Raw genomic sequence first — 72089 nt, 5'->3', positions numbered from 1 at the left:
TGGTTGCTTACCTGTTAAGTAGAAATTAGCCAGCCTGGTGTTTGTCTTGTAGTCCTTCTGGGTTCCAGAATGACTGACGACCCAAATAATGCCAAATAATACAATGCATACCCTTTATTCTCAGTAAAGCAGAGAACAAGCCACAGTTCCTGAGTTTACAATAAGAAAATTGTCCCATTCCAGCAGGCTCTGATATTCTGCGTAACTTGTGCTTCTGGGAGTTTCTGCTCTGCAATAACATTTGTTTGATGGTAACCTTAAGACTGTGACCCTGTTTAAACAAGGTCTCTAAGGCTGTTTCTCACACAGCTGCGTGCTCCTCAAATGGATTAGTTTAATTGTGCTGGAGCAAGGAGATGCATTGGGAAACCAACCGCGGCGAGGCAGGGATTAAAATGTTTAGCTTTTATCCCCTCACACCCACCAGAGATTTTTTTGAAAAAAAAAAAAACTAAAGAAATCAAACTGCCAACACAAACACATCTGAAAAAAAACTGAACTGTTTGTTTAAGATGTATTTTATTTTGCATGATTGTATGACATAAAAGCAAATCAGTGATCTGGGCAGAATGGGTCAATTCAAATAGAAATGCTACGTAAGAAAAACATGTTAAGGTCTGGTTGCCCAGATAATTTCAGTAAACTTTCAAATTTTATATTAAACTTATCCAGGGTTCTTGCTCCATTTTAAAAGTCAAATTTAATGTTTTCAAAGACCTTTTAAGACCTCAGTAAATATAATTTAAGGCCCAAAAAATGTAGTCATAACTTCTTAAGTAGAAAATAATTTATTGTATTGAAAATTAAAACTTAACGTTTCCCATTTTCTTTTTCAATTTTGTTCCATTGTGATGCTGAATATGTTAGCATGTTAGCTAGCTCACCGCTAATGTTAGCTAGCTTTCCGCTAACCCTAGTTTCCTCCCCTTTAACGTAGCTAACTCTCCGCTAACGTTAGTATGTTAGCTAGCTCGTCGCTAATGTTAACTCAGCTAACCTTCTTAAGTTCTCTTCCTGTTAATGCTAGCTAGCCCTACACTATCTATGAAGATAAATAAAAGAGTTTGTGTAGACTCTGCAGTGTGAAGCTATTTTATAGTGGAGCATAAAAACATAATGTAATATATGACACTACATTCTGTAAAACTATCCCAGAAATGCTCTGTTTTACCTGCAGAAGAACCTGCAGGCTGATGCTAATGATACACACAAATGATAGCACATTCAGCCTCTATAAAAGTTATTTTACATCAATAGTTGACAAACAACAACAGATATCAGTCACACATTTCCTATTTAAACTGTTAGTCTATAGTATGCATACAAATAGAAAGATTAGATAAGATGAGTATGGGCAGTAACAGTCAAAATTTGAGATTGGATATGTTAAATTCAGTGTTTTTAATTATTTAAAATGTTCTGTGTTGTAAATTAGCACAAAATTTGTCCAAACTATAAAGATAAACATGGAATTATTTAGGACACAAAAAAGTGTTAAACAAATCAGAATATGTTTTGTATTTTAGATTATTTAAAGTAGCACCTCTTGCTTAGATGACAGTTTTGCACATCTTGGCTTTATTTTCTCAGTCAGCTTTATGAGGTAGAGTCACCTGAAATAAACAGCTTTCAGTTAACAGCTGTGCTTAACTTAACAAGAGTTAATTACTTGAATTTCTTGTCTCTTAATGTGTTTGAGAGCATCAGTTGTAAAGCTGTGAAGATGTAGAGTTGGTATACATTAAATAGCTCTATTTGAAATACTCAACTAAAGTAAAGAAAATAATGCTTTAAGAAATGAAGGTCAGACAATCTTAAAAACTTCAAGAACATAGAAAATGTCCTTGAGTGCAGTCGTAAAGACCATCAAAAATGTTATGATGATGATGAAACTGGCTCGCATCAGAACCACCCCAGTAAAGGAAGAGCAAGAGTTTCCTCTGTTGTACACGATAAGTTCATCAGTTTACCAGCCTCAGACACTGCACGTTAACAGCTCCCCATATAAGGGCACCTAAATTTAGGGGGTTTTAATTGTTTAACACTTTCAAGTTACTACATGATTTCTTAAGTGTTCCTTCTTAGTCTGGATGAATTCAGTATAGAATTAAGTATACAATCTAAAGGAAAAAAAACATTGAATGAGAAGGTGTGTCAAGATATTTGACTGTGGATGGTGTCGGTCCCCCGGGTTGTTCCAATCTGCAACATGAGGGTGTGGCTGCAGTTTCTGCAGTTGCCCTTATTAAAAAGTACATTCCATGACACATTGTTGATAAAAATACTAGAATTGAGTTGTATGGGTATATATATGTGTGTGTATATATGCCTATGTATATATTGGTATTATTTATTTATTTATTCCTCTTTGCTTTTCTCTCTCTCTCTTTCTCTCTCTTCTCTCTTTTTTTGTGGTGAAGTTGGAAGGGTTGTGGCGGGCAAAGAAAAATAAGAAAAAATTTAAAAAAAATTTAACTGGTACTGTATAACACAAGTTACTCTTTACTCCATCCCAACTCACCCCATTTTCTGCATTACTTATATATATATAGCTCATTTCCAGAAATGGCATCTTTCCCATTGTGTTTTTTGAGTTGTCTGTACTTCACTAACTGCTACTTATTGAGCACTTTCCTTCACACAGAGTGCTCTTAGTGACCACAAAGATGGATACTTTTGAATTGTGGTCACAGTAAGAGACAGCTTCATAACACATGTTTCTCTTCAATTATTTATGTATTTTTCGCACTGTAAGGCGCACCAGATTATAAGGCGCGCAATAAATAACTGTCTGTTTTCTGGTCTATTTTCATTTGCATTAAGCGACACTAGTAATCCTGCAGGCACATAACAGTATTAGACGTTATCCTTACATAAATGATGATATCATGACCAACATTCAACCTGAAATTAACGTCTATTGACATTGGTGGCCAGCTAAAAAGATGCCTATACAAATTGAGCAAGGGTGTTGCCATGTTTCCCTTCTAATAATGGAATAGTACGGTGGCCGAGAAAGCCCAACGCAGTGCAAATTGAAAAGCGCTGCAAAAGCACAAAACACATCCATCAAAATTACAACACAGGCACAGCAAATAGAAAAACGCGCTGCAAATAGAAAAACGCGCTGCAAATAGAAAAACGCGCTGCAAATAGAAAAACGCGCTGCAAATAGAACCACAACACAACGGAAGTGAGTCACAACACAACAGAATTTTCCCGGGGGACCTTAAAAGATACTGTACCAGCTAAGCTGCGTCTTCAGTAACGTCTCGGACTTCACTATGTGTACAAAGGACAATAAGTGGCAAACAAGGCGTTTTGTGAAGCAGAACTTTTAATAATATGCACACAACCGTGGTAATCACAGGTAATAAACATAACTTACTTTTCAGAAGCTTGTTTGCCACTTATTGTCCTTTGTACACAGCTGGTACAGCATCTTTTAAGGTCCCCCGGGAAAATTCCGTTGTGTTGTGTGACTCACTTCCGTTGTGTTGTGGTTCTATTTGCAGCGCGTTTTTCTTTTTGCAGCGCGTTTTTCTATTTGCTGCGCCTGTGTTGTAATTTTGATGGATGTGTTTTGTGCTTTTGCAGCGCTTTTCAATTTGCACTGCGTTGGGCTTTCTCGGCCACCGTAGAATAGCCTAAGTAAACAAACTATAATTCTTAAAAACCTTCAATAACCTTTCTTTCAAAGATAAACAAGCGCTGAATGTCAATCTACACAGATTTCTCTCCTGAAAACTGTTTATTTGGGTGAGTAAAGCTCTTCTGTTCATTTACAGTAAGCTTAGCTTTCCAAAATTTTGTCTAAGGGTGTGTTTTCAGTGAAGCTTCTCCAGCACTAAGGATGAGTGCAGCAGCCTTAGCATTAGCTGCTAACCTCAGTGCTAACGAGGGCATAAATGATTGTTATAGCACTAAACTGAGGAACCCTGGGTGCTATCAGCTAGCAGTTTGTCCCATGTAGCTTGTTTTAACACGGTAAACACGCAGACTACAGTTCAATTTACCTGCCTCTGAACAATGAAAGAGCTAGCACTGTGGATAGCAGCTAATGCTAATGCTATTGCACCCAGCCTTAGTGCTGAAGAAACTACACTGACAATTAACCCTTACAATGCTGTACTTCAGTGAAGTGACTTTACTGCTCCTTAATACCTGACTGGTAAAATTCATACATAAGGCAAATTAAAGAATTGAATAAGTGTGCCTCAAAGTCTGAAAAATTCAATTTATATATAGTAAAATGTGGAATGATAATTATTTTTGATATCAATGTGAGATGGGTCGTCGTGTTCTTTTAGGTCAGCAGTGTTTTTTATCTTTAAACTCTCCCATGGAGACCATTTTCACCCAGTCTCTTTCTTATTATTGAATCATTAACACTGACCTTAACTGAGGCACATGAGACCTGCAGTTCTTTAAATGTTGTTCTGGGGGTTTTTAGGGACCTCCTGGATGAGTTGTTTGTGACCTTTTGGAGTAATTTCAGTAGGCCGGTCACTTCTGAGAAGGTTCAACACTGTTCCACATTTTCACCATTTGTGAACAACCGCTCTTACTGTGGTTTGTTGGAGTCCCAAAGCTTTAGAAATTAATTTGTAACCTGATTTTTCAGACTGATAGAAGTACTTTGTTTTCTCATCTATTTTTGATTTTTTTTCAGGGAGATCTTTGTCTGTCATTTAAGTTTAGAGCATACTTTCACTCTAATTTTGTAATCACCACATTCACACACATATTCCGTTTTATTTTACTTCCACAACTTTTTTTGTCAATTAGTGTAAATCCATTTTTACCTGTGAGATAAATTTCATCTTTGAAACCTTGAAAAAAAAATCTTTCTTGATTTATTAATATGGTAGTTCTGATCACGTCACACCCACAATCAACTGTTAATACATTTTGTCAAGTTTTTAGAAGCTCTGAATGTTCTTGCATAGTGTCGTGTTCATTTTCTCCAACATGTCATACTCAATTCTCCAGCTAATTACCCAACTAAGGCAACCTCATGACTTGAATGAAATGAAAATCACCAATCAGTGTAATGCTGTGGTCCTTCAGGAGTGGTTTTGAGGTGTAAGATATGAATGATTCCTGTCTTAAATCAGACCTCAGGCATTAGCTGGGTATCCTGTGGGCCTGGTTGCCATAGCTAGGGTTTCCAGTTGGCCTCTGAAGACCTGGATCTCCTCCTGGGAGCTGGATGTCCACGCTAAAGGCAGGTGAGTTGGCACCACTCTCCGATCTGAAATCCATAATAAAGAAAACAGTGAGCAAAATCTAGGATGGCTATATATATATGGATTAGCACGGCCATCCATGCCAAGCTAACTGGCTGTTACTGTTCTGCTTTGGTGCTTCCCGGACTCGGCTGTCTGCTTCCCTGCTGTCTGCTTTGATGCTGTTATGCTCTGGATTCTCACGCTGATACGATCACAGCTGGATTGTACTGCATGGCTGTGCATGTGACTGTTTAACCAGCATGGACTTAATGCCAGTTTCACCCTCTCTGTCATCATGAAGACCAAGGAACTCACCAAATAGGTCAGAGATAAAGTTGTGGAGAAGAAGTTCAACATAGGGTTAGGTTATAAAAACATATCCCAAGCTTTGAGCATCTTTTCAATCCATCATCCAAACGTAGAAAAATAATATTACAGCTGCAAACCTACCAAGATATGGCCGTCCACACAAACGGACAGATTGAGGAAGGAGAGCACTGTTCAGAGAAGCAGCTAAGATGCCCATGGTCACTCTGGAGGAGCTGCAGAAATCCACAGCTCAGGTAGGGTTGGGCTCACCAAAAAACTTAACCTATCCTTTATATTGGACAATATTTGATTACATTTACAGGTCCTCACTCATCTTAATTTATTCAACTAAACTCAGTTTTTATATTATTTATAGCCTTGTGCAGAATTCACCTCCGCTGCGAGAGAGAAAGAGAGAGAGAGAGAGAGCCTAATTTCTCTTGATTAAATATCAATAAATATGTGAATAATATCATTTAATACCATACATTTATTTATTATTATATACCATTTATTATTATATACCATTTATTATATACCATACCTTATTTATTAAATGTATTTATTTATTTTTTTTAATCGCAATGCCGCGCACGCTTTCATTATGACTGACGCTAAATCCTTATAACTGTTTGATCCAAACTGTTATATTAATACCATTTTAATGTTTTTCGTTTCTATGTTTTGAAATTCGTTTTCGATTATATTTTTGTCAACATTTCGAGTTTATTTTCGTTTGTTATTTTTCTAATAATAATAGAAATTACATAATTTATTTTCTTTTGAATAATTTTTTTAGGGGCGAGTACCAAAAGTAAGTCAGTAGTTACTTTTACTGGTAACTAGTTACTTTTATAGTGAAGTAACTCCGTTAGTAACTCAGTTACTTTTTTGGAGAAGTAACTAGTAAATATAACTGATTACAATTTTAAAGTAAGGTGTCCAACACTGGCTGACAATGAGCAAGTTTCCCGACGCACAACCAGCAGGCTTATTCTATTTGCGTGAATAACATGAAATGTTTCAAATTAATACAGACATGTAGAAAAAAAAATTAAGACAAGCTGTAACCTAGATATAAATAATAATATCTTAATAATAATAGAAAAATAATATAATAATAATAAATAATAGAATAATATGGCAATTATGCATATTTATAGCAGAAGGGTATAAAGTTGCTAAAGTTTTAGGTGAAGGAGACCTAAAGAAGGTCAGTGCATGTTTCTGGAAAAACAAAAAAGTGGGCGTGGCATCGCGATGGTTACAACCCTAAGCTCAGGTGGAAGAATCTCTAACTATAAGTTGTACACTCCACAGCAAGTATTAAATGTAGCATTTCTGTTCCAATTCACAACTATCACAACCTCAATAAATTTAATTTACCTATGTGGTTTTAAGGTAACAAAAGGAGAAAAAGTTCAAAGGGTATAACCACTTTTGCAAGCCACTGTAGCTCAGTGATATTTACAGGAAATCCTGTGACCACTGAAATTTTTCATCAGGATAATGCTCGTCCACATTTCACCCCCTCTGTATAGCTGTATGTCAATGCCTTTTATGCTGTGTGATGTATGCTGTTTAAAAAAGAGTTAATAACTGTTACTAATAATTTTTCACCATTTCTTCTGCAATATGTAAGCCAATTTATCAATTTCCACTTATAGTGAGGGCTAATACATGCCTCAACCAATGCATGTGAAGTCAGACTCCGCCTATTTTCAAACTGCCACCAATGAAACGCCACTGGGTAGTCAGGGACCTCAGAGGAAAGCACAGCGACCCAGCTCTGATGTATCAGCTAACAGATGGCTGTGTCAGGCAGCATCACAATGTAAGTGATTGGAAGCACTGCATGCCATATGGCTCTCTCTCTCTCTCTCTGGCTCTGGCTGCTGATGGTGAAGCGGCATGACCTTGACCTAGGATTCAAACCAGTGATCCTCAAGCTATAGCATCATCTTGACCAGTCCCCCGGTCCCTATAATTTACATTATGCGTGAGAGTGCATTATTAAAGTATGATTATTATAGTATGATGAACCTACACACACACACACACACACAAACACAAAGGCCTCTATTACACACCTTGGAAGAAGAGTCCACTGGCTGTTGCCTTGGCAGCGCTGGACACTGCCAACCAGACGACGGTATCCGCTCCCTGCTCCGCAGTCCGCAGCCTGTCCCGCATCATCTGGTAGAACTGAGGCATCGCCGTGGCAACCGCTGAGCCAGACACACCAAGCCGGAGCTCATGAGCGTGTTATTCCACAGCGTCACTGCTAACCAAGGCTAATACTGCAGATTAATGAGATTTAGACTGGGCTGGACTGGAATTCTGGAGATTATGGTGATTTATAGAGGCTGTGACGTTTCCCTCACTGCTGAACACAGGCAGGGATTTCAAACTTGAAATCTGACACTTCTGGATCCTTAATTCTTTGGATCCAAAAGCCTCGTTTGGGTGGGGCTGCAATTAGCAGGCTTTTAAGAGAAACATTGCATCAGTTCTGTGTGAGGGATTAACTTATGCAACTAGGAAAATGATTTTTAAAGTGTTTCTTTGGACAATCTGTTTGTTTGTGCCCATAAAAGTCTAAATAGCATTGAAAAAAAATATATAAATACATATAAGCCAGATTTAGCTGTAGGAATGTCTTGTTTTCAGTTAAAAAAAACAAATGTTTAGTTCCTGATCTTCTCTTTGAACTGTAGACACTGTATTACTGGTATAATTTGCTCTGTTTTATCATTAACTGATAATTATTTATTTTAAGGACTTAAGAATTAATTACATAAACCCTAACAGTCACGCCCAAATGTCATGTTGGCACCTCTGAATTGTTTTCAGAAAATTAAGTATTTCTCCCAGAAAATTATTGCAGTGATACATGTTTTTATACACAGTTGTGTGTACCAAATTTGATATAATTGTAAGCAAAACTCCCGACAAAACTATTGCCATCCTCAACTTAAAATTTGGTTGCACACGTCAAATTTGCCTTTTTCCTCTCAGCTTTTTTGTGCTGTTCCAATAAACCCAAAGGAAATAAGCATGTGTATAACAAAACATGTAATTGCAAGAATGTTGCAAGAAATGTTTCCCAGGATTTTTTCCACTTGATTAAAACACATTTGGCATGTCTGCACGAACCATCTGCAACATATGTGGGTAAATGTGCTGCAGAATGCTACATACATACAGTGGCATGAACAAGTGTTTGCTTTTTTGTCATATTGATATTTTTTTGATTATCAAACAAACTTTAATATCAGACAAAGACAACCTGAGTAAATATTAAAAGCACTTTTAAAATGATAATTTTATTTATTAGAAGAACAAAAAAAAATCTATCTAAACCAATCAAGCGCTGTGTGAAAAAATGTTTTTTTTTAAGCCATTCAGAGGTGAACTTGTTTGTGTGATTTGGATCATTGTCCTGCTGCAGAACCCAAGTACATCTGGGCTTGCGGTCATGAACAGAACAGAAATGTGGTTCTGAGTTCTTTTTTGACCTCCTGGATGAGTTGTTCGTGCCCTTTTGGAATAATTCACCACTGTTCTATGTTTTCTCCATTTGTGAATAATAGCTCTCACTGTGGTTCGCAGTTTTCTTATCTGTTTTGGTTCATAATGTGTTGCTTTTTGAGATATATATCAGTTTCATGTTGTCAGACAGGTTCTATTTAGGTGATTTCTTGATTTTACAGGTATGGCAGTAAATCAGCCTGGTTGTGGTTAGTAGTGAAACTGAACTCAGCTTTTTAAAAAGTTTAATTAATCACAGTTAATTTATGTTGGGGATAGATTGGTTTGGATAGTTTGTTTCACTTCATAAATAAAATCATCATCATAATCATCATTTTATTATTTACAATTATTATTTTATTTATTATAACAAAAATGCAAAAAAAAAAAAAAAACTGTAAGGGGCCAAAAACTTCTTCACGCCACTGTAGAACCTGAATACCTTCATACTCAATCGCATCTCATCTTCTAGAAAATATGGTGTCATCTCCAATTAGCATAATCATCAGTTAGCATGTAGCAACAGGAATATGTTAGACATTTTAAGTGCTGTTTTAATCTTGACTATACCTGCGGTGTCTGCCCAGCCTGGGTGCATCACAGAGAAGTGGATCTTCGGATGTGCTTTCGCCCAGACCTCCGTCATCACCACTTGCTGCCTCTATAGACGACACACACACAGACATAACTTGCTGTGATCTTTCAGGTTTCATAGAGCTCAGCTCTGAGCGAGTGTTTGGATAAAGGTCATCATTATTACTCTGTTCAGCCTCAGCTGCGTCCAGCGGTCGCCCTGCGGCGTTTAGTGTCACTTGTTGCTTGGCAACTGCCTGGAGGGGAACAGCAGCGTTTTCCTCTCCTCCAGCGGGAGGTCACATTCAGCACTTCCGGCAGCTCAGGGTGGCATTTGCCTTGTTAACGTGATGAAAAAGGCAAAACGCAGTACAAGACAGTTCACCTTTCTGCTGTTATTACCTTGACTCTTGGATTAGTTAAGGGAGATGTAAAAATAGAGATTTAAAAAAGACTCGGTTGCCAAGGTGCAATACATTCTTATTAAGAGTTACGCATAGGCCATATGAGTCATGCGGTTAATTTGATGCGTAACTCGAATGAATGCATTACTCATAATCCCCACATACTTTAAGACGTAGTCTTAAGACTGTAGTCATGGTTTGCGTTGCCATGCGAAAATGGCATTACTGAAGCAGCACACAGTAACACATGACTGGACTGGTGATAAACATTACACCGTGTAAACACAAAGTGAACATACACTTACCGGCCACTTTATTAGGTACATCTGTCCAACTTCTCATTAAGGAAAATGTTGAATCAGCCAATCACATAACAGCAACTCAATGCATTTAGGCATGTAGACGTGGCCAAGACGATCTGCTGCAGTTCAAACCATCAGAGCATCAGAATGGTGAAGAGAGGTGATTTAAGTGATTTTGAACGTGGCATGGTTGTTGGGTTGTTGGTGCCAGATAGGCTGGTCTGAGTATTTCAGAAACTGCTGATCTACTGGGATTTTCATGCACAACCATCTCTAGGGTTTACAGAGAATGATGGGCACAAATGCCTTGTTGATGCCAATGAGTTCACTGTACTGGAATGGCCTCCACAGTCACCAGATCTCAATCCAATAGAGCATCTTTGGGATGTGGTGAAACGGGAGATTCGCATCATGTATGTACAACCGACAAATCTGCAGCAACTGCGTGATGCTCTCATGTTAATACGGACCAGAATATCAGAGGAATGTTTCCAGTAGCTTGTTGAATCTATGCCACCAAAAGGGGTCCAACCCGATACTAGCAAGGTGTAACTAATAAAGTACTTGAAAGAAGTGTATATTGTGTTTAATTTTCGATTCAATAAATAATCTGTGTTTCATATTAACCAGTATTTAGCATGATCAAAATGTTATCCAGTTTTACTTTATGACCTCTGGTTACTTCTTTTGAGTGATTCATATGTAACCTTGGGTAAAACTTCAATATATACTGTGCTTAATTTGGCTGAGATAGGCTTCAGAACCTCATCTTGGAGTAGGTATTAAAACTGTAGAGTTAGTGGCTTGCAAAAGCCCTCATATCCTTGGAACCTTTTCACATTGTGTCACCTTACAACCACAAACTTAAATGTATTTTACAGAGATTTTATGTGATAAACCAACACAAAGTATTGCAGAAGTCTTAGGTGAAATAAAAAGGATCCATTGTTTTCAAACTTTTTATAAAATAAAAAATGTAATGTGCAAAATTATTCAACCAACTTTACTCTGAACCCCCCTAAATAAAATCAAGTGCAATCAACTGCCTTCAGAAGTCACTGAATAAGTAAATAGAGTGCAGCTGTGTGTAATTTAGTCTCAGTATAAATATAAACGCCTGTTCTGTAAAGACATCAGAAGTTTGTTAGAGAACACTAGTGCACAAACAGCATCATAAAGACCAAGGAACTCACCAGATAGGTCAGAGATAAAGTTGTGGAGAAGTTTAAAGCAGAGTTAGGTTATACAAATATATCCCAAGCTTTAAGCATCCCAACAAGCACTGTTTAATACATCGTCCAAAAATGGAAAATTAATTCTACAACTGGAAACCTACCAAGACATGTCCATTTACCCAAACTGACATATCGAGCAAGGAGAGCACTGTTGTCAGAGAGGCAGCCAAAAGGCCCATGGTCACTCTGGAGGAGCTGCAGAAATCCACAGCTCAGGTGGGAGAATCTGTCCACAGGACAACTATAAGTCATGCACTCCACAAATCTGGCCTTTATGAAAGAGTGGCAAGAAGAAAAACACTATTGAAAGAAAGACATAAGAAGTGCTGTTTGTACATGTGGAAGAAGAAGGTGCTGTGGTCAGATGAGATCAAAGTTGAACTTTTTGGCCTAAATACAAAGTGCTTTTTGTGGCAGAAAAGTAACACTGCTCATCACCCTGAACACACCATCCCCACTGTGAACCATGGTGGTGGCAGCATCATGCTGTAGAGATGTTTTTTTTCAGCTGGGACAGGAAAGCTGGTCAGAGATGATGAAAAGATGGATGGAGATTAATACAGGGCAATCCTGGAAGAAAACCTGTTGGAAGCTGCAAAAGACTTGAGACTGGGAAGTAGATTCACCTTCCAGCAAGACAATGACCCTAAACCTAAACATACAGTCAAAGCTACAGTGGAAGGATTTAGATTAAAGAATATTCATGTGTTAGAATGACCCAGTCAAAGTCCTATAGACCTACAATCCCATTGATCATCTTCTGTGGCAAGTTATTTTCATTTCACTTCACAATTATGTGCTACTTTGTTTTGGGTTATCACTCAAAATCTCAATAAAATACATTTAAGTTTGTGGTTGTAAGGTGACAAAATGTGAAAAAGTTCAAGGGTTCTGGATGTTTTTGTAAGCCACTGTATGAGTTAGTTAGTTTGTTATTCGCTAAGATTAATCGTTTTCGGGAAACGCACCCCAAAAATGTATTTAAATTGAAGAATCTTAAAGAAGACCTAGTTTTGTGAGGTTTGTGGTTTTGAACGCTACCAGACCTTGTTCTGGGCGTACACCATGGTCCCGTCAAACGCTGTCCTCTCAGTCTGCAGATCTGCTGAGTTCAGTTGCTGTACCAGCATGCCTCCTGAAGACACTGTGATCTAAATGAATGGTAAAACACGGTCCTTCACTTCACTTATAACATTATTATTTGTTTCATTTATGATATGACACTATAGAACACTCTGTAACTTCTATTGTTGTATGGTTATTAAAAAAGAATGAGACATTTTTATAAACGATGATAAGCTCATACTCACAACTCTGGGGTCTCTACTCTTCTCCAGCAGGGGAATCAGACACTTTGTGAGAACATAGACACCTGAACAAAGACAGTGGTTAGACAGCCATTGATTCATTCTGCTTAGATGCCTCCAAGCGATTAATTGATTAGAGCTTCATAATACACTTATTGACAAAAAAGTATCACACCAATGAGCTAAGCGCTGCCACTATGATCAGAGATTGCTGGTTCGAATCCAGGTCAAGCAGCTTGCCTTCAGCTGTCTGAGGGCTGAGAGAGCACAATTTGCCTTGCTCTCTCTGGGTGGGTAGATGGCTCTCTTTCCCCTCATCACTCCTAGGGTGATGTCGATTAGCACAAGGCGTCTGTGAGCTGATGTATCGTAACCGAGTCGCTGTACTTTCCTCCACCTTGTGTTGTGGCATCACTAATGTTGGGGGATACACAGCTGATATACATTTTATAAGTATGAAAGTAATGACAATATATGTAAGTTATTGCAACATTGGGCAAGCTGCACTCTAGTCTGGATAAAATATGAGATATAATAGGACAGCTGGGCCTGTAGATCCAGCACACTCATAGATAGCTGAAGCTGGCATACCAGATCATGGGTATCAAACCATGCCATCAATTCACCGGTGCTCTTCTTAACTTCTGTCCAAACTTACAAAAAACAACTTACATCACTCAATAAACATTACTGGATGCTTCAGTTAGGAGGGGAACTGTACCTGTCTAATTACATCATTTACTATATTGCATTAATAAAGTCATAAAAAGAGTAGAAGATCAATTATGTTTTGTGTTTTTTTGGTCGCAGATTGCTGTGGTATCACCACCAATGCATTTTTAATACACGTTACAGTTAGAAGCAATATCCTCACATTAGCAGCTTTTCACATTTATTACTGTGCAGTTTTGAGTTGAGCAACAAGCCAATGGATCTGCCTACTCTAAAAGTTGTTGGATAGTTTTTACGAATTTCTGTACAAGTACATAGTTTCATGCAGGTACATAGACATAAATATGAACAGCAGAAGTATAAGTACTGGAAAGATCTGGAAAAAAAGAGAACACCTAATGATGATATTTTCCTTGATTTTACCAAATTGAAAACCGTAGGATTATAATCAGGAGGAACCAAGCTGAACTGCTTGTATTTCTGCACCAGGAGTAAAGGCATAAATTTATCCAAAAGCAGTGTGTAAAACTGGTGGAGGAGAACATGCCAAGATGCATGAAAACTGTGATTAAAAACCAGGATTATTCCACCAAATATTGATTTCTGAACTCTTAAAACTTTATGGATATAAACTTGTTTTCTTTGCATTGTTTGAGATCTGAAAGCTCTGCATCTTTTTTGTTACTTCAACCATTTCTCATTTTCTGCAAATAAATGCTCTAAATGACAATATTTTAATTTGGAATTTGAGAGAAATGTTGTCCGTAGTTTATAGAATAAAACAACAATGTACATTTTACTCAAACATAAACATATAAAGAGCAAACTCAGAGAAACTGATTCAGAAACTGAAATGGTCTCTTATTTTTTCCAGAGCTGTATATCTGATTAAATAAAGGAACAGAAAATAAAACGACTTGTGCATTACCCAGAGTGTTGGTAGCAAAGTTTTTCTCCAAACCATCTGAGGTCAGTTCTCTCTGGTTCACCATACAACCAGCATTATTGATCTAAGTGGGAAAGAAAATGTAAAGAAAAAAACAGCCATTAATTTAGTCCAAATAGGCCTTATTTCAATATGATTTAAAAATAAGTCCATTCCTAACATTAATGGAGCCTTTGTAGTAAATGAACTGCATTAAATGTATAACTGCATTTCTAAAACAGTTTGGACTTTGGACACCACCAGACCATCACTGACCCATCACCAAATTTTACAGTGGGTGCAAGACCAATAGATGCACATCAGTCCTTATGTTCTTTTGCAAACTTCTTTCCTTCTCATTGATGAAAAGCTTTTTCTAGCCATTTTTCTTTGCCATTCTTTTTGTAGGTCACTTGATGTTATTCTGCTGTTGCTGACTGACATTTAAAAAAGTTGATGGTCAATCTCCAGAACTGGACCCTATTGAAAACCTCTGTAATGTAACCAAGATGAAGATGGATGATCACAAGCCATCAAACAAAGCTAAACTGCTTAAATTTGTGTGCCAGAAGAGACATAAGGTCACCCAAAAGCAGTGTGAAAGTCTGGTGGAGGAGAACATGCCAAGAGCATGAAAGCTGTCATTTTCTGTTATTAATAATTTTCTACAAATAATGCTATTAACGACAATACTTTTAATTGGAATTTTTGGAAACTGATCATTTTGAAGTGATCTCTTAATATTTTTGGTAGCTGTGTGTTTTTTATTAATTTCATGAATTTCCACACTGAGCCACCTTCTTAAAAGTAAATGCCATTAATTGTAGAGTCAGCCTTTCATGTGATACATTACCGATTCAGCTCACTTTTATCTGTGTTGCACTTTTCATGAGACATCACTACAAAGCATTTTGAACCTCTGCTCCAAATGTCATGGAATGACAAGAACACCAGCCTCGCTGTCTGAAAGTGTTTATCATTTAAAAACCTCCAAATCAGGTTAAAGCAGGAACATCCTGACTGAGATTCCGCTGAGATCTGATTATGTTTTCCTCTGAAGTCGTTCACCATCACTGACCAGAACGTTGAGCGTGGGATGCTCCCTCTTAAAGGCCTCGGCAAACTCCCAAACCTTGCGAGTCTCCGACAGATCCAGCAGGTGGACGTAGATCATCTGAAACGGGGAGAGATATAAGCCTCATGGGTTGATGGTAAATCTAGCAGCAGCTTTATTATAATGTCTACAAAGAGTGGAATAAAACTATTGCATAATATAAATCCCAGCCCGAGCCCGTGCACATTCTGCCCGAGCCCGACCCGACCCGAACCATAAACTGTCATTATGAGCCCGAGCCTGACCCGACACGCCCCATAAACTGGCTGTTTTCGGGCTGATTCAACGAGCGAGATATGATCAGAAATATGTTAATTAACACGGTAACATAGAAGCATAGAACTATTATTTAATTAAAATGATTTTTAAGAACAGCTACACACAGTGCTGCAGGTCAAACGCGGAGGAGTTCACGTGCGAGAGAGAGAGAGATTTGCGTGTTCTGGTGTGACCTACTCACAGGTAAAGGTTCTCTTTTATCTCCTCATGCTCATATTCTAGTCCCATATATAATTCTGCAGCTCCCTCAGTGTTTTCTGTCGTATTTTGCGGCTAGCGCAAGCGCTTACAACTAACACTGCGGACCGCGAGGTGCCGCCGCGCTTGTGCCGAATCCGCTGCTGGATCCGACTCCCGCTTCGCGGACAGAATCGGCACAACACCCCCGCTGTACAACTGCGGGAGTGAAAACAGCCCTTATAAATAAAATAGTTTAGTTTGACTTTCAGTTTTCAGTTTTCTGGAGCCCGACCCGACCCGGCCCGAGGAATGTGGTGGGAAATCTCGGTCCGAACCGACCCGGGCCTCGGGTCAGGTCGGGTTCGGGCAGAGAATCTAAGCTCTAAACACCAAACGTTGTTTTTTTCAGAGACAGTACAAATACAAGTTTTAACAAGATTTGCAAATCATACATCGAGAGACCAATAAGGGTTATATTTGCTGTAGGAAGTCATACTACTGTATTTTTTGCACTATAAGATGCACTTAATATCCTTTAATTTTCCCAAAAATCGTCAGTGCTCCTTATGTATGAATTTTACCAGTCAGGTTGTAAAGAGCAGTAAAGCCACTCCACTAAAGTACAGTGTTATACAGGAGTTTCAGGTTAGTTTTCCAGCAGTATAAGCATTAGCAGCTAACTGCACAAAGTGCTAGCTCTTTGGCTGTCCAGAGGTGAATATTCTCGTCCTGTAGCCTACTGCTAACCCCAGATAGCACTGCTAGAGCAGCATTAGCCCCTAACTGCTGTGAGAGTTAGCACTTCTGCTAGCCGTTCAGAGGTGAGTATTATCGACCTTTAGTCTGCTAATAACCTCGGTTAGCCCTGCTGGAGCAGCATTAGCTGCTAACCACAGCATAAGCTCTTTTTCTGTTCAGAGGTGAGTGTATCGGACTACAGTCTGCACATTTACTATGGTAAAACAAGCTACATGGGATGAACCGCTAGCTAATATCACCCTGGCTTACCGGAACACTCAGGGTTCCTCAGTGTAGCACTGTTGGGTGGCATTAGCCGCTAACCGCTAGTGGTTAGCCGCTAATGCTAATACTCCACCTTTAATGAAAATCTGGAAATCAAAGCTAAACCCAAATAAACAGTTTTTAGGAGAGAAATCTGTGTAGATTAATATCCAGCACTCTGTAATCTGATTACCACTTACTGAAGCAGTAACTGTAACGGATTACAGTTACTCATAATTTGTAATCTGATTACGTAACGCCATTACATCCCAACACTGCCGCTAGGCAACATCATATCAACCACTGTGAATCTGTCAGTAAACATGACTCTGCCTCCCCGGGTAACTTTACAAAAACAGCAGGTTTATACCCAGACATGATGCTTTCAGTGTGGATAAGATTTCATCACGGCAACAATTTCCATCCTCTAATTTCATTACTGTGAAGATTTAATAGCTGATAGTGTGTAATGAGTGTGTTCTGATTCAGCACACATACAGTGTTACCGCTCTCCCTGATGATCTCCTCTCTGGCTGCCTCCGCCCGCTCCTTATTACGGCACACTAGATGAACAGTTCCACCTAGAAAATATGAACACACAAGAAAACATAGACTAAAGAGTTAAATCACACAAAAAAACACAATGCATGTTTTAAAAGTACAGTTCTGGAAAACTGGAGACCACTTAAAAATGATGAGTTTGATTTTTTCAAATAGAAAACCTCAAGAGGATCAAGAGGAAGATGGATGATCACAAGCCAGGATCAATTTTCGCACCAGGAGTAAAGGCATTAAAGAGTAACTGTTTATTTTACCTTGAGTGTATTGAAAAATATCTTTCAATAATGATTACTTATCTTAGTATCTATAATTACATAATCATTGTGTGAAACCTTGTATTGTATATGCATTAACCAATACTCACATTATATTTGATCATTTTTACTCACAGTGTATTTTACAAGCAATTATATAGAAGATTAACCAATAATCACAATATACTCTTTACATATATAGTAAAACATTGTTTGATCAGGCATGTGACTAACACAGACTCTATTATATGACAAATTAACCCACATGATACATTTACTAACACATAGGATCTATTATATGGCGGACTAACCACGCGCCACTAACACATTAACATATAACATATGAGAACTAGTGTGAGACTTATGCATTTCGTTCACTGCATGACCCTAATTAATGGCCATCAATCAGCGGCTGGTACGCTCGGGTACGCTCGGTACGGGGCTAAATTGCTACAGAAAAGGCTTTTAGATCAAAGCGGTCTTCTGTGTGTGGGGGAACCTGCAGCGGCTTCAAAGAGGGGGGTGACGCACACACACAGATAGTGCCACGATGTTTCATTCTGGAAGAACACAGTCAAGGCCAAACACTAGTGGTCCGGTCAGACACGTGAAACTTGAGTACTAACACGTGAAATTACGCATGCTAAAATGAGATGATTTTAGCAACGCCTCATCAACAGGTTTCACGTCATTTGGGGTATAAAACATGGAGTCAGATCAGAGGGGGGTCAGAACTTATGCTGGGACGACTGTTGGACAGTCTTTCATGTGTGGGTTCTCCTGAATATTCAGTACTTTGTAATAAATACTTGGTTTGCTTTCAGCTTCACTCCACCTGTCTGACTCTCTCTATCAAACGAACACGCAGGGGAGTTGTACCCCGGACGAGAGGTGGGGGTAGCCCACCTTTCATTTTCTTTTCTACAACAGCATAAAGTTATCCAAAAGCAGTGTGTATTATTTTAAAAATAATAAAAATAATACATTAAAGGCACTTCAAAATTGAGATCTAGTGTTTAGCGGACAAGTTAGCATTAGCATTTCCCTGAGTTTATGTTCCACCAGTCCACCTTAAATTCCACTGTAAATGCACTAGACCAGCCGTTTCAAACATGTTGTCAGTTTAGAGAATCTGACGTTAGTGACAAGTTTTTTTTCTCTCTCACTCAGTGTTACTAAAGCCAGCTAGAGTAACAAGACGTGTCTCAATTTTAGTAAATTTATATCTAACTCACGTTTAGCAAACAAGTTTTTCTTTAATCCTGAGTTTCTGTTTCACATGAATTATGGCCTCAGATACATCCAGAGTAAAATAAAATCAATCCAAACATTTTTATAATACATTTACAGGCCCTTTCAAGGGTTTTTATTTAAAGTGTGAGAATCACAGCCAGGTGTAAGTTTACATTACTATTGTACAACTATAATAATAATAATAATAATAATAATAATAATAATAATAATAATAATAATAATAATAATAATAATAATAATATAAAACACTTAGGTTAATTATTCATGTAAACACTAATATTTTAATAATAGTAGATTGAGAAGTTCCTTGTACAACTTCCTTACAACATTATTTTTTGAAAATCTCTTTTATATCTGTACCAAAACAGTAATTATCACTAAAATATAAAAACAACGTAGAACAGCAGTATGTGTGTCTTTCAGGGTCGATTTCTTACTGTAACAAAGAGAAGTGGAAGAATTTTAAACATATTTGATTATCAATAAATCAAACTCTACAGTAATCATTACTAATTAACTACTAATATTGTTTTTAACCAATGAACTTTTAACTTAAGTGATTAAACCCAAATGTAACAGTGTAATTATACCAATTTTAAATATGAACAAAACCTGCAGATCAGATGTGTCCGAAAAGAACACAGTGAGAGATGTGCTAAAGAATTGGACTGAGAATAACTACATAATTTTATATGTCAGTAACAGAAATGCATAGGAAAGCTGGGCAAAGGTACTCCATGCTGCAATAAGCAACAAGGGGATAAGAAAGAATAACACTATTGCAAAGAATGTTCCAGAAGCCCTGAATATAAAGCTTTTATTTATCAGGAGGAAATGTTGATTCACCTCTGTTATAGTGTTGTGTTCACTGTACAATCAATCGACCAGTCAGACAAAACTGTTAATACACAACCAAAACCAAATAAACTCATATCTGTAATGTAGTCCAATACTACTGCTTTAAAAATGCCAAGCTAAAGTACTGGCTGCTCCTGGGTTTAAGTGTAGGTGTGGGATTCATCATCAATATTAAAATCATTTCAGACTTCAAAATTACTTCTGTAAATCAGAGCCAGTGAAAGACAAACAGCCGCATGCTGCTACTCTATTGGCCCCAAAGGGTATGAGGCAGCAGCAGGGTGTAGACTGCTTATATGAAATCAAGGCTGCTTGAACTTTTTCAGTAAAACAATAATATTTTAAATACAGTGCAGTAAAAAAGTATTTTTCAATACATATCTCTTCTGTTTTGCTATTTTCTTATACTTATTTATTTCTGAATAGCAAACACATTTTAATATCAGACAAAGAAAACCTGAGTAAATATATTTTTTAAATATGATTGGCCTGTTTAAGGCCACTTCAACAGCCATTCCGAAATGGACTTGGTCTGTGTGCTTTGGATCATTGTCCTGCTGCAGAACCCAAGTACTCCTGAGCTTGATATTGAATATTCTCCTTCAGGATTGTCTGGTAAACAGTAGAATTCCTGCTTCCATCTATTACAGCAAGATGTCCAGACCCTGAAGCACCAAAGCAGCCCCATTTCCAAAGAAAGCAGTTTGGGTGTCTGCTGGAACAAACCTTTCTTCGCTATTGCCATGGCTGCCTCTTTCCCAATACCGCTGTTGGCTCCCGTGATCATGAATGATCGACCCACCACAGACACATCCAGGTCTTTGGTCACAAAGCTTTTGGAGGCCGTTTCATATCTTCCCCTGGTCCAAACATAAAGGAATAAAAGAATAAGTTAATCATGTTTATCTTGACTCTGACTTTAGACTAGATAAACAGTTCTCACTGCCAGCCCTACAGACAGAAAGACCTGCACAACACACCTTATACAGGTCAGACGGTCAGTAGCTTATAAGGTACTTCAAGATCTAAACCAGCTACGAAGAGGCAGATACAGACCACCCCCCCCCACCCCGCTTCCATCCTGCACATTTTGCTGTGAAGTGACACACTGCCCCAACTGCTGGTGTGATGAACAAGGAAGCGATCATAAATGACAATCAATCAGTCATAGTAGTAATACATAGTGACTCAGCAAAATGTGCAGGACGTCCTGCAGCCACATGTGTTGCTTCTCCTCTCAGGGATTCTGATTGGTCTTTTTCAGCAGGGTAATGCTCACCCACACACTGCTAGGGTTTCCCAGGAATGTTTCTGCCAGACCGAAGCTGTATGACTCCATGACCAACCGTAATTCAACTTCTATGCGCTCATTCAGTGGCAGACTGCTGTCCCAGTCCTGCTCCACGGACAGACTAAGGAGGTCTTTTGTCCCTCAGGCCATAAGACTGTTTAACTCCTCTCAGCACAGCAAACTAAAGACTCTTTGACACCTTTTTTTATTCTGGCCACTCTGGTCACTCCATGGACGCACCCTCTGAGATGCCCTCTTTATAATATTTTTATAGTTTTACAATATGTTGCACTAAGAGTTTATTTTTTGTCTGCTGTTTACATTTTTGCAATTTCCACTGCAAAATTATTATATAACTGCGTATTTGCACATTCTGTACAGCATTCTTTTCAATATGCATGTTTTACTGTGTTAACTGCACTAATTCCATTACACACACTAAAAAAAGACTCTACTTTTATACTTTATACTTTATTTTACTTACTTCTGTGTACTATATATACTTGCTGCTACTGGATGTCATAAAGTATATATCTATCTATCTATTAAGCTTTTTTATTTTACAATTGTACAACTGTTCACTGAAAGGAACCAGTATTTCCCAGACTGGGCAAATTAGGTGTTATTACAAAAACACAAAAGCACAATGCAGGAGTGCTCTCTACTTAGGATAGAAGGCCTTATCCTTAGCCCTATTACAAATTAGCATCCAACAGTGCTCCTTCACTTGTAGAGCTTTACACAATGCTCTGTACAGGGGCCTATTCATGCAATGACAAGGCACTTCACACAGCAAGATGCAATAAGGGTCAATGGCCTCTATTGTACCAAGAAACTGACCTTACACCAAGACAACAAATAAGGAGTGAGGAATGCTGTGTTATGCTGTGTTATTGTAGAACTGCTGGTACGTTTAGAGCAGGGAAATATTGGACTTATTAGACAACTCTGTTATCGCTAAACTGTTAACTATTTAAACCATCGAATGTACATTTTGGGCTACTGTAAGCCATCACTCTTGTTATGTTCTAAACTCAAACTAGATTACATTCAGCATGTCTAAATGCAAATTTTATGAATTTTTAACACATTATAGTTTAGTAAATGTGATTGGAAGGTTAATAATGGTCATCTATTCTCATTATTTTATACAAAACAATGGCAGAATATGTTTTATACAATAGACTAAAACTACAAACAGTGAAAATAAGACCTTGTATTTCTTACATAAATGTACAGTACCTGTCTGGACACACCTTCTCAATGAATACTGAAGTATTCCAGACTAAAAGGAACACATACAAAATCATGTACTAACTTAAAAGTGTTAAACAAATCAAAAATATTGAAGAAGTATTTAGGTGCTCTTATCTGGGGTGATGTTAACTTGCGGTTTCTAAGGCTGGTAACTCTGATTACAGATGAAATGCTTGCTCTTCCTTTTCTGATGAGTGCCAGTTTCATTATAGCGTTTTTGATGGTCTTTGCTGAGATTTTTCATATTGGCTGACCTTTAATTCTCAAAGTATTTGTTTTCTATTTCATTAATTGAGTAGTTCTTTTCATAATCTGGATTAGAAGACTACTCAAATAGAGCTATTCACTGTATACCTATAACTCTACCTCTTCACAACTTTACAACTGATGCTCTCAAACACATTAAGAAGAAGGAATTCAAGTGATTAACTCTTGATGAGTTCAGCACAGCTGTTAACTGAAAGCCATTCCAAGTGACTTTACATCATAAAGCTGACTGCGAAAATTCAGCCAAGATTTACCCAAATAAATATAAATATAAAACATATTCTGGTTTGTTTAACACGTTTGTGTTTCACAAAACACATTTCATATGTTTTTCTTCATAGTTTGGATGACTTTAGTATTAATCTACAAGGCAGAACATTTTTTTTAAATCATTCTGGTACTGTCTGAATAAATGTATACAAATAAGTGTATGTATTGTGCCTAAAATATAGACAAAAAAAAGTATTATTATTACAAATAATACTAAATGTACACCAAATTCTAGAATTACCCACATACACCCAAAGCTCCACACAGACTAGTCCATTCAGAACGAATATGTTGTTGTTTATTTGCTGTTACATCAGCAATGACTTGCAAAAACGTAGTATTATTATTTAGACCACTGGAGCAAAGTTAAACAAAGTCTTGATTTAATGCTAAATGCAAAGTTAGGCTACATTTAAGACATCAGGAAGTATACAGTAAATAAACTTATCATTCGATCTAACTATTACTTTTACCAACTCTCCACAAAGAAAGACTAATAAGTGGGTCAGTATCAACTCATATGCCCCTCCCATCCAACAACAACAACAACAAAAAAAAATCAGAAAAATGTCAAAGCAGACAGTTACAGTGTGTATCAGTGTTTACAGTACCTGGTATATTCCTGCATTCCTTTGATGAACCACACGATATTCCTGTACAGAGACATTTCCTAACAGAACAGTCCCCCAGGCTGCAGTTCTACACTGTGTGGAAGCTGTAATCCGTGCAATGTTATGGGTCATGTGGGTCTACTGTATCCCCACAGTGAGCCCTCTATTGGCTACAATGCGCCATTATAACCCCCTCAACTGCAGCCAGTGGTCAATAGTGGCTAATCCAGATCTAGAAAGTAGTGTAAACCAAATGGGTCCATCTGCAGTGGATGTTCACTTTCTAGACCTTAATCTGATTATGCTCTGTATTTAAAGCATTGTGGGTTTATTAACTTATTAATTAAGTAAGACCAACTTTCCTGATAGCTTGTTTCATATGGTCTAAGCTGGTATTTAATAGACAAACTGGTCATCCACCCAAAAACATATCCTCCTTCTATTTCACTAACCACAACCAGGCCTGATTTCCAGACCTGTAAAAGAAATTACTTAAATAGAACCTATCTGACAACATATAAAATATCTTAAAAAAACAACACATTATAGCCCAATCTGAAGAAATATTTTTAAAAATGGGAAAACAAAGTCACTGGTCATCTATCTGTCTGGAATATATTTTTAAGCTTTGGGAACAACCTTTTGGGTTTATTAGGGAAAAAAAATTACACAGGGTTAGATTGGTTTGATTTTTTTTTCCCCTTAATAAATACAATAATCATTTACTCAGGTTAAATTTGTCTAATATAAAATATGTTTGTTATTCTGAAAAATGTACCGTAAGTATGATAAAAAAAAGAAAAAACAAAAAAACACGCCACTGTACATGTCAATGATGGGACCAGTAAACATGGATTAGTTAAATATTGGATCCATCTGGGATGTACACTCCTTGTGGTGTTTAGTTGGCACCCATTAATTGATAAACAGTTATTGAACCTTTATCATTTTCCTGCCAGAGGAAGTGACATCACTGGGTGCAGGTCACATGTTTGAACCACAAGATATTACTGCTGGGCTTCCAGTTTGGACATCCTGGCCACACAGATCAAGTTACTCAAGCAGGGTCATACTTGTTATGAAGCTTGGTTCAGTTGATCATGCTTGTAGACCAGTTAACCAGTCAAACTTAAACAAAATCATACCCTGTGCTGGAGAAGAGGTATGCTGGTCGACCAGCTTGACCAGTCTGACCAGCTAGACCTGACCTTGGTGGGGTTTTTTTTATTATTCAATCCACATACACCTACAGGAACAAAAGGGGGGAGAGGGGTACGGTATCTGAAAATGGCATCTCTGTACCTGAAACTAGAAATAGCCAGCTAGTGGACTGCTTACACTGTGTCAGATGGCAGAGAGACTATGCATAGCTATGCATCCTGATGTAGTTGGTTAGTAGTTTTCTAAATGTTCCAGTCAACGTTCATAAAACTTTTATCTGTCAAGTTTTCTGGATGATTTTTTTTTTCATTTCATTTAGCATTTTTAAACCTTCTGGTAACATCAGTACAATTGTATCAACTTTGTATCAATGTTTTCATTAGTAGTGATTTTTGGTGCTAGTAGGCGGTAACGGGAATAAAACAAGCAATTTTTGGTGGGAGCGGGCAGTAACAGGACTAAAACAAGCGATTTTTGGCAGGAGCGGGCAGTATAGGGACTAAAACAAGCAAATTTATTCAGGAACATGCAGTAACAGGACTAAAACAAGTGATTTTTGGCAGAAGCGGGCAGTAGTGGGTCTAAAACAAGAGTTTTTTGGTGGTAGTGTGTGGTATTAGGACTAAAACAAGTTGGCGGGGGGCGGGCAGGATCGGGTTTAAAAAAGTAGGACCAGACCAGACCACTATTTGTCCAGGACTGGTTGTCTTTAGCCATTTTAGGCATTTCACCGAATTAGCTAGCGATGTTCATAACAAGCGATGTTTGGCGGGAGTGGGTGATAATGGGACTAAAACAAGTGATTTTTGGTGGTAGCGGGTGGTAATGGGACTAAAACAAGCGATTTTTGGTGGTAGCGGGCGGTAATGGGACTGAAACTAGCGATTTTTGGCGGGAGTGGGCAGTAAAGGGATTAAAACAGTTGATTTTTGGTGGGAGTGGGTGATAACATAAGCTTTAACATTAGCTAGCATTTCACCCAAACAGCTAATGCTAACTAAAAACAGAAGGCATGATTAGGATACTAAACTTCGATTCAGACTGGGCCGGGGCCGTCCTGTCTCAGTAGGCAGCCTAAGTAGGCAGCATTTCATCCGTTTGAGACACAATTATAAGCTTTTCCCCTCAGAAATCCTGCTGAGGAGCTCAGGCTGTATTCGGAATGGCATACTACATACTACTCGCGTACTAAATCTGCCTAAAGCCAGTATGCAGTACGCAGTATGCGACCAAACTGAGGAGCTGTAGTGCACTACAGGTACCCGGATGGTGTACTACTCCGCTCCGATTTCGCAGTGTGCATGGAGAGCTGTCTTCGTGGTGTACTGCATCCCAACATGCATTGCGGCTGGCTCCTCCAGCTCGCTTCAGAAAAAAACAAGATGGTGGCGAGTGCGAGAGATTTTCAAATTATGGAAATATATATATTTTTAAATTAAGGGAATTATTTTGGAAAGTATCGGCTCACCGCTGTCGAGCCCCTCCGCTGCCGCGTGCTCTCCGCGGCCGGGACCCTCCGCTGCCGCGGCCGCGCGCTCTCCGCGGCCGGGACCCTCCGCTGCCGCGGCCGAGCGCTCTCCGCCGCGGCCGCGCGTTCTCCGCGGCCGGGACCCTCCGCTGCCGGGACCCTCCGCTGCCGCGCCGAGCGCTCTCCGCGGCCGGGACCCTCCGCTGCCGCGGCCGAGCGCTCTCCGCCGCGGCCGGGACCCTCCGCTGCCGCGCCGAACGCTCTCCGCGGCCGGGACCCTCCGCAGTGTGCAGCAACATACAGTTTTAATAAATTATTCTGTTATTTTAATAAATAATTACCTCAGTTTTATAAATTATTATGTTATTTTAATAAATAATTACCTCAGTTTTATAAATTATTATGTTATTTTAATAAATAATTCCCTCAGTTTTAATAAATTATTATGTTACTTTAATACATAATTCCCTCAGTTTTAATAAATGATTGTTATTTTAATAAATAAGTCCATCAGTTTTAATAAATTACTCTGTTACTTTAATAAATAATTCCCTCTGTTTTAATAAATCGTTCTCTTTATTTAATAAATAATTCCAATAAATCGTTCTGTTAATTTAATAAATAATTACCTTTGTTTAAAAAATCGTTCTGTTGATTTAATAAATAATTTTCTCAGTTTTAATAAATCGTTCTCTTTATTTAATAAATAATTCCAATAAATCGTTCTGTTAATTTAATAAATAATTACCTTTGTTTAAAAAAATGTTCTGTTGATTTAATAAATAATTCCCTCAGTTTTAATAAATCGTTCTCTTTATTTAATAAATAATTCCAATAAATCGTTCTGTTAATTTAATAAATAATTACCTTTGTTTAAAAAATCGTTCTTTTGATTTAATAAATAATTCCCTCAGTTTTACTACATATTTTTCTTTTAAATAAGGGAATGATTTGAATACAAATTAATAAAATTGTTTCACTTGTGCAACGTGTCTCATTTCTTTTATTGTTGAGATTGTGTAAATATGAATGAGAGTTTGTTTAAATGTTTTCTTCTTGATGGTACTTACATAGATGAAAATAGTAATCTACTAAAATAAATAGGAAAACATATTTAACTGGAACATACTTGGGTTGTGGGGGATGCTGCTATATGGTTGTTAGAATTGGGTTAACTGCACTTACATTAAACTCTAAAATAAAAGCAGCAATTGCTGTTCTGGACAGTATGCAGATCTCATTAGTCTTAATAATGAAAAGGTAGGACATTTTTCATGTTCTTTCTGTTTACAATTCAGAGCACTACAGAGCACTGACTGGTGTGTCACAGCAGGACCGCGTAGGGTACTACAATCAAAAGTGTTACAGTACCGAATACTACATACTGGGCAGTGTGTAGTATGCAGTACATACTAGTGCAGTATGCAGTACGCAGTATAGTAGTATGCCATTCCGAATACAGCCTCAGTAACCTGTTTGCAGCTGAAGGCTAAGAAACCCCGCCCTCCCCGAGCAGGTGCAGCCGGGCGGCCAATCCAGCTGCGAGGATCCGGTGACGAGCGGACCACCTCTTCCGGGGCGGTTTAATTTCACAACCCACCTGTTTTGGAATATGCCCCGCCCCCGTGCGCTGCGATTGGCTGGTAGTTTGTACGGCTCTGATACACAAAGCAGAGCCGCAGCGTAGTCTGTTTGGTCTGGAACGCTCAGCCAATGAAAGCGGAAGCGGGCGCACAGCACCAGCCATTCCCGGCGCAGAGGGGCGGGGTTTGTCGGAATACGGGCGGGAAGTAAAGCGGTGGAGGAGTCCGGCGGCGGTTCCTGCATTGTGGAGAAGAGAGCGATGAGTCCAGCGGAGCGCGGGGCAGCCGGGCCAGCGGAGAAACTCCAGCACTAACTTTTAACCTCAGCTCCTCACCTCCTCACAGCCCGCTGTAAACATGGTGAGCTCCTCTCCTCTCTCCCCCTCTGTTTCTCTCTGTTTCAGCTCCTCTTCTCTAACAGTTTCTCCAGCTGTAGTTTCAGAGCTGCTGTGTGAGCATGGCTGCACCTGTTCACTCCAGGTGACTCTGTTTACCCTTCACTTCTGTCCGGATTTACACCAGAAAATCAATAACCTCCACCGGATTAATGCTGAAAAGTGTGATTCAGTGTGATTGAGCTACAGAGGAGGTGTATGAATCTCTGTGAGGAGGAGCTGCAGGTGGTTAAAGCTGATTGTAGGTGAGCAGGAATAGAACTCGGAAGGTGTCTCTTCCTGATCCTGTCCGGACAGACTGGTTCCAGAGTTTATCATATAAAATCTCCCCGCTGGGGGCAGATCTGTGTATGGTGAGCTGTACTGATGCACGATTATATCAGAATTATACCGGTATCGGACGATAATTACTCTTTTAGAATATATATATATATATATATATATATATATATATATATATATATATATATATTTTTTTTTTTTTTTTCTTTATTATAATTGCTATTTATTAAGAAAATATATATATATATATATATACTCTTTTAGAATATATATATATATATATTCTAAAAGAGTAATTATCATCCGATACCGGTATAATTCTGATATAAGAGAAAATTTACTGAATGTTCAGGGGAAAAATGTTTTTTTAATTGCTGTTTTAAAATCCTTGGCATTCTCAGATTAGGTCGAAATATCCTTTTTTTTTGCGTAGGTGGAATTATGATAATAATAATAATAATAATAATAGTAATAATAAGATAAATAGCAATTATAATAAAGAAAATAAGGGGGACATTTAGGGTAAATATGATCCTTGGCGTTGGCTGATTTGGCCAATGTTTTCTTTTTTTGGGTATGGAATAATAATAATAAATAACAAGTAGTAATAATAATAATAAATTACAATAATAACAAATAAAACTATTTGGCCAATCATTTTTTCTGTGGGAGTAATGATAATAATGATAATAATGATAATAATAATAATAATAATAATAATAATAATAATAATAATAGTAATAATAATATAAATAGCAATGATATCAGAGAAAGCAGGAAATGTTGGTTTCTAGTAATTAAAAAGTTGTTGTAGGTGGTCTGTGCAGGTGTGTGTATGTAATGAATTGCATACATTTGTGTGGTATCAGCCAATAAATAATTTTTAGAATCCTCTGCTTTTGCCGATTTTGCCGATATTTCTTTTTTTTTTGGTGAGGGAGTAATAGTAATAATAGAAATGACAAGGATATTAGAGAAATATGGTGGAAATTTTAGTTAAAATGCTTAACCTAATAATAACTGTAAGAGATAAATGATTAAGAAGTTGTTTTAGATGGTCTGTGCAGGTGTGTGTGTGTAATGATTTGCATAGTTTGTGTGTGCACGCGTGTGTATGTGTGCATAATGCACCCCCATAAACGTACACAGACAAACAGATCAACACAAGGACAGACATGTATACAAACTAACAAACAGGCAAACATGTATACATACATCACTGTGAGGATTTCAATAATTCTATACAAGTATGTACACAGCTTTTGTCTTGCCTTTCAAGAAAAGGATATCACAGACCAGCATGGGTTGTTTAAGCTGGTAAACCAGCTTGGTTAGCTTACACTAGCCATGCTGGTTTTATAATTTCCTTAAAAAAAAAAAGGTAGGACAAACATACCTTCAGGCTATTTAATTTATGCAGTTTTGAAAAAAGTAATTTTTTAACCAATGGTATGCCATCAACATTATAATATTGTAATATCACACCTTTTATATAAATTAATTATTGGTATACTATGCTAGCACTGTACAACATGCTAGCATAGACAGCCAGCCAGTTTGTGGAGAGAAAGTAACTGAATCTAAGACTGGTAAGTGAGGCTGAATGATTATGTTTGTTTAATTTGTGTAGGTAAAGCTTAAAATGAACATAAACCTGCCGTTTCTTGGCTCTCAAAAACATTATCAGACAAATATAACCTGCGTAAATACAAAAAGCAGAATTTATGGTTTCATCAATTGCAGAACATTATCCAGATCCTAAAACAATAAAGCAGCCATAGATAATCACACTACCGCCACCATGTTTTAATTTTAGTATGATGTTTTTTTTCTGAAACCATGTGTTAGTTTTATGCTAGACCTTCCCAAAATGGCAATTTTTGTCTAGTAAGTCCAGAGATTTTTTTTTTAATTCTGGGAATCAAAAGGGACGAGACAGGCCAATGTGAGACGGATGTTTTTGGTCAGCAGTGTTTTTTATCTTTCATGGAGACCATTTTCACCCGGTCTCTTTCTTAGAGAAAGAGATGTGATTCCATCATTAACACTGACCTTAACTGAGACTGTAAGTGGGACCTGCAGTTCTTTAAATGTTGTTCTGGGTTCTTTTGTGATCTCCTGGATGTGTTTTCCATGCCTATTTGGAGTCATTTTGGCCGGCTGGTCACTCCTGCGAAGGTTCACCAGTGTTCCATGTTTTTCTCTATTAGTGAATAATAGCGCTTACTGTGGTTCTCTGGAGTCTGAAAGCTTTAGAAATGAATTGGTGACCTTTTCCAGACTGATAGACGATCAGTTACTTTGTTTTCTCATCTGTTCTTGAATTTCTTCAGATTAATGTTTTCAGTTCTTTTTAAGTGATTTAAAAAATTGTGGTTTATCACAGTTAATTTACTGGGGGCAATTATTTTTCCACATAGGGCCAGGTTTATTTGGATGCATTTTTTTACTTAAAAAATAAAATCCTCATGTAAAACTGCTTTTTGTGTTTACTTAGGTTATTTAGGAGTGAATAAAAAAATCTGTCCATTACATCTGCCAAAGCTTATTAAAAATAATAAAATGAAAGATTAAAAAGTATGAGATATTATAGACCAATTGATTCTTTACAACAGGTCCACTTTTGAACCCAGTGTTATCCTGAGGGGTCTATCCGTAATAAAGATGGTGTTTGGATATCTGAGATAAAAAGTGTAATAAGATGCAAACATTCCCGCTGTTTTTGCTCTGATAAATCACTGTGTATGCATCGCTGAGTTTCTCTAAAGACCTAACAAAGCACTTACAGTCAGCAGCACGCTGCACGTGTAAGCAGTACCACCCCCCCAAACACACACACACACACACCCCCATGTACTGAAGTAGCAAGCAGCTGTGTGTGTGTGCTCGAACAATAGAAGGAAAATGAAGCAAGCACATCGCCGCTCTCCTCAGACTGAATCCAGGATGAGACCGGCAGCAGAACAAAGCCGGGAAACTTGCATCCTTTCAATCACAATCAGAAATTTAACAGAGCTGTGTTCTGGATCAGTGGGGGTGGAGTGGGTTATATAGTGATACAAATAGTGATTCTGGAATAATTTACATCTTTTAGAGGCTTACATTTTTTTAAACATAAGACTTTTTCCTATTTTAAACTGATTATTGACTTTGTTTTGAGAAAAAAAAAACATTGTTTGCACAAAAGTGCTCACTTTAAAGAGCCACTGAAGCCTAAACCATATTTTATCCTTTAATAGCTGAAATGTGCTACTTTGAAGTAATGAATCATACCAGTCCTGCTTAAAAAAAAAAAAAAAAAAACACTTCATAACCTAAAAAAAAAACGTTTTCATTGTAGTAATTTACGCCTCTGTAGCACCCTGGCAGGTTCAGCTGTGCTAGCGTGGATGATCATGTGTCCATGTACTTTGGTACGCAGACACATCACAATATACAAATCAGTTATTCAATAATACCACCCCCCCTGCGAGGATTATAGCCACTTTGTTTTATGTTATTCATTTTTGCACAAATAAAGGACCATTTGGAAATGAAAATAAAGCTTGATAGAATGTAGTGGATGGCTTGAAAAGTGGTTTGTTAGTTTTAATGCATGGTGAAGGGGGTGGTTTCAGCATTTTTTTGAACCCAAAAAGGGAGTGGCATGGCGAAAAAAATGGCTTTATGGAAAAAAAAAGAATAATTTTAAGTGCGTCTTACAGTGGAAAAAATACGTTATTTGTTACAGTTTGTTGCTATGCACACTGTGAATTTAAGAAATAAGGCTGTTATCTAAAAAAAAACCCTAATTGGTCATTCATTGTTAAGTGTAATGTCTTTTCTTTTTTGTATTTATAATTGTTTTTTAACCAAGCAAAAATATGTTGATAAACTGATTTAATCAATTACTAAAATGTTCGATAGCTTCAGCTCTACTCTTATTATTGTGGTTAAAAACAAAGATTCAGAACTGGATTGAGAATAAAATAGGGGATACCCCATGTATTAAAATCATTGAATGTCTAATATCTGGTCTATTTTCATACACAAGGCGCACTGGATTATAAACTACATTCTGCAACACTAGTAAGGAACAGGGGTGCCACCCCTGTTGTTTTCAGTCTAATTCAAGAGTGAGACCTGCAAAGCTTAGCTAAATAACAAAACTGTAATTCTTAAGAAAAGTATATTGTTTTAAAGTGAGACAAGTGCTGGATGTTAATCTACACAGATTTCTCTCCTGAAAACTGTTTATTGGGGTGAGTAAAGTGCTTGCATTTTTTTACAGTAAGCGTAGATTTCCAGATTTTCACTAAGGCTAGCCGCGGTTAGCTGCTAATGCCGCCCAGCAGTGCTACACTGAGGAATCCTGAGTGTTCTGGTAAGCCAGGACGATATTAGCTAGCGGTCCCTCCCACGTAGCTTATTTTAACACGATAAAAGTGCAGGCTACAGTCTGATGATACTCACCTCTGAACGGTGAAAGGGCTAGCGCTTAGCACGTTTAGCAGCTAATGCTAATACTGCTCCAGTCTCAAGTCTCTGTGCCGGAGAATTAAACTGGAATTCTGTACTTCAGCAGAGTGGCTTTACTGCATCTTACAACCTGACAGGTAGAATTCATACGTAATGTGCACCGGATTATTACAAATACTGAGGATTTTGGGGAAAATTAAAGGATTTTAGGTGCTTCTTATAGTGGACAAAATACAGTATTTGTTACAGTTTGCTGCTATGCACAATGTGAATTTAAGAAATATGGCTGTTATCTGAAAAATAAAACAAATTGATCATTTATTATTAAATTAAATGTCTTATTTTTTCTTTTGTATTTATAATAGCTTTTTACCCAAGCAAAAATGTGTTGATAATCTGATTACTCAATTAATCAAAGACATTTTCAATAGAATACTTGATTACAAAAAAAAAACTTCAACAGCACCAGCTTTAATCCAACTCTACTCTTAACAACTGGATTGAGATTATTATAGGGGATACCCTCTCCATTAAAATATGCCTAAATGGGCCCTGATCACCAGTCACTGAATCAGATTGGGACATCACTATGTAAAAGAGGGTCTCACAACAAGGCACGTTTTAAAAGTACTCTTCTGCATGCTTGTTACAATAAGAAACTCACCAGAAAGGTATTTGAATCCTCAGATCTGCAGTTGTCTTTGAGTGACTCCACACTTGCAGAAAAGTTTAAAATCAGATTATTACCAGCATGTAATACAACACTGTAGTCTTTGCTTTGGGTTCAGCATGAACTCTGAGCAGAACCCTTCCATTCTTCTGTGCTTCCTCGTCTGCTCTCTCTTTTGCATGGATGTTTGCCATTCAGTCTTATCATAACTCCTCCCAGTCTTATCTCTGCTCTCTGCAGTTCCAGTAGATGGAGGGGGTTTGCTTATATTAACATATCTGAGCTCTGAGTGCTCTACTATCTCCCAGATACTAGCTACAGAGTGGTGGAAAGTCCAGGTCCTGACTGTAAAAACATCCTCACCAGGATTTCTGTCCAGCTGTCTGCACACCTCTGCTGCTGGTTTGGGCTGAATTGAGGAGGGAGGCAGTTGGAACAGAATCCTGGGGAGGTTGGGCTCATTGTTAAGTTGTTTGAAGCCTGAAGGCTAGGAGAGGTGAATTTAAAATGGCTTACTTTTCACAAAATGTCCTAGGCCATATTGTGTTACAGGCCGGTGACACAAGTCAGTAACCTTACCTAGGGCTCAGCAATATATCGCAATTAAAGCACAGTTAGTTCCGACCCTGCAATATGATTGGCTGAGAGTCTTATGAGTGTCATTATCAGCCGGTAATGCACTGAAACCAAATCATTCCATGTATTACTTCGCCATATTCAGGTAACCTTGCAACGATTCAGCGCTTACAAGCCAAACAGCGCAGCTGCAAACAGAGCAGCAATTAAACTATTTTAACTCAAGAAGTTTTTATAACCAAACAGATCATATTTTCTCGTCCTCTTTAACACAAAATCTTTCCATAAACAGTGATAATAGAACTGTGGTATAATCGGTATAGTACACTATACACGAGGTACGAGTAGCACTCACTCTCGTGTATTATTGCCTAAATGTAAAGATATTCCAAAAGAGCCCCCCCCCCCTTTCACTCCTGTTCACTCCTGTTCCTGTTAATTAGGAGTTAATTCGTTAATTAATAAGAACTTTAAACTTTTGCATTCTACTACAACTGCACCAATACATAATGCAAAAAGTTGGTATCAGTATTGGTCTCAGCAAATTCAAAAATACTCAAACTTGGTTGGAAAAAATGGTATTGATGCATCCCTATTAGGGCTGGGTATCGTTTGAAGATTTTTGATATCGTTACCGATATGATACTTTGAATTCAGTACAGATACCCTATCAATACTTCTTTTGATACCTTTTTCTAAATTGTTACCAAAAATACAAAAAAGAAAATTATTCTCACACGACATATTTATTTAACGGTCAACATGAGCAATCTTATTCTCATACTGTCGCCATGAGAGGCTCCATCTTTCTGGATCTTGTTGGAACAAAAACAGTGAGCATTTTTGTGGTGCTTTATTAAGAACAAAAATCATTGCTTGTGCTTACTAACTTACAAATAAACTACAAATATATATGTTTTTATAGGCAGTGAATTTCCACCAAGACACCCAAATGTGTAGAGAGCCCATTAATGTGAATCAGCCAGTTTTTTTTCCGTTAAGTATACGTTGAAAAAGAATAACTCTATTTGCAATGCCTAAATATTCTTAATTATTAATTGTTTGTCCCTCTTCAAAATGGTGTAAATGCATTATTATCATTATGTTAAAGGCATTATATGAAACTAAAATGACTGTTGTTCATTAGGGCAGCAAAGATTAGTCTACAAGTACGTCATCAGTAAAAATGTAATTGTCAAAGTGTCATTATAGTATAATAGAGTGGCCTATACCCTGTAAGAGGGGTTGTTGCCTCACACATACCGCTCATTCTCCAAAAATATAAACACACCAGATAAGGGACAAGACAACACTCAAACCTGCTGTACATCAGATTGTTATACATTTAAAGATAATCTCAGTGTTAAAGTCCCAAATATAGAGACTTCTGCTGTCTTTGGGGTGATAGAAAGTAATCAGACAGTCTAGGGCCCTTTAGCTGTCAAGGTGCAGTATAACTTGCATTTGATCGGGAGCATCATCAATAGGAAACACAAATAAGAGGCATGAAAAAAATAATTGCGACTAATTGACTAATCAAAAAAAATTATCTTCTGATTAGTCGTCTACTAAAATGGTCATTAGTTGCAGCCATATTATTCATAAAAAAATGTTTCTTGGTTTGTATGTTGTCCAATAAGAAACGGGTATTGTCACAGGCCGAGAATGGATTCTGCAGTGTATGTTTTGTGTAATCTGTGTTGCTGAACACACAGCTACCAGTACCTGAATAATCGTATGAATGTCATTTCAAGGCCGAGCCAAGGACAACAGAATAAAAGTAAGATCTGTGTTTAATTTGTCCATGGTTACCAGACACTTTTGGCCAAAGTAAATGTCTCCAGCATAAAACACAGACCCAGAATCCTGAGTTAGACCCTGATCTGTTGCAGGTTACTTTATGCTTTGTTTTTCTAGAATAACTGGATAATGCTTTACCTTAGGATAATGATAATTACTAGGGGTGTGGCGAGATCTCGCTAGATTAAAACGTGACGATATTTCTCATCAAGCTTAAACCTTTGTTTCGCGGGAAGAAAAACAGTTTAGTGTGGACTTTTTAAGAGGGATCTGGCAACACAGTAGCGATACAGCGAGTATGGTCGCTGAGCAGTGAGAGCAGCTCTTAGCAAAAGAGGAAAATTCGGGCATTTGCATAGAACAGAGGTCACTAATGGACGGACCGCAGACCGAAGGATTTAATTGTATATGTGCTTTGCAGCGCAGTAAATCACAGACCAATCGCGTGTGGAGTAAGATCACCAAACGCTCTCTTCAGTCAATCAGAACTGTGCAGACGCGGTAAGGAAAAGATAAATAAACACACCGCTACTCGCATGGGATCGAACCCGTGTTCCCGCTGCTCCGGCTGTTGAATTGGGACGCGGCCACAATTTAACAATTGGTCCGGACCTTCTCTAACTGGACCATACTGAATTCTAATTAAATACCCCTGGCATAGAAAATGCTTCTGCAACTTTAAAGTTGTATATCTGGTTGCATTTTGCCTAAAGTTCTGGGATGAATAAAGTATCTGTCTGTTTGTCTGTCTATCTGCCTGGCTGTCTGTCTGTCTAACTATGGTTATGCATAGTTAAATTACAAGAGATTTAGGAGAAAAAACACAAACCATAGGCCTAATATGACTGGTTGTGGTTTGCACTTATTGTTTGTACTATATAAGATCTAGAAAAGTTTTATTTTTATTTTTATTTTTTTTTTCATTTTTGACTATTTCTGACAATTTCTTTAACATATCATTTTTAAATCTCGTCTCTTCTCATTCTCATGAACCCAGTATCGTGTCTCGTCTCGTGATATTAGTGTTTCGTCACACCCCTAATAATTACTAATCATCTACATTGAGGAAAGTGGTTAATCATCAGCCCCTATTGTGGAAATGACTTCAAGCTAAGTTCTTCCTTTGTTCTTCAGCTTCCTCTTTGATCTCTGAGGTGTGATGGGGTGGTAGTGCATAGTCTTGTCAGTGGTGGGCTGTGGCCCTTATTGACCCATTGGATAAGAGAATAATGGAGGCTTATTATAGTCCGCCTGTATGAGTCACCAAACAAACGTCACTGTGAGTCGTGTGTGTGTTGGAGAGAGAGAGTGCTTGTGTGACCTCACCGCTCTCTCAGAAGTTCATACTCAGACCCTCAGAAGTTCTTTGGAGAGCTGTTAGCTTTATGGAGAAGATGAGGATGATGAGGAATCGTCAGAGAGCTGCAGTAGCAGCAGCAGCAGTTCATTCTGAGATTAGTTTATTCTGAGCTGCAGGTTTGAGTCACAGCGCTGATGAAGATCCCTGCGTTGGAGGTGGCTGAGGCCCTGTACATGACGACAGTCAGACAGGAAGCTTTCCTAGAGTCTCATATTGATTTGTTAGAAGTCACTGCAGTTCTAACAACGCCAGTCTGTAGAACAACATCAAAGCTTCTACTAAGGGTGGGCGATATGGCCCTAAAATGATATCACGATATTTCATGGTATTTTTGCAATAACGATACTCTTGTCGATATGACAAAACACTGATTTTTTTAAATTTTTAAATTTTTTTCAAGAATACACTACTGCACAATACTAATAATGCACTCCATATATCTCCATATATCCAGTGCTGCAGTAAAATTAATGATACTGGACTGATATAAATTGTAGATAATCTAGTAGATATTTAATGGGAAATGAGAACAGTGTGAATTTTTCTTTTGCTAAAAACAGCAAAAAAATAATAAGGGGTGGGTGATATGGCACCATATTTCAGGGTTTAATATCGTTCACGATATTCAAACATGTTGGCGATATTATCGCGTACGATATGATGTGACACACCCCTAGCTTCTACTAAAACCTACTAGATTGTTGAAGTCACAAGTGTAAGCCTACAGACGTTTACAGGGTTTTCCAACTATTGAAACATAAAATTCTGAGTTCATAATGCATCACTGAAGATTAATGAGGCCATTCCAGAAGAAGCCATACAATCTCAAGCCATGACACTACCTCCACTGTGTTTCACAGATGAGCTGGTATGTTTGAGATCATGAGCAGATCCTTCCTTTCTTTAAACTTTAGTCTTTTCATCACACTGGTAAAGGTTAATCTTTGTTTTATCAGTCTATAGTCAGTCCGCAGGCTTTTCTAAATAATTCATGATCATTTCTAACCTGCTCTTCCATTTTTGATAATAGTGGTTTTTATCTTTTGGTGAAGCCTTTGTACTTTTGTCTTTTGTGAACAGTAGATTGTGATTCCTTTCCTCCTGCTCTCTGGAGAGGTTGTTGCTGATGTTACTAACAGTTGTGTTTCATAAAAACACTGTCACACAGTTAGTCTGCACATGTCTGTTTTAGTTTACATTAGCTTAACTTGTTCAGAAAAAGCCTGAAATATGGACAGAAACTTGTTTCTGTTTTCTCTGTGATTTGCAGATTAATAACATTTACAACTTAATTTAGTTTTACTCTCGCATACTCTCAAACCCTTCTGTTACTCAGCCACACTCTTGTTAGTTACTGTATGTTATTTTGTAGGAGGTACAACCACTTTTTACTGGGCTGACGTTATTTTCAGTGATTTTGAGTGGTATTGTGTTTGTGGATGGGGATATTTTAGAAAACGCTGCTGATGTGGACAAAGATATTTTTAAGAACGCAGACAAAAACCTTTGTTTTTATAAATATCCAGATCCTGTGACGGGGCCTCAGATTTTCCACATATTGTTCATGTTGAATATTATGACAATAACCATAATTTTACATTTTATTACTTTAATTTATAATATAACTGATTTTCAGAGCCCCATGTTTCGAATTAAAAACTAGAGATGCCCCGATATGGGAATTCTGGACCGCTGCCAACATGCAATATTACACATGTATATGTCTGCTAATGCTGATATACAGTACATATTTATAACTTACAGAGAAACCTGGCACCCCTTGTATAACTTTCAAAATAAATGTAAAATTGATATACCTTACATGTTAGCTTTCAACCAAGTGTATAAAAACAATATAATTGAAGATTTCTCCTAAAAAATTGTTTTCACAATTTAAAACCATCTCTTTTGTTAAATTAATTGGTTAAATAAAACAATAGATTTATTTAAACTAATATAAATAGATAAAAATGAGATGAAAACAATTCATTTTAAAGTAGCACGGCCAGTGTCTGTACTTTGTAGTAGAACTGCAACCATTGTTTAGTCTTTTTCAAGTATACAGTAAATACGTCAGCTAGGCCTGTCACAATAATTACATTATCGACTTATCTCTCAATAAATGGACATGATCTCAGTCATTTTAATAATCATGATATCGCCCATTGTGTTTGCACTTGCAAAATACACTTACATATATTGTGACTGTAGGCAGTAGGCTCGGTAGTGCAATAGCATAGAGAGAAACAGACACAGAAAGTGAATGAACTCGTAAACGTACCTTTGTAAGGAAAAATGGCCTCCATCAACACCCAAAACTAACTTAAGAAAACATAATTACAGCCAAGTGCAGCTCTAGTCGCTTAACTTTAGTGTTTCTTAGGTTTGTGTTGCCTCAGCCTTCCTCTCACTGTCAGCATATCTCTCGAGTTAATGCTGAGGCAGTGTCTTTATGTTGGTCCAATGTGGGCCAGCTGGGCAGACCGGTGATCCACATCATGGTGTCGGGCAGACCTATGGTCTGATTATATATGATTTTAATCTATTTTGGTTCAAATGGGAACTTTTCAAGTTCCAAAATAGGCCCATGAACAAGAATGTAAAGTCTATTGTCTTTAATTGTATTAGTGCCATTTAATGGTCGTAAAATGCCAACAATATCGTTTATCGCAATAATTTCTGGGACAAAATATCGTTTGCAAAAAAATTGTAATCATGACAGGCCTAATGTCAGCAAGTATTGGTTTGAATTATCTAGATATTACTAGATAGTAGATTACTACTACTATTTCTACTACTGAGTTTGAACTTGATTGCTTTTATGGTTCCTGATAAACAGTTTTCTAGCATTAGTTTCGTCCCCTGTGGGCGTATGTCTACGAAAATTAACAGCTTCAGAATCAAGATGTGAATGTGGCCTTCAAGTGCCATTCAAATAAATGTAGGCATTCAAAAGTTATAGCTGTTAGAGTAAATTTAACTCTGTAGGACTTATTTGCGTATAGCGGCCATATTGTTTACAAAATTCAAATTTTTCTTTATAAATATTGAGTAAATATTCATACTCTCCCTTAATGGATAAAGCGGTTGATAATGACTTGACTTGACTTGACTTGACTATTCATACTCTGCTCAATATTCTGATACAAAATATGTTGAGATCAAAAACACTAGGACTTGTTCGCAAAAGTAGTTTTTGTGAATGATGCTAAATAGCAAGAAATCTAAGTGAGCGGAGCCTGGGTAACTACTGATATTTTAGTCTTAGGACCAAAACAAAAGATGTGCGTTTCCCAGGCTGTGGTTCACTTATTTCTAAAGCTTTTAATAAAAACATTTAAACCTTTATTTGCAGCAAAACGTGTTGTCCCTATATAAACGTCTAGGTCTGTTTTAAGGATTCTACAGCAGTGCTAAGTCAATGCTTCTCTGTTCTGTTTACCAGATGTTTCCCAGCATCTTCACCAGCTGAATCAGGCTTTATGGGGATCTGGACTTAAGCATAATCCTGCGTTCTCTGCAACTTGCCAGATGGATGCTGGCCCACCTTGCAATAAATCATAAAAACACTCCCATGACTAATTCTCATATTAAGCAGTTCTGTGTAGGCTGGGAAGCGTTTCTACGCCTGAGAATAGCTCATTGCGATGATGGTGGGGATGAAATCACTGATGATAACTTGCTGTGATTAGACAGTCTCAGAATGTGTTTGTTTTTGTAGTTATCGTGAAGGTGACTACCAGTTTTGCACTTGTGGTAGCGTGTTATTAGCATTATTAGCATGTTTGTGTGTTTGTGAACAGCATAAAACTCAGTACTGTGAAAAGGTTGTGGTGCAGTGTGAGGAAGTGTGAGGAGAAACAGACCTGTACAGCCCAGTTGAGGAGCCTGCTAAAGCCTTGGGTACATTTATATGACTATTAAAATCATAGCAGATTACAAACACATTCGGTATCTCGCACTTCCCCACTGAGTTTTCTTAATTTTCAAAGAAATATCTAACAGAAACTAAAGACTAGAGATTATACACAACACAACTTCAACCTGGTGCTGTATAAATCCAAACACTAAGTAAACATTAAAGCACAATATGTTGCTGTTCTTTTGATTAGTGCAACCATTTGCACTGACCCAAAACACAAGAAACAAGAAAAACTGCTTTGGATTATAAAATGGTGTCAGCAAGCTCTGTACAGACTGGAGCGGGTTCTAAAAGTATACAGCACATTGACCCATGAAAGATACAGCTCTGGAAATAATTAAGAGACCACTTCAGTTTCTGAATCAGTTTCTCTGATTTTGCTATTTTTAGGTATATGTTTGAGTAAAATGAACATTGTTGTTTTATTCTATAAACTACAGACAACATTTCTCCCAAATTCCAAATAAAAATATTGTGATTTAGAGCATTTGTTTGCAGAAAATGAGAAATGGCTGAAATAACAAAATAGATGCAGAGCTTTCAGACCTCAAATAATCCAAATAAAACAAGTTCATATTCATAAATCTTTTAAGAGTTCATAAATCAATATTTGGTGGAATAACCCTGGTTTTTAATCACAGTTTTTATGCATCTTGGCATGTTCTCCTCCACCAGTCTTACACACTGCTTTTGGATAACTTTATGCCTTTACACCTCGTGCAAAAAATCAAGCAGTTCAGCTTGGTTTGATGGCTTGTGATCATCCATTTTCCTCTTGATTATATTCCAGAGATTTTCAATTTGGTAAAATCAAAGAAACTCATCATTTTTTTTTCAGGGCTGTACATAACAATGTGTAACTTTCTTGCTTGGCTAAATGTTTTAGTTACAGTTTGTGATTCTGGTATTATATTTTTCTGTATATTTTCTGATGTATATGTCTGTGTGTGTGTGTGTGTGTGTGTATGTGTGTGTGTCATGTAGATGCGCTTTCTGCTGCTCTTCAGTCGTCAGGGGAAGCTTCGGTTGCAGAAGTGGTTCTTGCCAACGACTGAAAGAGAGAAGAAGAAGATCATCCGGGACATGACCACCATGGTGCTGGCACGAAAACCACGCACATGTAATTTCCTGCACTGGAGGGACCTGAAGATCGTCTATAAGAGGTGAGGAGAGGAGAATCCATCGGTAAAAAATACAGAAAATACATTTTTAGTTGACTAAAAAAGCACAAACAGCTCAGAAGAACCACATAATTTTTCACCTTTTACTTTTAAATCTGAATTAATGACCCATGCTTTATATATATTAAATTTTACCAACTGGTTTTGCAGAGCCCAGATCATCCATTTCTTGTAACATGTTGTATGGTCCCAATAAAATCCAGATTTACTTTTTTTCCAAATTTCTTTTTATTTTTAATATTAGCCTTTTCTAAATACTCCCCCCCCCCCCCCATATAGATTTTTAGGGTTTTCTTCTTCAGTGTTTTAGTGTTTTTTTTATATACATCATTAATTGCAATCATAGCTCTGAGCTCTGAGTTTCCTTGACATTCCTTGAATCCTTGATCATGTTGCTTTTCTTCGTCCGAGAGAGCACAATTGGCTATAGTGCTGTGCGATATGACGATAAATATTGTGGGGATGATAGAAAAGTGTTTATTGTGCTACTTACCTTCTAGGTGGTCACAGACCATTTTCTTCAGCCGAACCCGACAGCGCGCCAGGAAAGCGTTGAGGAAGTCTCGCCATTCCAAATTCGGGCATCGGGTCAGTCATAGGCTCGGGTTCAGGCTCGGGTTAGGGCAGACAATCTAAACTCTAGTATGCAGAACCATATTATTATTGTTATTAATTGTCCATTCTTTTAAATAGCACAATACTTTTTATTTCTCTGTCTCAGCTCCAGGAAATAGTCTGTGATGTAGTCATCTGTTTTTTAATACTATTTTTATTTTATATAAAGCTATGGCATGATAATCACCATATAGCTAAGTAACCAAGGATTATTGTTAACTAAATCGAATGAAATAACGAAAACTGAAAGTGAAAGTTCTCCTTAACTGAAACTAATAAAAACAGTAATTAAACGAAAAAAATAAAGCAAACTGAAATTACAGATTGAATACCCTCATTTTCATGTTTGTTAATTTATTTATAAATAAATACAAGTAAGTAAGCAATGATATTATTTTGTCATATTTTTCGAAGAATAACTGAAAACATACTCAAATGTGGTATATCATGATATATATTGTGATATTAAAAAATTCTATATCGTGATATATGATTTTCCCCATATTGCTCAGCACCAATTGGCTATGCTAGTGTTTACCTTCCTAGTATAGGGGGGATTTTTTGATAGAGGGGGGACTTCATGTCATGGCCGAAAGTGTTGGCATCCAGAAAATTAAGTATTTCTGCCCGAAAATTATTGCAATCACACATGTTGTTATACACATGTTTATTGCAGGGTTTATGTGGTATTTGTGCGGTCATGAAGAACCTGGAATTATTTTGGAAAAATAAAAACACCCAGGAAGTTTTGAAACAGTCATAAAAAATTGGTCTACAAAAGTGTGTTTTTGTTTATCGGCAACAAAAATCTATTTTAAGCTAACAAATACATCAGCACAAAGTTAATTCAGTAATTTAGCCCTACATAATGAAGCTCATGACACACATTTTATTATTAAAGATTGTGTGTCAACATTTTTACTAGATTCATTTTAATAAATTTTTTAGGTTTTTTTTTTGTCCATGTCTGCACTGATGTTTAAAAAAATGTATGGTCATGAAAATTTGCCTTGAAGGCATGGATAGGTCATGAAAAAATCATGGAAATTTATTGGTTTAAAAGTGTATTAACCCTGGTGTTGGAACAATACAAAAAAACACTGAAGACTTTCACACAAAACTCAACAAACAAAATTATTGGCACCTTTTTAAAATTGTGGGTGGTTAACTTTTTTTTTCAAGCACCGGATTATAAGGCGCACTGCCGATTTTGGGGAAAATGTAAGTATTTTAAGTGCGCCCAGTCTGAAAAAATTAGGTTAAAACACTGCAAGGCAATGTGTATATCCGTATATTACAGCATTAAATGTGGCATTTGATCTGTATCATGTAGCACTAATGATTAGTAATGACTCAGTACTTTGTGATTGTACTCACATGCTTATTCCATAATGGTAGTTTCTTTTAGAGTGCTATTTAGATAAGCATCTCAGACTAATCTACGGGGAGCTGTTTCTGTAGTGGCTAATGTAGCAAAATGACAAAACCTGTATGTGAAATCAATACTGCTCAGAACTGGGGATTAGTGTACTGTGGTTTGGTCCTGATTGGCCTGTTCAGTTTGTTGTTCAGGTTTGGGCAGTGGTTTCTGCTCTACCCCAAAAACTGACATCATAGACTGGAAAAAAGACAATAGATGCATCAGTCAGATTTTTATTGTCTTGCTGACAATAGCTCCTTAGTGATGCACACTGCTTGCTTTCCACACTATTGTCCTCACCACAGACCAACACTATGACTCCCATTAGGCTCTTGTTCGTGTCACTTGGATCACGTTTAGATTTAGAGTGACTGACTTTTGCTGTGATTGTAATAAAATCAGTAGTTTAGATAGAGATGCAAAAACTAATTAATTATATTGATTAAAAATAATTATTAAAATAGTTACCAACTAATTTAATAATCGATTAGTCGATTAGTTGGGTCTACAGTGGGTCGTGCACGCTGTTGCACCCCCTCTCATTCCACTTTCCCAAACCCTGCAAGTCAGCATTACCCCCGCATTTTCCCTTCAACCTTAAATTCCACCTTAAGTGTTGCTGGTCCACTAGTAGTTCCAAATCAAGCCATAGTTTTAGTCAACATTACGTTAGTGACATGTTCTATTTTTCCTTATCACTCAGTGATACTAGAGCCTGCTAGAGTAGTTAAACAAGATGCGTCATATGTTTATTAAATTTATTTCTCGTTCACATTAAGCGAGTTTTCCATTCCACCTTAACTGCGCCGGTAGTTAGCTACATTCAGAGTAAAGCCAATTATTTTTTTAAAGAATAAAAAAAAAAAAAACCTTTTCAAGGTATTCCCTGACTCTGGCATTTTAGGAGATAAAAACATTTGTGGAGTACTTAAACACTGTCTGAGACTATAATCTAAAAACACTTTACGCAATACTTATTTTTGGTTGTATATAATAATCAAATTTTCTGAGATTTTTTGGGTTTTCATTGGCTGTAAGCCATAATCATCAACAATAAAAGAAATAAACGTTCAAAGTAGATCACTCTGTGTTTAATACATCTATATAATATGAGTTTCACATTTTTTTCTAAATTAGTGAACTAAAGTAACTTTTCAATTATATTCTTAAATTTCGAAATGCACCTGTAGTCATCATAATAGTCTTTGTGCGTGTAGTGCCGCATCATGCAGCCGTCTGCCAATGGTGTTTGCACTAGCAGGATTATTCATTTAAAGCCATTCACAAACATAATGTTCAGTGTCACATGCTGGAAGAACCACTGCCATTGGGATATACCATTGACATGGACTGGGTCCACCAGTTCTGTGGTCCACAACAGTGTTTTAATATTTCATGTGTCATATTGACGTCCATGTGACTCTCCAAACCCCGGGTTGTCTGCAGAACATTGCTTCGAGAAATGTTTCCCCTATACCAGAATTGTCTTTCCACTATGTATACTGGTTTTATAGCTTCCTCCAGTAAACAGACCACATATTTTAAAAGGAGATCCATTTAAAATAAGGTCCATTTTTTATGCCTTATATGGTACTTTCAACACAGTACCACGATTCCTACCATGACAGTCTTTCTTTAAATTTCAGTGATGTGCCACAGCAGCACACTCATCAGTTCTGACTGAGAGAGGATGCCTCAGTTGCCCTCACACATCAGTGATCCCGGGGCACACACAACCCCCTCAGGATTCTGTATTTTGTGGTCGTTACTCGCCACTGCTAACCGGGAGCATCCTTTAAGTCATGCTTTTTTAGACTTGATCCTTGTCAGATTACCTCAGTTCTTCATGCAGCCTGTTTTCCTGCATCCTGGGGGTTTAAGGCACTGCCTGTGTAAATAATACACTGTAGTTTGACAGCAGTTGCCCTTTGTTACTGCTGGAATAAGGAACAGTAGTTGAGCTATCAGTTTGAATATAGGTCACACACAGTGACATCCTAAAAATATAATATGGCCGGATCTACATTTGTATGGCTTTTGTTGAATGTGTCAAAAAAAAAAAAAACACATTCATTATTTTTTGTTTATTTATTTATTTGTCTTTCTATTGTTTTTCAAAACCTGAGAAGGCAAGACTTTTTTCCCCCTCCCTTAATTATTAATATGTAATTTTTTCTTAAGCTATGTCCCACCGTTCCCACCACAGGGACACATTCTGTATACCTGGATAGAAAAGTTCTGATTCAGTATATCAAAATATATATTGTAATACTTGACGCTTTGTCTATACAGCTTTGGAAAAAATATGAAACCACTTAAAAATGATAAGTTTCTTTGATTTTACCAAATTAAAAACCTCTGGAATATAATCAAGAGGAAGATGGATGATCACAAGCCATCAAACCACCAAACTGAACTGCTTGAATTTTTGCACCAGGAGTAAAGGCATAAAGTTATCCAAAAGCAGTGTGTAAGACTGGTGGAGTAGAACAGTAGCTGAAAGGTTGAAGGAGTTTGCTTTCTATCTGTAAAAAAAAAAAAATATATATATATATATATATATATATATATATATATATATATATATATATATATATATATATATATATTGAAATTAAATGTAAAGGAAACAATAGTTTGTGCATCACTTTAAATGGTGATGTTTGTTTCTAAATAAAAACTGAAGTTTTTTATGAAAGGACTAAAAATCTAACTCGTTATTATTAATATATATTTGGGGAACATTTTTTTTAACAATGTCACCCAGCCCTAGTCGTATGTATTCCTGTTTTATTATTAGAAATATTAAAGCGTTATTATATTACATTGTCCGAATATGCTTATCAATTAATATTCAGGGGTCTTTAAAGTGGTATTGTATACTTTTTAATATTGTTGTTATATAGTTTATATATTAGTAATATAAAATCTAAGGTCTAAAAACAACTAATGACTAATTAAAAATATTTCTTGGACAATGTACAGTGGTATTGAAAAGTTTGAGCACCCCTGATATTTTCTTCATGATTTTCCTTTCTAAATCATCAGTTGTTCAGATCAGCAACTGTAGTTAAATATATCATATAGCAGACAAACACAGTGATATTTGAGAAGTTAAATGAAGTTTATAGGATTTGCAGAAAGAGTGCATTATTTTTTAAACAAAATTAGAAAGGTGCATACATTTGGGCACCCTTTTTTCATTTTATTGATTTCAATACATTTAGCCCTAATTTTTGGAACTCATTGACTCTTGACCTACATACACAGATGAATCCTGAGAATTATGAGAAAGTGTTACGGTGCCAATTGCAAGTTTTTCTCCTCTTTTCTCATCTTCTCTGAAGAGCGGCAACATGGGAGCCTTAAAAACAAAACTCTCAAGTGACCTGAAATCAAAGATTGTTCAACATCATGGTTTAGAGGAAGAATACAAAAAGCTCAAAATCTCAGAGATTTCAGCTGCAGTTTCCACTGTGAGGAACAGAGTGAGGAAATGGAAGAACCACATACACAGTTTTTACTTAAGACTTCCAGAGAGAATGATAAGTGCCAGTTCTATCATGTCAGATTCTTTGGGTTCTCAGGGACTCTTGGCCACTAATGTCTGTGAAATCAGTGGAAATCCAATCACTGGTTTCTTGATTGACAGCTGCACCGCTGAGGAGCACTGATTAGGTCTTATTGATTGAAGGCTTTGTTCACACTGCAGTGCAGATCTGTTTCTTAAGCAGACTGAGGAACAGGTTCCTGGACAAGGATTAGTTCTAGTTGGGATTTTTTTCTATTGAAAGACAAATGTAGATGGTAATGAAGATTAATCCCTTATCAAATAAAAAAAAGTATTTAGCATTCAGGGTTTAAAATGTAATGTATGTGACTATCGTTGAATATGCTCACATGAATTGTGTAATAGTAGTAATAGTAGCACTTATGCACTTAATTAATCTACACTGATGGGTGTGGTGGTCTAGAAGTGAGGTGTGTTTAGATGAATTTCTGGCGTGTTTCTCTCTTAGTGGCAGAAAACAGAGGTACTCCATTGACTGATTAAAACCATGACAACAGTCAATAATCAGAGTCCATTCCTATAGATGCGCCATAAACTTGTAACTTTTAACACTTTTAGCTCAATAATAAACAGAATAAAGAATAAAATAACATTACTATTCTCTTAAATGAGCTGCTGGTGAATCTTCACAGCTTGAATGCATATGTCAGTATCCTCTGCTATGATGCAAAAAGGGGCTGCACTTACGATATGTTACGATACGAACGTGCCAATGTCAGTGCGCAGCTGCCTTATAATAGGGAATGTGAGGAAAGTGGTTGGTTTATTTCACGTTACACCCAATACACACCCATGATTAATTAAGAGAATTAGTATATGCCTTTTATTGTGCGTTTCGAGGCGCGCAAGGCATATTTGTTACACTTTCACAATATCAAAGACACACCGACACTAAATAGATGTGTAATTGACTGGTGCTCTATAGATCGCTAAAATAGGGTCCATAATATTGTCTCATATTGATGATTACAATTGGCCCTCTAGGGCACGGCGTTGCCCTCAGGCAACAAACCGCCATATGGTTGTTACACCATTCCATTCTATTCCATACCATACCTTATTTATTTACTATTTATTTAGTTGTACAAGTGGGTCACAAACAAAAACATGTATTTGTGCATATTATATACCTGTCATTTTAGTGTGGGAGGTTTCATGGCTAAATTGGAGCAGCCTGGTGGTCAATCTTCATTAATTGCACATTGCACCAGTAAGAGCAGAGTGTGAAGGTTCAATTAGCAGGGTAAGAGCACAGTTCTGCTCTAAATATTGCAATGCACACAACATTATGGGTGACATACCAGAGTTCAAAAGAGGACAAATTGTTGGTGCACGTCTTGCTGGCGCATCTGTGACCAAGACAGCAAGTCTTTGTGATGTATCAAGAGCCACGGTATCCAGGGTAATGTCAGCATACCACCAAGAAGGACGAACCACATCCAACAGGATTAACTGTGGACGCTGTAAGAGGAAGCTGTCTGAAAGGGAGATCCATTTAAAATAAGGTCCATTTTTTATGCCTTATATGGTACTTTCAACACAGTACCACGATTCCTACCATGACAGTCTTTCTTTAAATTTCAGTGATGTGCCACAGCAGCACACTCATCAGTTCTGACTGAGAGAGGATGCCTCAGTTGCCCTCACACATCAGTGATCCCGGGGCACACACAACCCCCTCAGGATTCTGTATTTTGTGGTCGTTACTCGCCACTGCTAACCGGGAGCATCCTTTAAGTCGTGCTTTTTTAGACTTGATCCTTGTCAGATTACCTCAGTTCTTCATGCAGCCTGTTTTCCTGCATCCTGGGGGTTTAAGGCACTGCTTGTGTAAATAATACACTGTAGTTTGACAGCAGTTGCCCTTTGTTACTGCTGGAATAAGGAACAGTAGTTGAGCAGTAGTGGCCGCTGTAAGAGGAAGCTGTCTGAAAGGGATGTTCGGGTGCTAACCCGGATTGTATCCAAAAAAACATAAAAACACGGCTGCCCAAATCACGACAGAATTCAATGTGCACCTCAAGTTTCCTGTTTCCACCTGAACTGTCCGTCGAGACAATAAATCATTGTGCTTTAAATCCAGGTGTTTCAGTTTCGTTGTCCAACCCCTGTATATATTATATTATACATATTATATATTTGCTGGTTATATTCTCACTATATTCTTGTTGTAAGCTTACTAAAACAAGTTTTTTTTTATTTGTTGTCTGTGGGCAACATTATGTGGATCACTTTTGTTTGGGCCATCATGATGAAGCAGGGGTGATTCAAGTAATCAGCTTGTTATTGAAAAGAAATGGACCAAATAGTGGTGTGATTTTTTTTTTTCCTTTTGTTTCACCACTGCATTCTAATGCAAATATGGGGAAACTAGAACTGCTGCCATTACCGCTGATGGAGGCATAATTTTCTGTCACTGGTCATGTTAAGAACTATGGCATTTACTGGGTTTGCTGTCGTCCATCTGCTTACATAATTTAACAGCATTGCAACATCTGTTCAATGTTCAGTAACGTGATGGTAGGCTTCATATAACTCTTATAAAACACCGACTATGGATTCCTTACAAGTGAGTGGGATTAAATTGGTTGAAACTGATGATCCCGCTGAATTCTGTTAAACAGGAAAACTTCTTTCATGTTTTTTTTTTTCTTTTTGTGGTCATTAATGGATTTCTCCATGTATGTGCAGGTATGCCAGCCTGTATTTCTGCTGTGGTTTGGAGGACCAGGACAACGAGCTGCTAGCTTTGGAGGTGCTGCACCGATACGTTGAACTACTCGATAAATACTTCGGAAGCGTAAGTAAAGATAAAAAAGTGAAATATGTAAATAAATATACAACACATTTCAAACTAAGCTGTATCTGCCACAACTCTGTTACCACAGACAACCCTGAAAACCCCTTTATAAAATATAAAAAACGCTGGGTGCCTAGTGGTCCAGCTGTCCAAGGCGCTGCCACTATGATCGGGAGAGCACAATTAGTTTTGCTCTCTCTGGGTGAGTACAGTCCTAGGGTGATGTCGATCAGCACAAGGCATCTGTGAGCTGATGTATTGGACAATTGGCCTAGCTAAATTATGGAGAAAAATTAGAGAAAATGATAAATAAATATTTGTAAAAAAAAATGCTGATAAGTAAAATACTTAACAGAGATGGGAACAGAGATGGGAAGTAAGTTATGGAATTCCTGCATAATTTGCTAAATGACGTTCTTGAGAACAATTAAGATATTAAAATAAAGGATGAGGATGATTATATAGCTCTTTAGTTGCTTTGGATGTGAATTCATTTTTGACAGTTAAGAAAAGATACACTAATTGACAAAAAATGTCAGGTATATTAGAATCAAATTAAACTTTATTTCTATGTATATGTATTACAGTGAAAGGACAAGTTTACTGGGGAAAACTGTACAACTAAAAGGAGACTCTAGTACCCTGTTGAGTCCCTCTTGCTTGGAAACATAATGAGATATGGTTGGGCATGTTATTGCATACACTTTTTCACATGATTTGAACTATTGAAATTTTTAGTGATTTCATAGAAGAAAAAAGAAACTTTTTGCAATAGAAATGAGAGTATAAAAAGTAGAATATCATACTTTTTTTGTATTTTTTATAATTACTATTCATAATTTAGCACACCACCACATTACCCAATCCATCAAGCCTGCTTTTGCAGAGGTTCACAATTATTATACTTGCAGATTCTCTGCATTATGCCTTTATTTTCCTCACTCTGTATTCTCCAAGGATCTGAATTGTATTGTTTTATTACAGTCTGCTGCATGAAGCCAGCCAGCTAATGACAATTTGATCAATAGCAGAGAATTCAGTGTTTGTTCATGAGTAAGATCTGTAGAAAACCCCTTTAGCCATGAAACAGCTGCACAAAAACTATAACATCACCCACACTGATTTATATATACTGTGTACAGCAGTAAATCATAGATTATATATGGGCTTTTTAAGGGTGATTTACAAGTACATTGGTGTGCCATTTAAATGACATGTCATAAAACAAGAACAATTAAAGTGTCCCATGACTTTTGCCATGTCCCATATAAGATAAAGAACCTACAGAATTGAATGAGGATGTTATTTTATCTTATAGTCTCAGACAGTTTTCTCACTGGTGGTACTGAGAACCAGGGGACATGCTATCTGCACCACAAATATAGCCATTTCATGTTTTCTGGGTGGAGTGTAAAATGCACTTATGTAAGTGTCTCTAGGCAAGACTATCTAGTAAATACCATACATGTAAATAAAAATGTAAAACAGGAATGTAAATCTGGGACTGTTTTGCCTTACAACACCATGCAAGTTCAGCTTCACCAGAAATAGATGATAAAAAATGGTTTGAAAAAAATTCAAAAGCATTTGACCTCAAACCAAACTGAATGAGGTCTGAAGCTTACTTTGTGCATGTAGAAGAAAGCAAAAGCATGCATTCATAGCTAAAATTGCACTGCCGAGGTAAATTAATGTTCAGAATTGTGCTGCTGAGGTAAATTATTATTAGAATAGCACTCTTGAGGAAATTCATAACTGATATTGCACTAGAATTGTACACTTAAGAAAATAGAAGACTAAAATTGCACTGCTGAGGTAAATGAATGTTTAGAATTGCACTGCTGAGGTAAAGTATTATTAGAGTAGCTCTCTTAAGAACATTTCTGATTAAAATTGCACTGCTGAGGTAAATGAATGTTTAGAATTGCACTGCCGAGTTGAAGTGTTATTAGAGTAGCCCTCTTAAGAACATTTATGATTAAAATTACACTGCTGGAGTAAATTTATGTTTAGAATTGTGCTGCTGAGGAAAAGTAATGTTTAGAATTGCACTGCTGAGGTAAATTATAATTAGAATAGCACTGTTGAGGACATTTATGACTAAAATGGCACTGCTGTGGAAAGTTAATGTTTAGAATGGCGCTGCTGAGGTCAAATATTATTAGAATAGCCCTCTTAAGAAAATGTATTAATAAAATTGCACTGCTGAGGTAAATTAATGTTTAGAATGTCACTGCTGAGGTACATTATTATTATTAGAATAACACTATGACTAAAATTGCCATGCGGGTTTGGTATTCGGCATTTGGACAAATATTTTATTATTTTTCGGTTACTGTTTTTTATATTTATGCACTGTGCAATAATCTATCCGGTTCAGAGAATGATTGTAATCTGTTGTAACAGGTATGTGAGTTGGACATCATCTTCAACTTCGAGAAGGCCTATTTCATTCTGGATGAGTTCCTAATGGGAGGAGAAATCCAGGAGACGTCCAAACAGTCCATCGCCAAATCCATCGAGGCATCGGACATGCTGCAGGAGGTGAGTGGCTTCTTCAGATGAGTCAAGCAGAGACAGACAGAGAGGCAGACGTACACACAGAGAGTGTGTGTGTGTGTCCTCTGAGTCTGTACTCGTGAATCTGCAGGGATTTGCTGATAAATGATTCATGATGTTTTTTGGAAAAAGCTAATTGCCTGTACAGTGTTTTTCTAGCTCTCTGGATAAGAATAGATCTTTGGTAATGTCCATAACTAAATGGACAGTCATTAAAATCCCACCCACACATAACCTTGGGCGAGACAGTACTGTCTGTACTGTTTATGATTTTAATGGCTGAGTAACATTAGTAACACAGAGAAAGAAGAACTAGAAGAACTGTACTAATAGCACCTGTTACCGTGGGAACAGTGATATGCTCAGCCTATACAATGACAAAACAAAAGTCGTGGGTTAGCTTAATGCAAATTGATTATATAGTTATACCTCCTGGAATGTAAGTTGTGAGGTGCTATCTTGTGAGGGAGATTAAAAACACTTGACCAGCATGCTCATGGCAAGAAAACATGAATTATCGGAGGTCTGATAGTGTTTGCAGATGGATGGAATATTTTATTTCTGACGTTGTGCAGGTATTTAACATTCCTTGAGTCTGGAAATACAGTCATATGAAAAAGTTTGGGCACCCCTATTAACCTTAATTATTTTTAGTTCTAAATATTTGGGTGTTTGCAACAGCCATTTCAGTTTGATATATCTAATAACTGGTGGACACAGTAATATTTCAGGATTGAAATGAGGTTTATTGTACTAACAGAAAATGTGCAATATGCATTAAACCAAAATTTGACTGGTGCAAAAGTATGGGCACCCTTATCACTTTATTGATTTGAGCTTTGAACTTCATAGCCAGGTGTATCCAATCATGAGAAAAGGTATTTAAGGTGGCCAATTGCAAGTTGTTCTCCTATTTGAATCTCCTCTGAAGAGTGGCATCATGGGGAGAGTAATGCGAAAGAAGCCATTTCTGCATTTCTGTGCTTTTGCACACCTCAGGTGACTCTGTTTGTGGCGTGCTTGCAGAAATGGCTTCTGTTGCATCACTCGCCCATACAGCTTCTCCTTGTGCAAAGTGCGCTGTATTGTTGACCGATGCACAGTGACACCATCTGCAGCAAGATGATGCTGCAGCTCTTTGGAGGTGGTCTGTGGATTGTCCTTGACTGTTCTCACCATTCTTCTTCTCTGCCTTTCTGATATTTTTCTTGGCTTGCCACTTCTGGGCTTAACAAGAACTGTCCCTGTGGTCTTCCATTTCCTTACTATGTTCCTCACAGTGGAAACTGACAGGTTAAATCTCTGAGACAACTTGTTGTATCCTTCCCCTGAACAACTATGTTGAACAATCTTTGTTTTTAGATCATTTGAGAGTTGTTTTGATGAGCCCATGATGCCACTCTTCAGATGAGATTCAAATAGGAGAACAACTTGCAATTGGCCACCTTAAATACCTTTTCTCATGCTTGGATACACCTGGCTATGAAGTTCAAAGCTCAATGAGGTTACCAAACCAATTTTGTGCTTCAGTAAGTCAGTAAAAAGTAGTTAGGAGTATTCGAATCAATAAAATGATTTTGGTTTAATGCATATTGCACATTTTCTGTTAGTACAATAAACCTCATTTCAATCCTGAAATATTACTGTGTCCATCAGTTATTAAATATATCAAACTGAAATGGCTGTTGCAAACACCCAAATATTTAGAACTAAAATGATTAAGATTAATAGGGGTGCCCAAACTTTTTCATTTGACTGTAAGATACACAGAAGGAAGTACCAACCACAGTAGACAGTGCAGTGGGGGGTTATGAGTTGTACGTGTGAACAGGCAAGCACCATTGGCAGAAACTTTTAGCACATATTCACAGGTTAACTCATGTTCACATGTTTCAAACATTTTTTTTATGGCAGATAAATGTATATTTTCAGATATATTTTAACATATCAGCCCAGTATGCATTCTCAAGATTCTTTCGTTACTAATGATTAGCAGGAACTTGATTGAAATGAAAGAAATTTGCGATGCTTCAAGGAATGATGATTATGTTGTCTATATTATGACTGGAAGACATAAAATTAAATTGACTCCTTTTGGCTACAGTGCTAAAAATATAAAATGTGACTATCAGACAGTGTATATTGTATCGTAGTTTTTACAGCTGAGTACATTTTCTGAATATAAGTTAATAGGTCTTAGTTGCTCATTTACTTGCACAGGTTTAATAAAAGTGATACCAAACTTTTAAACAGTATTGTGCAATTTATTTTTTTCTCTGTTGTCATTTTACATTTTTTTGTTATGAATCTAGCAATATGCTATACTTATTTTAAAGTTGTTTAAGTCAAAGGGGGGTGCTGAGGGGTTCAGTGGGCTGAGCGCTGCCTCTGTGGTTCGAATCCTGGTCATGCAGCTTGCCATCAGCTGCCAGAGTCCTAAGAGTGCACAATTGGCCTTGCTCTATATATATGTATATATGTATCGGAACCGAGTCGCTGCACTTTCCTCCGAGTTCGCTGTGATGCTACTCTGCAATGCTGCATCATCAGCAGTTCAAAAAGAGGTGGAGTCTGCCTTCACATGTATTGGAGGAGGCATGTGCTAGTCTTCATCCTGCTTGTGTTGTGGCATCATTTATGATGAAGGATATACAGCTGAGTAGCTGCTGAATGTGTGAAACAATTGTCTATTTGCTGAATTGGGATAAAAAGTGGGAAAGATTAAAATAAAATGTGTAATAATACAGTACCAGTCAAAAGTTTGGACACAACTTCTCATTTAGTGTTTTGTTAATTGTGAATTCATCCAGATTATGAAGAAACACATAAACAAGAGGTGCTACTTTTCGTTTGTTTAACACTTTGTTTGTTTACTAAATAATTCCAAATGTTTTTCCATCCATAGTTTGGATGAGTTTAGTGTTAATCATAAGTAAACGTACAGTATATGATTGACACATCCTGTAGAATCCTGGAAAGATCTTAATGATCTATTACATCCTAATTAGTACATCTTTAATGTAGGACAACTAACGTATATGAATAAAATTGCATGGCTGAGGTAAATTAATGTTAAAAATTGTACTGTTGATGTATATTATTATTATTATAGAATTGCACTGTCGAGGTAAATTCATGTTTAGTATTGTGCTACTTACACTCTAAAAAACAGAGGTACGATATGAGTACTTTTTTGTACTCAAAGGAACACTCTTCATTGGTCTTAACAGGGTCAGATTTGTGCCCTCAGAAGTACAAAGTAATTTCTAACAGCAATAAGTACAAATTTGTACCATTTAACCAGACAAAGGGTACATTCAGTATTCTGTATCACTGCACTAATAAACAATATGTATTTTAACACATTTTGCACATTTTTTATTTGAAAGCCAGATAATTTTGGATCATCAAGTTTTTGATCCATATTTAGTTGATGATAATGTTTATAATCTTTATAATCTTTACTGGCACGAAAACAATGGGTACAAAAAAAAAGGACTTTTACTTAAAGGTACTTTTTTTGTACCTAAGTATAAGGTACAGCCCCAGCGACAAGCTTTGTACCATTTTAAGTACAAATCTGTACTAACTTTTCTTAGTTTGTAGGTAAAATATTATTAGAATAGCACTCTTGAGAAAATGCATGACTAATATTGCATTGCTGTGGTAAATCATTAGTAGAATAGATCTCTTAAGAAAATTTATGACTAAAATGGCACTCCTGTGGTAAATTAATGTTTAGAATGGAACTGCTGATGTAAATTACTATTACAATAGCACTATGACTAAAATTGCACTGCTGTGGTAAAATAATGTCCCAATTAGTACATCTTTAATGCAGGATAACTAATTGTGGCATTTCTTCTCTCCAGACCATGGAAGAATACATGAGCAAACCGGCCTTCTAACAGCGGAGGAGGGGAATACAGATCAACAGGACTAAAAGGAAGTGTCCGGATCTGCAGCAGCACTCATGAGGACGACAGCTATGCACTGTTTTTTAATTACTGAAACATTGGAGTTACTTGACTGTTGGTTTGATTGCTGTCGGAGAGTTCTGTCGAGCATATGAAGGAAATACGAATGACCAAATTTGTAATTTTGCTGGGAGAACATCAGCCTGTTAGGAGCTTCATTGCTCGTCGGACGCGATTTCAAAAGGAGAATTTTTAAACTATTGTTTAATATTATTATTATTATGTACTTGTACAGCAGTTCACAGCTCCAGCTTGGGTGATTTCTGGTAGTTTCCGGTGCTTTTCCTGCCACAGCGTTTTAGACAGCTTGTCAAACTATTTTTAAATAATATATTCTTTGTATAACAGGGTTGTGTTTTGAGGACGGAACATACAAATGTGAGACGGACAAGGTAGCACTAAAGTGAGGAGCACTGTTGTTTCGAGCATTTCGTCAGCTCAGCAATAACTATCAATAATGCTGTGATAATTTGCATAGGACTCACGCAAGACGCACAATGATGATGATGATGATGATGATGTCTCACTGAATCCACTTAAACCTTAATTCTCAAGACCAATATCAATATCGAGATCTTAACCTGCAATAACTACAGTAACTGTACTTAATGTTGATTAAAAAGTGCCTGATTTGTGATTGTATGCCTTTTATTCAGATCATTTCTTAAGTGTGATGCACGCTTAAAAGAGAACTCCGGTGTGAAATTGACTTTTAGTGTAGTAAAACGTGATAAAGTGTATTAACCTTTGTTGAAAAGCCCACCTCCACTCTCCCGCAGCTTTCCGAGATCCAGTCATTTTGTGCAGTTTGTCCAAACAGGCTTTAGAATGGGTTTTAATGGGGCATATTTTGACCCAGCAGATAAATAGCTTTTTACACTGTTATTCAGGCTCAGAGTAGCTCCACGCCTCATTGGTAGAATCCGGAGAGCCCTGACATTTAAAACAAGGCATTAAGAACTTTAAAAGTGCACAAGACTTTTATTAAAAGCCACTGTTTACAACCCATAACGTAATCTAAATCTCCGGACCTTGCCATCTTAAAGTAAAATCATGATCAGTAGAGTCAAGAGTTTTTAATGATTCATTCGTAATGTTTCATTCCTGATATTTCATTCTTAAAGACTCATTTTAAATGTTAAGGCTCTCCAGATTCTACCAATGACGTGTGGAGCTACTTTGAGCCTGGATAACAAGGCAAAATATGCCCCACTAAAACCCTTCTCTTATTCTAAAGCCAGTTCAGACAAACTGCGCAAAATTGCTGGATCTCAGAAAGCTGTGGGAGAGCGGAGGTGGGATAATCAACAAAGGTTAGTGCCCTTTATCATGTTTTACTACACCCAAAGTCAATTTCACACCGGAGTTCTCCTTTAATGAGACCACTTGATTGAAACACTAAGGGAAATTGTTTTTTTTTTTATGTTGTTAAAATGATGACTAATGCGGTTGTTTCGAGCATGTTACCAAATCTACTCTGTTGAAGCTGAACATTAAAATTGTATTTTCATATATATAAATATATATATATATATATATATATATATATATACAGAGTGCTTGTTTTTTGCCCTTATTTTTTTTTCTATGCTAGTCCATGTGTTAAGGAGCATATTGCTGTTTTATTAATGAGTTCAGGGGTTCAGGGACATTTTGGCATTTTATCACTGGATCTAATATTTTTGCGGTCAATCTTATTACGTTAACACATTCAATTAATCTGAACTTCAGGGTGTTAATTATTTCAGCTTCCTCTCGTAATTAACAACTTGCGACGTATAAATAATTAGTTTTCTTTAGCAATATATACAGTGGCTTTGTTACATTTTTTGAGATTTTAAGTGATCGACTGACACAAAATAGCACATATTTGTAAAGTGGAACAAAAATAATACATGAATTTCAAAATTTTAATTAACAAACAATCTGAAAAGTGTGACAAGTAAAAGTATTCACCCCCCTTTATTCTGAACCCCCTAAATAAAATCATGTTCAATCAATTGTCTTTAGAAGCTGCTGAGTCCAGCTGTGTGTAATTTAGTCTCAGTATAATACTGAGCTGTTCTGTATCAACCTTGGTGGTTTGTTAGTGAACATTAGTGAACAAACAGCATCAAGGACCAAGGAACTCACCAGACAGGTCAGAGATAAAGTTGTGGAGACGTTTAAAGCAGGGTTAGGTTAGAAAAACATATCCTGAGCTTTGAGCATCCCAAGGAACCCAGCAAAGGCATGGCCATTCACCCAAACAGACAGATTGAGCAAGGAGAGTCCTGATCATAGAAGCAGCCAAAAGGCCCATGGTCACTCTGGAGGAGCTGCAGAAATCCACAGCTCAGGTGGGAGAATCTGTTCATTTTGTTAATCACATTAAAAACCCATCAAACGTGTGTGTTAATAGTTAACAGCTGCCTGAGGGGTTTTATATAAAGGATCTGTTACACAATTTTACTACTTCGCCACCAAACTACAGGGAAGTACCAGTTTTAGCATTTTTAATCATTATATTAGTCATCATTATTCACAGAATATTGTAAATAATAAAAAGTTTTCACTACTATAAAAGTAATTCCTCTTTGCTGTAGTCTATCATTCATTCATTTATTTACATGAAAAGGTCAAGTCAAGTCTTATGAAGTGTAAAAAAGTGTAAAAAGTGACTAATCTTAATTAATCGAAGAATACTGCTGTGATTAATATGATTCAATTTCATTTAACCCATTGACACCCCTAGTTTACTGTCTTTTTTTCTTACCAGAGATATAAATGATACAAATATAATTCCACTTTTCTAGTCTAACATGTCATCATTCAATAATTTAAGCAATAAGTCGAGTGTATTATTGCGATTAAACCACAGTTCTATTATCACTGTTTATTGAAAGATTTTAAGTTTTCTTGAAAGATTTTACAGTTAAAGAGGACAAGAAAAAACGATCTGTTTGGTTATAAAAACTCTGCGAGTTAAAATAGTTCCATTGCTGCGCTGTTTGTAGCTGCACTGTTTGGTTTGTAAGCGCTGCATAGTTGCTAGGTTACCTGTATGTGGTGTAGTAATACATGGTTACAGTGCATTACCGGCTGATAATGGCACTTATTGAATGCTTCTTAGCCAATCACATTGCAGGGTCGGAATTAACTGTAAAATAATTACAATTAAATATCCACCATTAAAAGCTTAAGTCTTAGGAACAACAAGAATGTGATTAATCACAATTAACTACAAACTACTGTTGTGATTAATCTGATTACATTTTTAGTCCGTTGACGGCACTAGTTTTTGTCCTTTTTCTTACCAGAGCTGTCCACATGGAAAATAAACTTATCACTGCTTCAGTCAGGAGTTGCTTTTAGGTATCCTAGCTCTTCAGACTCATCTCTGTGCATTCATAGAAAGCAGGATTCTACACTGTTACAAGTACTTAATGGAGGAACTTTTTAGGGGGTCTTCAATTTAAAGCTGTGGAAAAACCCCTTAGGGTTCTTTTGAACCTTATATAAAAATAAAGAACCACAACATGTTTCTCAAGGAACTAACTCTTTTAAAAGGGCACTAAATCTGCTGATATTTTGCTGAGTCCTCCTTCAGCTCAAATTTGAAAAGGCCTTATAAATGGGAGGGGCACTGGGTGATGTATGGGTTTAGAGTCAGGGCAGGAGGGAGAGCTGATTGGCTGAGCTGCAGCAGCAGCAGTATGCCTCAGTTGAACCTGAAAGGGCAGTGCAAAGGTGGAAATAACCACAATAAAAGCATTTTTAAAGGTTAGGAAATGTTTATACAAGATTTTAAGCAGGACTGGTTTGTTTCATTACTTTATAGCAGGGGTGTCAAACTCATTTTGGCCGAGGGCCACATTGGCATATTGGCTGTCCTCCGAGGGCCAGATGTAACTTATAAATGTAATAAAATGTAACCAAATGTAATATATGTAAATGAATGTAATTACTCCTTAATGTTAAATAACTCTCAATATATTATTTATTCAATCAAATATTACAGTTGCATGGAAAAAATGTTTGCTTGTTGCTCTATTAACATAAATCCTTTTAATTTGTCATGTCATGAAATCCAAAAACTCCATCAATCAAGAACCAAACTATTCAAGTGAATAGAAATGACATCAAGTTATATTAACTTTGAAATTATTAACTGAAATAAGGCTTAATAAATATAAAATCAAAAATTGTGAGCTGTTAAGAACATAGCATTTCCTCAGATTTAGCAGTTCCTCATCCAACCACTAGTGGGAGCTGCAGCAGCAGCACCACAAGTCCGCAGTCTTTACTGAGTCAGAGCTACAGCCCAGCCACGGGCTACAGGGCTCAGCTCAGCCAGTCTGGAGCGTTTTTAAAATTTTTAAGTTCTTCTGTGTATGAAATAAAGATTTTTGTAACCGAATAATACAGCTCTCTACAGTTCATCTTTCAGCCCAATCAGCTAACAGCAGCCGTTTAGAGCATGAGTCACTGCTGGGATTACATTATAAACAGGTCAGTTATCGCGCTGCTAACCTCAGGATGTTTATAACTACGGAGTTTAGTGGACACACCACGGCTGCAAGGTTAGACTGTTGAAGGCTACTGAAGACTATTAAAGGCTATTGGAGGTTATTGAAAGGGTTATTGGGGGCAGAAATCAGTAAAGGCTGGTTAGATAAGTGATTCACGTCCTCGTACTTTGCTGCGGTGAAACTGCGACTAGCGCTGTCCCAGTGATGTTTATTAACGTCATTAAAACAGATTTTGTCAGCTATTGTCTTATAAATATTTACACAGAACTTATATCTCTCCTAAAAAGCGTTTATTTTGGTCAGTAACACTCTTCGTAACACAAAAGGCATACCGGTCTTTCGCCTTGAAGCACAGCCGTCCGTCTGCATCAACTTCTCTTTTTCTGGACATTATGGGATAAACATTTATATGTCTCAATTCCACCCGCGAAGTTACACCTTCCCTCCGGCAGGGTTTCCACATCAATGACTACACTGCCGTGTAGTGGCAGTAAGCCGTAACTTTGCGGGTAATACAATCGACAAGCATTGTGGGAAATGTATTTTTTGGTCAAAGAACGCTTCTGACTTATTTATTATAGACACTAAGATCTTACAAGCTCTCGCGGGCCACATAAAAAGACGTGGCGGGCCACATTTGGCCCGCGGGCCTTGTGTTTGACACATGTGCTTTATAGGAAAAAATATGGCTTTTTAACAGTGAGGGACTACTAATACTGTGTTGGACCCATGTGTATTAAAAGGTTCTTTAAAGCATCAGTCCAGTTTTGGAGACCTCTCTGGTGAAAGTGTGCAATTGCACAGAGCATGTAAAAGAGTACTATGAGTGCAGGTTAATGTAAATAATTGATGGTTTTTGTTCCCTTATAAAAAGAAATCTGTCAAAATGTAGAGATAAATTGCCTCCAATGAACCTACCAGACCATTCTTAACTTTAATATAATTAATATAATTAATAATTTTAATTAAAATTAATATATTAGATGCTGTAGGGGTAAAAATGCCACAACACAAATGCTATTAATCAGAACATTTTGTCCCCTACCAACTCAGCACTTCTAGGTTCAGTATTAAAAAAATCTTAGGGACTGCTGCTTTAAAGAAACTTAGAGATACCAACGTTTTCCATCCTATTAGGCAGAAGCATTATCCTTGCAAAATTCAACTTATGCATTGAAATGTTTCTAATAAAAAAAATAATTAAACCAAATTTTTAAAGTCATTTCTTCAGTCGTTGCATTCACACTGTTCCATTTGGTATACATTCAGTTTCTTTCGTCGACGTGCATAATAAGTCAACACAACACAACGAGAGGGAAAAATAATACGGTAATGCTTTATTAATCTCATAGTCATCTTACACTTCAGAACACGTACAAAAATGATTAAGAAACGAGTACCACCATCCACTTTTTTGTCTAATAAGGTTATAGCTTGTTTGGTAGGACCATACCAAGCTCTGCAGTGCTCAATAGATAAGGGGACATCATACTAACGAACGGAACATGAACAAACATCACTAACCCATAGCAGACGATACGCCGTTTACTCTTGCATGTTTATATATATTTATATGATAATATTATTTACATCTTAGAGTTTCATGAAAACTAAAGCACTTTAATTTAGAGGGAAACGGGGTATAGGCATGTCCCTCTGACCGAGGACTCGTCTGGCAGGGAGTTGTCAATGGGGTCACTTGGGGTAGGTAGCTTGGGGTCGGCGGTTCCCTTTTGCCACTACATCCCAGCAACAAGTTTGCCACGATGCTCCTTCTCCCCTTCAGAAACAGGCTCCTGTAGTTGCTGGTCACTCTGCTCAGCCACACTGTTCTCAGTTGGGGGCTTCTGTGGCGCCTCTTCCTCCTCACCCTCCTCTTCCTCCTCCATCATCTCCTTCCCCTGCGTATCTCTTTTAGTTGGCGCACTCTTGCCTGTGTCCACCTGCTCAAAGTAATCTTTCATTGCCTCTTCGTAAGCCTCGTAGGGAAACCGTGAGTCCAAGGCCCTCTTGTGTGGCTCATCGTCCGGGTACTCTGTCATGAGTTTGGCTGCAAGGAAGGTGGCCACCTCATCTTCATCCACTGCGTCATCATAATCATCTTTCCTCTTGCTGAGACCCCTGTTCAGGTCAGATGTGGTGAACAGGCTGCCTCGGCGTCCATTTGAAGGCGCGAAGTACCTGGAGAGGGCAGTCTTGTACGGTCTCGGCTTTGTGAAGTACCTTGCGCTCTTGCTTGCGGTGTTGCCAAGTCCAAGTGCCTTTAGCAGCTCCTCGGTCTTGATGTCGACAGGCCCTTCGCTCACCGTGACCTCAGGCTGGCGCCCACTGTAGTACTTGATCACACGGCTCCGGTAGCGAGGTTGCTGCTGCTGCTGTTGCTGCTGATGCTGCTGCAGAAGAGTGGGTTTCCTTGCCAGCTGCATCTGCGGCTCTGGAAGTCGCTGCTGCTGCTTCCTTGTCTCCTCCATGAAGAGGAGACCCACAAGATCTTCGGGAGGCACCTGGAGCTTCATAGACATGGCTGACAGCAGCTGCTTGATGGCGTGAGGGTCAAGTAGGGAAGGTCGAGAGTTCAAGCTCAGACTGGAGCTTAGGGGACGCCTCCGCAAACCTTGCGTCTCTGCTTGCAGATCCCGTTTCCTTGCTTGATCGGTCATCTCCAACACCTTCAGCAGGTAGTAGTCCACCAGCTTTGTGTCATCAGCATTGTCATCATCATCATCACCACCGTCCTCCTCAACACGGTCACTAGCCCTACGTCTTTGTGGTTCTCCGATTGTCTCGCTCTCCTCGTCGCTGTCAGCCAAGCCACGCTCCATCTCCTGGCGACTGCCCTTCACCAGCTCCTCCGTCTCCACCTGCTCTTCCAGTGGCACCCACTCCTCGCCTCCGCCAGCCACATCCTCATACGCCACATCCCGCAGCCTGTACATGCCATCCTGGTCCTCAGCATCCTGGTCCTCTGCATCCTCTCCATCACGCTTGCGTTGCAGTCTGCCCAGTTCCTCGAGGAGAGACCTCATGTTAGCTAGACTCTGGGCGGTGTACTGCTCGTCCAGGTCCTCGGTGGCACGCTTGACCTCCCGACCGTTTTCCTCGTCCTCAAACATGAGAGGGTACTTCTTGTGAGGTCTCACCACGCCCCCGTATTGAGTGACGGGACCCTCCGCGTCGTCGCCCGCCGCTGATGGGCGTCTACTCTTGTGCGTGCGCCGCTCGCCCCCTACGGCGCCCCCAACCGTTGCGCCCTCTCCCTCCGCCTGTTGCTCGAGCGCACGAAGCGCCGCTCGCACCCACTGCGGTGCGCCGCTGTCCGGCCACCGGGCGGCGTCCTCGTCCCGCATCGAGGCGAGCTGCACGAGCAAACGGAACTTATCCACCTCGTCGTAGTCGCCGGTGGGAGTCTCTGCGGCGGGCGCGCCGTCCGTGCGCCGCTTCAGGCTCTCGATGTACTCCAGTGCCTTGATCATGTCCGAACTCGGAGACGTGTACGCGGCGGGCTCGCGCAGCCGGTGGTGGCGGAGGGACGCCGCGCGCACGGCGGCGAGCGAGTGGAGGAGTGCCGCGAGGAGGAGCATGGCCTCCCCCGCGGAGAGCTTACGAAGGGAAAGCGACATAGCCTGGGAGGGAAAAAAAGAAGAGAAAGAGAGAGAGAGAGAAAAAATATATAAATAAAAAAATAAATAAACAACACAATTATAATAAGTCTACAAACCGGGGGAATGTTTTATTAAAGCTGTATCAATCAAAATATTAATATATAAAAATAGCAAATCTCACGTTAAGGCAAAACAATACAAAATGCAAAAATGCGGCAAAATCCGAAACCGATCGCCCCGCAACTCCGCAGCTCCTGAACCAGTCTGAGCTGCGCGAGACCACCGTATCTTGGTTTTAAACACCACACTCTCCACCGGATGAGTCACCGCTCGTTGTCAAGGTAACCTTTACTTGTAGCTCCCATTCCTCAATCACTCCTTCCTTCCATCACCCCTCATTTGCCCTGGAATTTTACTTCTAATTTTGCTCTCATCTGAAAAAAAAAAAACCTCAGCTCTGAAAACTTCTATATAATCATTGTAATTCATGTAATTATAATAATAATATAAGTTAGATGCTATACTGGGATATTAAGCACAACAAAAGAAAGCAAATGTGTAAGTAAACAAACAGAAAAAATAGCTAGATTAATCGATCGCAAGATCCGAATTGTGGTATAAAATAAACAGTGATAGATAATTAGATAGATCTAGATTTATGTAGATAATAGATATAGATAGAGAGAGCTTAGTCTGAATCGAGGTATATAATAGATTCTAAAAGATGGGTAGATCTTTTACTTATTTCATAGATAAAGATAGATATAAACGGAGGTATATATAAAACCTCAGAACTATGATTTGATAGATAAATAGATATTGATGTATACCTAGATCTGAATTAAGGTAGGTAATAGATACGGATCTGAATCTGGATCTGAAACGAAGTATTCAATATAAGCATTCGCATATACTCCCTTATATCGCATGCCTCAATTGAAATCAAGCTTTTTCTTTATTTACGCAGTGTTTTGTTTTGGTTAATATCCCAGTATATTATTAACCTTATGTGATCCTTTAAAACTAAGATTTTATTCATAACAAATATTACTTTTCAAGAAAAACGTAAAAAAGTACGCTTTAAAACTTTTAAAGCTTTGTCTATTTTGCAACTATACTTAAATCATTAAATATATATATATATATATATATATATATATATATATATATATATATATATATATATATATATATATATATAAATCGATCGCAGATATGTTTCGCAGGCTTAAACAATTATACAGTATGTTCTGAAGCTGAAACTGACCATTGAAGCAAAAGGAAAGCTTAAAGAATTACGCTATAATTTTGCTTCAACGTGAAGCAAACATGAAGAAATAAAACACAAACCAAACTCTAACTCTATTTCTGGGAGCTTTGATATATAATCCGTTTAAAATTTAGCATGAGACGATGCACAGGGAAAATGCTAAAGAGCAAGATCTAAATCATTTTTTATCAGGAAAACGGCCGACAGCTACGTCTTAAACCCGTCTTGTATGTAAAGCTCACTCCCAATGGCATTTAGTGCTTTGTGATTACGATTAAAGACAGGGATTAAGCCTGGTCTTGGAAGACACAGCATTCTGATTGGATATTGAAGTCTCTGTAATTTTTTATAGGCTTAATCCGTTTTCGGAAACTCGCCATATATATTTTGTTTTTTATTTTTTTATATAGTATTTCCAGAGCTAAAACCAAGACTAAATATATACCGAACCAGTCAACCAACCTTAAACCCCATCTGTAAAGATCTCAGCTCAGATTTGTAGCCGATCAGATCTACCAGATATCAGATCTCTACTCAAACAATGGACCGTCAGCCTGATACCCATCCCCAGTCTCTGATGCGCTGATGAAGATGCTCCACCACTGTCTTCCTACAGCTCTTATCACACATATTCCCCATCATCTCCAGCGACCCCCAAGGAAGCCCACCAGCGCCGCGGTTCGTGCGGGCTTACCTTCAGCGAGGGGCAGCAGGGAGCTCAGAGATTGGACCGGAGCCACACTGGCATTCTCTCGCCGCCGCGATCCCGAACCGTTTCAGCACCGGACAGCTCCCTCCCCGCGCTTTAAGAGGCACCTGACCGCCGCGTCACCGCCCTCCCCGAACCGAACCGAGCCGCCCGGACTTCGGAGCCGCCCGTTAGTCAGTCTGAACCGCCGATCTGAGCCTCTACTGCTTTATTCATGAAACACCGCCGCTATTTTTGCTCCTCCGCGGCGAGAAAATGCAGTTTACAGCGATTCCTTTCGCTTTTCCCTGGAGAGCACTGGCAGACTGGCTTTCAGGCGTGACGCACATCCCTATGACATCACACAGGAATACGTAAAGATCTACGTAAAGAAAAATAACCAATTCCAGTCTACAAATCGCTAGCGATATGTTTCATTCAGAGAATACATTATAAAAGCGTTTAAATTTCCAGACAAATATTAAACCTAGTCTTGGACTAAACAACATTTTTAAATGGGGATTTTCCATTAAAAGAAAAATATAACCTACAGTAAAGTCTTTAAGATTTAGTCTTGTCTTAATCCCTGTCCGGGGAACTTACCCAATAAAAAATATATAATGCGCTTAATTGTAATGTGATGAGGTGATCGCGATCGCGCAGGATCCTGCATTTAAAAAAAACAAACCAAAAAAAATGAAATGCTTTTTAGATTGGCTGAATCCGAGTCAAAGTATCAAATAAACTAAATGCATAGGATTGGAATGCTCCGATTTTTAATAAATTAAGGAAAAAAACGTAAACCAAAATCAGCTCTAATAACCTTCAGATATAATCAGTTATTTTTTAAAAATTTGATTAAATTTTTTCCCCATTTTCTCTCCAATTTGCACGGCCAAATACCCAACCCACTCATTAGTGATGCCCCACCACCTGGAGGGTGAAGATTTGCACACGCCTCCTCCAATACATGTAAAGTCATAGAGCGTCATCTACCTATGCAGAGAGAGCAAAGCTAATTGTGCTCTTAGAGCTTCGGCAGCTGATGGCAAGCTACATGAACAGACCTGCAGATTAGTCAATCAAAAATTACTGCTGCCCTGGTGACGTCCAACCATCTGGGTCTCACCGCTATCAGAGGCACACTGCTGCTGCTGCAGCTCAGCCAATCAGCTCTCTCTTCTGCCCTGCCTCTAAACCCATACATCCCTCAGTGCCCCTTCCAAACTCCCTCAAATTAGAGCTGAGGGTGGTGTCAGCAAAAAGCAGGGGCTTTAGTGCCCCTTTAAATTGTCCTGTGGGATGAAGATCACTCTCTGTAAAACTTATTTCTAAAGGAAATGAAAAGAAATAAAAAAAATAACCAAGCTCAAGCTGGTCAAATGTAAAGATACATAAAGCAAATTAACTAAAAAGTCTAATAATTACTGGCTATTTGCTTTATGCAGAGAGTAATCGATGATAGCATTTCAATTAGAAACTAAAAACATATCTGCGTTTCATTGTAATGTGAAGCCATGTGGCAGGATCCTGCAGAAAAGTATAGAATATTTTTGGATTGGTGAACCAGAACCAAACTGGCCAATGAACCAAGTTTATTGCTAGCTTACAGAAGTTATCTATAACTATGCGCCAGTGATATAGAGCCCCTGACGTGACATCCTGTACAAATAATAAATAATCACATGTGTGGTCAATGGATAGATGGATAATTGGATACAGAACCCATTTATACCGGATGTTACATTAGAAAACCATAGACATGGTACATAGGGTTCAGATACTGAAAAAAAAAACAGCATAAACAACATGTTAATTGACCAGCTTGGATTGTAACCAGCATAGGGAATGTTTTTTATGGTTTAGCTGGTCTACAAGCATGATCAACTAGCTAAACCAAGCTGTAGACCATGAGTATGATTGATCACCAATGTTTTCTAGCTGGTTGACATATATTTGACCAGCATGGCCAAGCTGCTTGACAACCATGATCAGCAAGATCAAACCGCTTGACCAGCAAGACAAGACAAGACTTGTTCATTGACCACCATGACCAAGTTTATTTCAGCAATTTAGCAAATTCAGCCAATCAAAAAACAACTTAGACCATCCAAAGGTATCTAAAAAATCTGGCCTTGTTTTAATTTTAATTTTCTATATTTTTACAATAAATTAACGTAATCATTCAGTATTTAATGTTTTCCTCGATTAACTTGTTTTTAATCATAGTACATTATTAAACAGTATGTTAAAACAATTGAGAGCAATGCTGTATGACGGGAGCTGTGCTGAGTTGTGCTGGAGCTGTGAAATGGTAAATGTGGGTCGTGTCTGACCCTTGTGTGTAAACCTGATGTAGAAATAAAAAAAGCTTCTTTATAAAGTAATAAAGTAAAATAAAAATGAAGATTTGTGCTAAATAAACCCACAGCCATACATGAATCAACATAGAAAATGAATGACTCATGTTGCGTATTAGAGGGCTAGTGACACGAAAAAGGCTTTTATTTAAAAAGTAGGTAAGGTAAAAATTTAATGAGGATGTATCATGATCTAAAACAAGTTAAGTTAGGAATACCTTAATTTCTGAATGATTGAATTAATGTGTTGCTAAAATATATCATAGAAACACGCAGCTATACATGAATTAACATAGAAAATAAATGTGGGTCATTTTTGACCCATGTGTGCGTTCGAGGGGTAGTGATACAAAAAAAGGCTTTTATTCCAAAAGTAGGTAAGGAAAAATTAAATAAGAATGTATGATGATCAAAAACAAGTAAAATAATGAATACCATGCATTCTGAATGACTGAATAAGTTTATTGATAAGATTTATCATAGAAACACTCAGCCATACATCAATTAACATAGAAAATGTTGCGCATTAGAGGGGCTGTGCATATGTTGCGCATCAAAGGGTTAAATATATAAATAAAATTTGTATTCATATAAAAAAGATATATCTCTACAGTGTAAAGATTTTATTGTAATGTAAAGGTGTGGGAATGATGTGAGAGCTTTCCTTCTGACAGTAAAACAAAAACAAAACAAAAGCCTGGTAGCTCTGACGCACGGAAACCATGGAGTTAAACCCTCAGGCGATGACTCACACACACACACACACACACACACACACACATATACACACACACACCTCCGCAGTGAGAAGGAAGCTGATAAATGCTCTGGTGGTGGCCAGGTCTCTCTCTCTCTGGGTCCTGAGGAATCGATAAGGATCTGGGATCAGGCCTGGCTGTCAGCGACAGGTTAAAGTGCCAGATTGGGGTTAAAGCCAACCGTCTATCATCTCCTCTAAATCTACACAGTCAGGAGATGTTCATCACTGCGTCTGCAAAACAATACAACCCCCTGTGTGTTTTTCTAGGAGGACACATTGAAAATATATAAATTACATTTAAAATAATATCCCCTGATTAAACCTGAGTCATCTTATTAAAGCTATAAAATCTTCAGCTCTGTTTTTTTTTTTTTCAAAATTATGGATTATCCTGTAACTACTATAAATTATTGAGTGTTTACTGGGAATTACTCAGTAATTACTATGCATAATTCTGCATACATTATTACATTACAATGAATTACTTAATTGTTCTGTATCTATTGTTAATCATTCAGTAATTACTATGACATTTTCAATAACTACTATGAATTATTCAGTATCCACTCTAATTCATTCAGTAATAATATGAATATTTCAATAACTCATAATAATAATTCAGTATCCACTGTAATTCATTCAGTGATTACTATGAATATTTCCAGAACTACTATGGATTATTCAGTATCCACTCTAATTCATTCAATTCAGTATCTATTGTGAATCATTCAGTAATTACTTTGAATTTTTCCAGAACTACTATGAATTATTCAGTATCCACTCTAATTCATTGAGTAATTAATATGAATATTTCAATAACTACTATGAATTATTCAGTATCTATTGTGAATCATTCAGTAATTACTTCTAATTTTTCCAGAACTACTGTGAATTAATCAGTATCCACTCTAATTCATTCAGTATATACTATGAATATTTTAATAACTACTATGAATTATTCAGTAACTATTGTGAATCATTCAGTAGTTACTATAAAGTTTTTAATAACCACTAGGAACTATTCAGAATCCAATCTGAATCATTCAGTAATTATTCAGTAATTATTATTATTACTTGTCAACATCCACTATTAATTATTTAGGATATATTGCAACTCATTCAGTAATTACTTTGAATATTTTAACAACTACTATGTATTTTTCCGATTCCATTGTAAAATATTTAATAATAACTTTAAAACTTTCAACAATTACTATGAATTATTCAGTATTCACTCTGAATCATTAAGTAAATACTATGTACTTTTTAACATTCACTTTGAATTACTTAGTATCCATTGCAAATCATTTAGTAATTACTGTGCACTGTGATTCATTATGAATCATTTATTAATTACTATAATTTTTTCCAGAACCACTGTGTATTATTTATTATCCACTGTAAATCATTCAA

The 72089-nt window shown here is 37.6% G+C and overlaps 3 protein-coding genes across 4 annotated transcripts; 1 reads left to right on the top strand and 2 right to left on the bottom strand.

The window, feature by feature from the left end:
- Positions 1-3732: 3732 nt before the first annotated feature.
- dhrs12lb (dehydrogenase/reductase (SDR family) member 12-like b) lies at positions 3733-23831 on the bottom strand. Its single transcript, XM_022679232.2, has 10 exons — positions 23688-23831; positions 20718-20851; positions 17563-17645; positions 15568-15663; positions 14493-14574; positions 12896-12957; positions 12632-12736; positions 9642-9732; positions 7631-7768; positions 3733-5254 (listed from the first exon to the last, which is right to left on the bottom strand). The coding sequence occupies exons 1-10, from the start codon at positions 23741-23743 to the stop codon at positions 5121-5123; spliced, it is 981 nt and encodes a 326-aa protein (XP_022534953.1). The 5' UTR covers positions 23744-23831; the 3' UTR covers positions 3733-5120.
- A 4271-nt stretch (positions 23832-28102) lies between these two features.
- Positions 28103-59021, top strand: ap1s3b (adaptor related protein complex 1 subunit sigma 3b). The gene is made up of 5 exons (XM_007232909.4): positions 28103-28259; positions 42347-42525; positions 50841-50949; positions 53356-53493; positions 57381-59021. Exons 1-5 carry the CDS (start codon positions 28257-28259, stop codon positions 57414-57416), a joined length of 465 nt encoding a protein of 154 aa, XP_007232971.3. The 5' UTR covers positions 28103-28256; the 3' UTR covers positions 57417-59021.
- Positions 59022-63312: 4291 nt separating this feature from the next.
- scg2b (secretogranin II b) lies at positions 63313-67888 on the bottom strand. Of its 2 annotated transcripts, none has more exons than XM_049478970.1 (2): positions 67563-67888; positions 63313-65619 (listed from the first exon to the last, which is right to left on the bottom strand). In XM_049478970.1, exon 2 carries the CDS (start codon positions 65614-65616, stop codon positions 63736-63738), a length of 1881 nt encoding a protein of 626 aa, XP_049334927.1. In that variant the 5' UTR covers positions 65617-65619; positions 67563-67888; the 3' UTR covers positions 63313-63735. The 2 variants fall into 2 exon arrangements, with proteins under 2 accessions (XP_049334927.1, XP_022534954.2); XM_022679233.2 differs by lacking the exon at positions 67563-67888 and adding an exon at positions 65780-65887.
- Positions 67889-72089: the final 4201 nt, after the last annotated feature.

This window comes from Astyanax mexicanus, chromosome 4, assembly GCF_023375975.1.
Source record: "Astyanax mexicanus isolate ESR-SI-001 chromosome 4, AstMex3_surface, whole genome shotgun sequence".
In the NCBI taxonomy this organism is placed as follows: domain Eukaryota; kingdom Metazoa; phylum Chordata; class Actinopteri; order Characiformes; family Acestrorhamphidae; genus Astyanax; species Astyanax mexicanus.
The sequence above is the reverse complement of the archived record's forward strand: the minus strand, read 5'-3'. Positions and strand labels throughout refer to the sequence as shown.

Bases quoted from the DNA above. Each gene is read 5' to 3' on its own strand.
- dhrs12lb (XM_022679232.2), bottom strand. From the start codon at position 23,743: ATGTCTCTGTACAGGAATATCGTGTGGTTCATCAAAGGAATGCAGGAA. The intron at 17,646-20,717 runs GTTTGTTCCAGC...CATATTTTCTAG, and splicing joins CATGGCAATAGCGAAGAAAG to GTGGAACTGTTCATCTAGTG. The intron at 14,575-15,567 runs GTCAGTGATGGT...TTTCCCACTTAG, and splicing joins ATCCCACGCTCAACGTTCTG to ATCAATAATGCTGGTTGTAT.
- ap1s3b (XM_007232909.4), top strand. The intron at 42,526-50,840 runs GTGAGGAGAGGA...ATGTATGTGCAG, and splicing joins CTGAAGATCGTCTATAAGAG to GTATGCCAGCCTGTATTTCT. The intron at 50,950-53,355 runs GTAAGTAAAGAT...CTGTTGTAACAG, and splicing joins TCGATAAATACTTCGGAAGC to GTATGTGAGTTGGACATCAT.
- scg2b (XM_049478970.1), bottom strand. From the start codon at position 65,616: ATGTCGCTTTCCCTTCGTAAGCTCTCCGCGGGGGAGGCCATGCTCCTC.